Source organism: Bos javanicus, chromosome 29 (assembly GCF_032452875.1).
Source record: "Bos javanicus breed banteng chromosome 29, ARS-OSU_banteng_1.0, whole genome shotgun sequence".
Taxonomy (NCBI): domain Eukaryota; kingdom Metazoa; phylum Chordata; class Mammalia; order Artiodactyla; family Bovidae; genus Bos; species Bos javanicus.
The window spans coordinates 274,750-346,838 of record NC_083896.1 but is presented as its reverse complement, the minus strand read 5'-3'; the positions used below and the strand labels follow the sequence as shown (position 1 = coordinate 346,838).

Here is a 72,089-nt window from a genome sequence, read left to right as displayed (position 1 = left end):
TCTATTTTATTCCATTGATCAATATTTCTGTCTTTGTGCCAGTACCATACTGTCTTGATAACTGTGGCTTTGTAGTAGAGCCTGAAGTCAGGTAAGTTGATTCCTCCAGTTCCATTCTTCTTTCTCAAGATCGCTTTGGCTATTCGAGGTTTTTTGTATTTCCATACAAATTGTGAAATTATTTGTTCTAGCTCTGTGAAGAATACTGTTGGTAGCTTGATAGGGATTGCGTTGAATCTATAAATTGCTTTGGGTAGTATACTCATTTTCACTATATTGATTCTTCCAATCCATGAACATGGTATATTTCTCCATCTATTAGTGTCCTCTTTGATTTCTTTCACCAGTGTTTTATAGTTTTCTATATATAGGTCTTTAGTTTCTTTAGGTAGATATATTCCTAAGTATTTTATTCTTTCCGTTGCAATGGTGAATGGAATTGTTTCCTTAATTTCTCTTTCTGTTTTCTCATTATTAGTGTATAGGAATGCAAGGGATTTCTGTGTGTTGATTTTATATCCTGCAACTTTACTGTAGTCATTGATTATTTCTAGTAATTTTCTGGTGGACTCTTTAGGGTTTTCTATGTAGAGGATCATGTCATCTGCAAATAGTGAGAGTTTTACTTCTTTTTTTCCAATTTGGATTCCTTTTATTTCTTTTTCTGCTCTGATTGCTGTGGCCAAAACTTCCAAAACTATGTTGAATAGTAATGGTGAAAGTGGGCACCCTTGTCTTGTTCCTGACTTTAGAGGAAATGCTTTCAATTTTTCACCATTGAGGATAATGTTTGCAGTGGGTTTGTCATATATAGCTTTTATTATGTTGAGGTATGTTCCTTCTATTCCTGCTTTCTGGAGAGTTTTTATCATAAATGGATGTTGAATTTTGTCAAAGGCTTTCTCTGCATCTATTGAGATAATCATATGGTTTTTATTTTTCAATTTGTTAATGTGGTGTATTACATTGATTGATTTGCGGATATTGAAGAATCCTTGCATCCCTGGGATAAAGCCCACTTGATCATGGTGTATGATCTTTTTAATGTGTTGTTGGATTCTGATTGCTAGAATTTTGTTAAGGATTTTTGCATCTATGTTCATCAGTGATATTGGCCTGTAGTTTTCTTTTTTTGTGGGATCTTTGTCAGGTTTTGGTATTAGGGTGATGGTGGCCTCATAGAATGAGTTTGGAAGTTTACCTTCCTCTGCAATTTTCTGGAAGAGTTTGAGCAGGATAGGTGTTAGCTCTTCTCTAAATTTTTGGTAGAATTCAGCTGTGAAGCCGTCTGGACCTGGGCTTTTGTTTGCTGGAAGATTTTTGATTACAGTTTCAATTTCCATGCTTGTGATGGGTCTGTTAAGATTTTCTATTTCTTCCTGATCCAGTTTTGGAAAGTTGTACTTTTCTAAGAATTTGTCCATTTCTTCCACGTTGTCCATTTTATTGGCATATAATTGTTGATAGTAGTCTCTTATGATCCTTTGTATTTCTATGTTGTCTGTTGTGATCTCTCCATTTTTGTTTCTAATTTTGTTGATTTGATTTTTCTCCTTTTGTTTCTTGATGAGTCTGGCTAATGGTTTGTCAATTTTATTTATCCTTTCAAAGAACCAGCTTTTGGTTTTGTTGATTTTTGCTATGGTCTCTTTTGTTTCTTTTGCATTTATTTCTGCTCTAATTTTTAAGATTTCTTTCCTTCTACTAACCCTGGGGTTCTTCATTTCTTCCTTTTCTAGTTGCTTTAGGTGTAGAGTTAGGTTATTTATTTGACTTTTTTCTTGTTTCTTGAGGTGTGCCTGTATTGCTATGAACTTTCTCCTTAGGACTGCTTTTACCGTGTCCCACAGGTTTTGGGCTGTTGTGTTTTCATTTTCATTCGTTTCTATGCAAATTTTGATTTCTTTTTTGATTTCTTCTGTGATTTGTTGGTTATTCAGCAGCGTGTTGTTCAGCCTCCATATGTTGGAATTTTTAATAGTTTTTCTCCTGTAATTGAGATCTAATCTTACTGCATTGTGGTCAGAAAAAATGCTTGGAATGATTTCTATTTTTTGAATTTACCAAGGCTAGCTTTATGGCCCAGGATGTGATCTATCCTGGAGAAGGTTCCATGTGCGCTTGAGAAAAAGGTGAAATTCATTGTTTTGGGATGAAATGACCTATAGATATCAATTAGGTCTAACTGGTCTATTGTATCGTTTAAAGTTTGTGTTTCCTTGTTAATTTTCTGTTTAGTTGATCTATCCATAGGTGTAAGTGGGGTATTAAAGTCTCCCACTATTATTGTGTTATTGTTAATTTCTCCTTTCATACTTGTTAGCATTTGTCTTACGTACTGTGGTGCTCCCGTGTTGGGTGCATATATGTTTATAATTGTTATATCTTCTTCTTGGATTGATCCTTTGATCATTATGTAGTGACCTTCTTTGTCTCTTTTCACCGCCTTTGTTTTAAAGTCTATTTTATCTGATATGAGTATTGCTACTCCTGCTTTCTTTTGGTCCCTATTTGCATGGAAAATCTTTTTCCAGCCCTTCACTTTCAGTCTGTATGTGTCCCCTGTTTTGAGGTGGGTCTCTTGTAGACAACATATGTAGGGGTCTTGTTTTTGTATCCATTCAGCCAGTCTTTGTCTTTTGGTTGGGGCATTCAACCCATTCACATTTAAGGTAATTACTGATAAGTATGTTCCCGTTGCCATTTACTTTATTGTTTTGGGTTCGAGTTTATACACCGTTTTTGTGTTTCCTGTCTAGAGAATATCCTTTAGTATTTGTTGGAGAGCTGGTTTGGTGGTGCAGAATTCTCTCAGCTTTTGCTTTTCGGAAAACTTTTGATTTCTCCTTCATACTTGAATGAGATCCTTGCTGGGTACAATAATCTGGGCTGTAGGTTATTTTCTTTCATCATTTTAAGTATGTCTTGCCATTCCCTCCTGGCTTGAAGAGTTTCTATTGAAAGATCAGCTGTTATCCTTATGGGGATTCCCTTGTGTGTTATTTGTTGTTTTTCCCTTGCTGCTTTTAATATTTGTTCTTTGTGTTTGATCTTTGTTAATTTGATTAATATGTGTCTTGGGGTGTTTCTCCTTGGGTTTATCCTGTTTGGGACTCTCTGGGTTTCTTGGACTTGGGTGATTATTTCCTTCCCCATTTTAGGGAAGTTTTCCACTATTATCTCCTCAAGTATTTTCTCATGGTCTTTCTTTTTGTCTTCTTCTTCTGGAACCCCTATGATTCGAATGTTGTAGCGTTTAATATTGTCCTGGAGGTCTCTGAGATTGTCCTCATTTCTTTTAATTCGTTTTTCTTTTATCCTCTCTGATTCATTTATTTCTACCATTCTATCTTCTAATTCACTAATCCTGTCTTCTGCCTCTGTTATTCTACTATTTGTTGCCTCTAGAGTGTTTTTAATTTCACTTATTGCATTATTCATTATATATTGACCCTTTTTTATTTCTTCTAGGTCCTTGTTAAACCTTTCTTGCATCTTCTCAATCCTTGTCTCCAGGCTATTTATCTGTGATTCCATTTTAGTTTCAAGATTTTGGATCAATTTCACTATCATTATTCGGAATTCTTTATCAGGTAGATTCCCTATCTCTTCCTCTTTTGTTTGGTTTGGTGGGCATTTATCCTGTTCCTTTATCTGCTGGGTATTCCTCTGTCTCTTCATCTTGTTTAAATTGCTGAGTTTGGGGTGTCCTTTCTGTATTCTGGCAGTTTGTGGAGTTCTCTTTATTATGGCGTTTCCTCACTGTGTGTGGGTTTGTACAGGTGGCTTGTCAAGGTTTCCTCGTTAGGGAAGCTTGTGTCGGTGTTCTGGTGGGTGGAGCTGTATTTCTTCTCTCTGGAGTGCAATGAAATGTCCAGTAATGAGTTATGAGATGTCTATAGTTTTGGGGTGACTTTGGGCAGCCTGTATCTTGAAGCTCAGGACTGTGTTCCTTTGTTGCTGGAGAATTTGCTTGGTATGTCTTGCCCTGGAACTTATTGGCCCTTGTGTGGTGCTTGGTTTCAGTGTCGGTATGGAGGCATTTGATGAGCTCCTGTCAATGAATGTTCCTTGGAGTCAGGAGTTCCCTGGAGTCAGGGTTTGGACTTAAGTCTCCTGCTTCCGATTATCGGTCTTATTTTTACAGTAGTTTCAAAACTTCTCCTTCTATACAGCACCATTGATAAAACATCTACATTAAAAATGATAAGTTTCTCTACAGTGAGGGTCACTCAGAGAGGTTCACAGGGTTACATGGAGAAGAGAAGAGGGAGGAGGGAGTTAGAGGTGACCCAAATGAGATGAGGTGAATCAATAGTGGAGAGAGTGGGCTAGCCAGTAGTCACTTCCTTATGTGCACTCCACAACTGGACCACTCAGAGATGTTCACGGGGTTATACAGAGAAGAGAAGAAGGAGGAAGGTAACAGAGGTGGCCAGAAGGATAAAAGGGGGAATGAAAAGGAGGGAGACAGATCCAGCCAGTAATCAGTTCCCTAAGTGTTCTCCACCGTCTGGAACACACAGAAATTCACAGAGTTGGGTAGAGTAGAGAGGGGTTAGGGAGGAGACACAGGCGACCTGGTGGAGAAAAAGGAGGGTCCAAAGGGAGAGAGAGCAGTCAAGCCAGTAATCTCACTCCCTAGTGAAAAATGGGTCCTGAAGATTGGGTCCTTAAAGGTACAAAATTGGTAACAAATACATAAAAGCAAAAATTAAAAATCTAGAGTAGAGTTTGGAATTTCAAAAATACGATGTTAAAGAAAAGAAGAAGGAAAAGAAAGAGAGAAAGAACGAACAAACAAAAACAAACAAGGTCGCGAAAATTATAAAGAAAGTACAGGTACAAAATTGATAACTAATACCAGAAAGCGAAAATTAAAAATCTAGAGTAGAGTTTGGAATTTCAAAAATACGATGTTAAAGAAAAGAAGAAGGAAAAGAGAGAGAAAGAACGAACAAACAAAAACAAACAAGGTCGCGAAAATTATAAAGAAAGTACAGGTACAAAATTGATAACTAATACCAGAGAGCGAAAATTAAAAATCTAGAGTAGAGTTTGGAATTTCAAAAATACGATGTTAAAGAAAAGAAGAAGGAAAAGAAAGAGAGAAAAAATGAACAAACAAAAACAAACAAGGTCACGAAAATTATAAAGAAAGTACAGGTACAAAATTGATAACTAATACCAGAAAGCAAAAATTAAAAATCTAGATTAGAGTTTGGAATTTCAAAAATACAATGTTAAAAAAAAAAAAAAAAAAGAAGAAGAAGAAAAATAAAGAGAGAAAACAAACAAACAAATACGAACAATGTCACAAAAATTATAAAGAAAATACAGGTACAAAATTGATATCAAATACCAAAAAGCATAAATTGAAAATCTAGAGTAAAGTTTGGAATTTCAGATATACAATGTTATATAAAAGAAGAAGAGAAAGAAACAGAGAAGAAGAAGAAAAAAAAAATCACAGAAATTATATAAAAAAAAACTATAGGTACAAAATTGATAACATATACCAAAAAGCGAAAATTAAAAATCTAGAGTAGAGTTTGGAATTTCAAAAATACAATGTTAAAGAAAAGAAGAAAAAAACAAAAACCAACAACAACAAAAAAAAACAACAAGGTCAAAAAATTATAGAATATATATATATGAAGTTTGCTGAATAAGAAAAAAATAGGGTCTTTTTTTTTTTTTTTTTGCAGAGTAATAGGTTATAAAAGTGAAAATTAAAGGAACAATAGGGGACTTAAAATTTTTTTTTTAATTAAAAAAAAAAAAGAAAGAATGATCGTAAAAATAATAAAAATATATCTAGGACTTTTTTGTTTCTTTTTTTGTGGGTGTTGTGGGTTCAGTTCATTTTTGGCTAGTTCCTTGGTCAGATTTATATTTCTCAAGATCTATAGGCCCCTTCCTATGTAGTCCGTAGTAACCACAGGGTTTTGATCTATTGCCTGTAGCTTCCAAGGCGTTTCCCTCTGTTATATCTTCTTCTGTTTGCTAGTCTCTTCAGTATCTGGTTTCCGCCCTGACTCAAAGGGCACGGTGGAGGACACTTTTTTTTTTTTTTTTTTTAGGCTTACTTGTTCAGTCGCGCTGTGGGGAGGGAGGGAGGGAGGGTGCAAACAAATAACACTGGCGTGGGCTCGCAGTGCCTCAGCCACCCTGGGTCTGCCCCCGCTCACGGCGCGTGTAGCCTCCCTGTCCACACTGCTCGGACTCTAGGTTGTTCCGCCGGGAACAATCCGAGGCTGGCCCTGGGCTGCATGCACCTCCCAGGTCCAAGCCGCTCAGGTTCAGGCACTCGGGTAGTCCTCAGAGGCGCAGACTCAGTTGGGCCTGCGTTTTGTACTCTTCCCAGGTCCGAGCGCCAATTTGCTCTTCCCAGGCGAGCGCCAATGCTGCGACTTATCGCCTCCCCGCCACTCGGTTATCTGGATGTAAAACCGGCGCACCTTCTCAGGCAGATGTTGACCGTCCAGACCCCCAAGAAGTTTTAGTTAGCAAAGAAGCCTGCTTACAATTTTATAGATAATGTCTCTCTGGGGCTGCGATTGCCCCCTTCCGGCTCTGGCTGCCTGTCACCGGAGGGGAAGATCTGCAGCCGGCTATCTCTGTTCAGTCCTTTGTTCCGTGCACGGGCCTGGCGGTCTTAGGTTAGGGCTGGCTTTTCACGTGGTAGGTATCCCACAGTCTGGTTTGCTAGCCCAAATTATTTCGCTCAGATAGCGCTCAGGGTATTCAGGCCAGATTCTTACTCTCAGCGATGCAGCCCACGCCGCGCCTCCCTGCTCAGCCCCGATTCGCTAATGGCGGATGCAGGCGTCTGCGCTGCTTCTCTGCTGGGGGAGTTACCGTAGGGCTCGCAATCTGCGAGTTTTAAATTGTTTATCTATTTTTTCTCCCTGTTATGTTGCCCTCTGTGCTTCCAAAGCTCGGCACAGATTCGGCAGTGAGAAGGTTTCCTGATGTTTGGAAACTTCTCTCTTTTTAAGATTCCCTTCCCGGGACGGAACTCCGTCCCTCCCTCTTTTGTCTCTTTTTTTTTGTTTTTAATATTTTTTCCTACCTCCTTTCGAAGAGTTGGGTTGCTTTTCTGGGTGCCTGATGTCCTCTGCCGGCATTCAGAAGTTGTTTTGTGGAATTTACTCGACGTTTAAATGCTCTTTTGATGAATTTGTGGGGGAGAAAGTGTTCTCCCCGTCCTACTCCTCCGCCATCTTGGCTCCTCCCTGGGATTTCTTTGGAAGGAATGTTGCTAAAGCTGAAACTCCAGTACTTTGGCCACCTCATGCAAAGAGTTGACTCATTTGAAAAGACTCTGATGCTGGGAGGGATTGGGGTCAGAAGGAGAAGGGGACGACGGAGGATGAGATGGCTGGATGGTATCACTGACTCGATGGACGTGAGTCTCAGTGAACTCCAGGAGTTGGTGATGAACAGGAAGGCCTGGCGTGCTGCGATTCATGGGGTTGCAAAGAGTCAGACATGACTGAGCGACTGATCTGATCTGATCTGATCCGTGGTCTATGTGATCATTTTGGTTAGTTTTCTGTGATTGAAGTTTTCAATCTGCTTGTCCTCTGATGGATAAGGATAAGAGGCTTATGGAAACTTCCTCATCTGAAAGACTGACTGAGAGGGGAACTGGATCCTGTTCTGATGGGTGGGGCCATGCTCAGTAAATCTTTAATCCAGTTTTCTGTTAATGGGTGTAACTTTGTTCCCTCCCTGTTGTTTGACCTGAGGCCAAACTATGATGGAGGTAATGAAGATAATGGCACCTCCTTCAACAGGTCCCATGCATGCACTGCTGCACTCAGTGACCCTGATAGTGCAGCAGGCCACCTCCAACTATCATGTTAGCCAGAGACTCCTGTAAAATAAAACTAAGAAAGGTAAAAATATAGGCACACGCAATCATAATGGCTCATTCCATTAGTCATTAGAGTTCTGATATCACATATCGTGTCTCTGGAGAACTCGTGTGTGCACTCAGAACATAATTGAGCATGGAAGTAACGTTTAGAGTTATTGTGAAAAGAGTTTTGACCTCTTGGATCCCCTGGTACAGTGGGTCTCTGGACTTCAGGGATTCTCAAGGCACACTACCGAACCACCATTTTAAACCGTTGGCATGGTTGGATGTGAAATGATAAAGGGACCTTTGTGTTGACATGGGGTTTAAAGTTTCAATTTTACATTTCTTTCTTATTTCTTTATCTTAAGAAATTTAGACCTGAGAGTTCCTTTTTTTCTTTTTTTTTTTTTAAAGCAAATATTTCTGTGTTGTATTCATTCTTCCCCATGGTGCTCTGCGCTCTTTGGATCCGGTGTGGTCCTAGACTTATCCTATTTTCACATGGAAACAATTAGTCACTCACAAGACTATCATGTCTCATATAAGTTTATGATGTCTATCCAGGGCTTAAAAAATCAGTTATGAAGATATTGATAATCTGAGGAAAGACCATCTCATTGTAATGAAAGAAGTTGTCATTGGTGGTGGTGTTCAGTCACTAAGTCGGGTCCAACTCTTTGTGAGCCCATGGGCTGCAGCACACTAGGCCTCCCTGTGCCTCACCATCTCCCAGAGTTTGCCTGAGTTCATATCCATTGCATCAGCGATGCCATCCCACCATCTCATCCTCTGCCGTATCCTTCTCCTCCTGCCCTCAATCTTTCCCAGCATCAGGGTCTTTTCCAGTGATTCAGGTCTTCACATCAGGTGCCCAAAGTATTGGAGCTTTAGTTTCAGCATCAGTCCTTCCAGTGAATATTCAGCATTGATTTCCCTTAGGATTGACTGGTTTGATCTCTTTGCTGTCCAAGGGACTCTCAGATGTCTTCTCTAGACCACTCTTTGAAAGCATCAATTATTTGGCACTCAGCCTTCTTTATGGTCCAACTCTCACATCTGTACATGACTACTGAAGAAACCATGGCCTTGGCTGTACAGACCTTTGTCAGCAAAGTGATGTCTTTGCTTTTTAATGTTGTCTAGGTTTGTAACATTAATTAAAGTAGTAGCATTCATTAAAAGTGTTTGTAAAACCATGGTCTCTAGAGCACACAGTATTATAAGGCATAATTAAGTGTAAAATAAGGTAGATATATATTTCCTTAATAATATATTTGTATGTTGAAAAATAGCCATGTATGGATGTGAGAGTTGGACTATAAAGAAAGCTGAACACAGAAGAATTGATGCTTTTGAACTGTAGTGTTGGAGAAGACTCTTGAGAGTCCCTTGGACTGCAAAGATATCCAACCACTTCATCTGAAGGGAATTCAGTCCTGAATATTCATTGAAAGGACTGATGCTGAAACCGAAACTCCAATTCTTTGAGCACCTGATGTGAAGAACTGACTCACTGTAAAAGACCCTGATGCTGGCAAAGACTGAAGGCGGGAGGAGAAGGGGAAGACAGAGGATGAGATGGTTGGATGGCATCACCAACTCGATGGACTTGAGTCTGAGTAAACTCCAGGAGTTCTGATGGACAGTGAAGCCTGGCGTGCTGCAGTCCATGGGGTTGCAAAGATTTGGACACGACTGAGTGACTGAACTTAACTGAACTGATGTTGAAAAAACAATTATTTGTAAAGTTCTTATGGAATACAGAATATGTAATAGAAGTTGAGTGAATCAAAATCAGTAATACAAGGCAATTAAAAAGTAGAAGAAATGAGACACACTAGTTTACATCTCTTCATGAATGACAGTGACGTGTGAGATACTGTAAGCTGTGAAGGACTAGTAAGTTTCAGGGGAGAGGAGGTCATGGAACTGATTCTCTGAAGAAAGACTTTGTACAAGTTAATCAGAGTTGTATTCTCACATTCTAATAAATGGAGACTTTGTTTTCACATTTTTCAAATTGGGCTTCTGCTGCCTTGAGCCTCAATAATGAGACTTGTCAAAGACCCAGGCATTTGAAAGTTGATGGTCAGTGTGTGTTGGTGTCCCATTCAATGACCAAAAATCAGCCAGCATCCACAGAATTTGGACAGAAAAACGTAATAGATAAAATGAAGATGAAGACTGTAGTGGTGTTCCCAGTAGGGAATTACTCGTTCTGTCAACTATGCAAGCCCAAGCTGCCAGGAAACAGAGGAAGCAAAGAAGGTAATGCAGGAGCCCAGAGCGCTCAGCTGTGGGCCATCTGGGCACGGCCTTACCATCCTTCTGATGGTTCCAAATTAGATTTTGTGGCAAAGTCTACCTTGTGCGGACTCCTTTTATGCAACCTACAGCCAATCAATACCTCTTAGCAAGGTGTTTGCATTCTCCCTCTGACCATAGTAATACAATAAATAACAAAGAGAGTTAGGAAAACGTAAGTTCGTTCAGGCTGGTGTTTAGCATACACCTGAGAGTGGGTAGCAGGATTATGTTAAAACTCTGGGACTAGTTGGGAGACTATGTAGCCATCTAGAGACTGCCTTCTCAAAACGGGACTTCATAGCAATATTTTTATATGGCTGTCAATTCATAAGTATGAGTCATGATTATATGCAGTATAATTGTAAAAGCAACTCTGATACCAAATACTAAAATATATCTTGTGTTTTCTGTGACTTCATATGTTTTAGAATTGGCTTTTCCAGTGGGAATGGGAGTCATGGGAAATTTGCTACATAGTACATCCTTCTCAGCTGTGTTCACATAGTATATCAATTTGTGTTAGTATTTGTAATGAATTAAGAGTTCACAAGGGAGGTTGGTAAAGGAGTGGTGTATCACTTAAAAGCAGTATATAGAAACCCAATTCTGATTCTACTAGGATGCCCAGTCTATTGAGTAAACACGTATAAGAATGTGTTGTCCATAAATACTAATTAATTTAGCACCCTTAATCAGTCATACAGTCAAGACTATGGTGCTGGGAGCCAGTGTGAGGAGCTCTGTCCGTGGCAAAGGTCATGAGGAAGGAGGCTCGACATATGCAAAGGTGGGATCCAGCCTCAGGAGTCCCCCTGGAAATTCTCGAGCATCTACCCCCAAAACCAGAGTCTGCCTAGTTTACTGCTTTGTGCTCTCACCTATACCTCTGACTTTAACGGGGGCTGTCCCCCACCACCTCTCTCTAAAAAAGAGTTAACTTAGAGCTCCAGTTAATAATAACTCCTGGGCATGACAGGAGTGTTTCAATCTACAAACTCCCCTGAAGGTTCTCTAGCCTGCCTGACAGGCTTGTCCAGCCACATGTGATTGTTCACAGCCTCCCAACCGTGAGAGGCAAGAGATGCTTTAAACCTTCTAAAAACAGGTTCTTTAGAGAAGTTAGAAAACTATTAGTATAGTATAGTAGGCTGATTAGAAATTGTATTGGTGAAGGGTTTTTCATTTGTTGAGCCAATGTTTGCTTCTAAGTCTCCACATCCCCTGCCCTTATACACATTAATGAATATATAGAAGAAATAAGTATTAATCTTTGATATTAATCACATTAGAACTTAGGCTAAACAAATTATTTCCTTAATTAAAACCCACTACACCCTAACCCTATAGGAATGTAACTTTATCTGGTACCTTCAGAAGATGGCATCTGTTTTAAGAATAATCACCCCTGGAGAAATAAGTGTTCCGGTTGACTGACCGCTGTCACAAGGAGAGGGTCATAAATTGTCAGCAGACCCCCTGGCCAGAAGATGATGTAACACCCCTAAGACCTCTGTATACATTTGTATGAAGCACCTGACTTTAATAAAAATCAGGACTCCTGACCCCGTGTGACTTTTGTATAACATCTCAGTGTATAAAAACAGACCCTGGAAAAATAAAAAATGGGATCAGTTCCTCGAAAGACTGGTCTCCCCATGTTGTTCTCTTACCTTCTGGCTGAATTATCTGGAACGTGGAGGCTCGTCAAGCCTACTAATTATACCTGGGCTTCTAAGATCTGACCGGGGAGGCCTTAGTGTCTCCTCTCCTTCAGGAGAACGGGAGGACGCCTGCGGCCTATGTAGGTGATGTAAATTCCTTGCCCTGGAATTTTACTAGCTTTCCATGTAAACCAAGTTTTTTTTTTTTTTTGAACCATGTAAACCAAGATATTCAGCCTCTTTTCTCCACTGAATTTTCCTACTGAGCTATCCTCATTCTATTACTCTTTATATCTGTAATTAATATTTAATTAAAGCTATTGGATCCTGATCACCGAAGCCATCTCTCCTTCGGATTTCCCTGGATCCACCGGGGCTGGACCCCGGCACTATGGTAAGAAATCATCCACTTTTTCTTTTTTCACTCCTGTACTTTTTTCTTTTGTATCCTCACTTTGCATTTACAGAATATTCTCAGTTATCTCCTAGAATAGTGACTATAGGCTCTAAACTCAACATGTTTGTCTGTTTTTCTTTTAATCTATACAACTGAGTCGTTTGCTCTTGTTTCTCCATGAGCTTGGTAGGTCCAAGAAATACAAATTCAAAAAAGTGCCTACACGAGTCCCTTCAACACTGGACGATGTGAGATAGGAAAACTACAAAATAGATAGAAGCCACTTCAGTCAGTTCATGTTGATCATTTTCCTCTCAGTCAATACATTTTATAAAATAACGAGCAGTCATTTTATCCTTCAGGGTCCCTGGATGTGTACATTTATTTTTTTCTTAAAGATTTATTCTATACTGTACCCTGAAAGTTTTATAACCTAAATATTTCTGTAAACACTCCCTCAGTTCAGGCCTGCATCACCTTGTTATTCCCAGTATTAATGCCTTCAGATTTGCCTTCCTCTGGTTATTTGCATGCCCTTCAGATTCCTCCCTCCCGTGGTGTTTAGAGTCACCAATCTCAAAAGCACACGTGACCATGAGGCACTCTGAGTCACATTAATGTCTAGACCTCTTAAATCTCTGATAATCGGACTTCTGCCTGACTCTCTATCTCTAGCCCTTTCAGTCCTTTGCTCTAGAATTCTGAACTGCTGCTGGTGCCCTCATCACTTGTCCCTGTTGTTGTTGTTCAGTTGCTCAGTCGTGTCTAATTCTACATGGCCCCATGGACCACAGCACACCAGGCTTCCCTGTCCTTCACCATCTCCCGGTGTTTGCTCAACTCACGTTCATGGAGTCGGTGATGCCATCCAACCATCTCATCCTCTGTCATTCCCTTCTCCCACCGACTTCAACCTTTCCCAGCATCAGGGTCTTTTCTAATGAGTCAGCTCTTCGAATCCGGTGGCCAAAGTACTGGAGCTTCAGCGCCAGTGTCAGTCTTTCCAGTGAATGTTCAGAATTGATTTTTTTTAGGATTGACTGGTTGGGTCTCCTTGCAGTCCAAGGGGCTGTAATGAGTCTTTCTGAACACCACAGTTGAAAAGCATCAGTTCTTCGGTGCTCAATCTTTTTTTTTTTGGTCAAACTCTCATATCCATACATGCATGACTACTGGAAAAGCCTTTGCTTTGACTAGGCAGGCCTTTGTCGGCAAAGTAACGTCTCTGCTTTTTAATACGCTAAGTTTGTCATATCTTTTCTTTCAAGGGGCAGGTGTCCTTTAATTTCATGACTGCAGTAACCATCTGCATTGATTTTGGAGCCCAATAAAATAAAGTGTGTTTCTGTTCTCATTGTTTCCCCATCTCTTTGCCACGAAGTGATAGGACTGGATGCCATGACCTTCGTCAGTCCCATCCCTTCACTTTGGACAAATATCTACCCTGTGTGTGTGTGCTTCTCTCCCCATCTTACTACAGCCTGAAATGCTCTCCCTTTCTGCCCTCTGTTCCCTTGAACTGTGTAAGTCTACACTCAGGCATTATCTCTAGAAAAGCCATCCCTGACACCTTTTTCTGCATTTTTTGTGAAACTTCAGTGTCTAGTACTGAGTGGAAATCTGAGAAATAATTATTGAATAAGAGACACTGGGGCTCTATATCAACCTAGAGGGGTGGGATGGGGAGGTAGATGAGAAGGAGTTTCAGAAGGGATGATATATGTGTACCTATGGCTGATTCATGTTGAGGTTTGACAGAAAACAACAAAATTCTGTAAAGCAGTTATCCCTCAATAAAAAAATAAATAATAATAAAAATTGCTATATATACCGAGGTGACTTTTAAGAGCTTGTCCTCTGCAGTTTAGGAGCCAAGAGGATAGACATGTAAAGAAATAATTTACAGTTCAGATCTATATCTATCACTGGGAAAATCTAGACAGATACACTAGAAAAATCTTTAAAGTACTAAGGGAGCTGCAAGGAAAGGCATACCTCTTTATCAGTGGAAAGATGGCAGTAATCAAAGACAACTTCACAAAGCAGGTTGAACCTTAAAAGATGAAAAGTAATTTGTCGGAAGACTAGAGGGAAGCATTTCAGATGAAGGAACTGATAAAAGCTAAAAAGTAAGAGGAATTTTGTAAACCATGAATAATGTTGCAGTTAATGCTTGGCATGTTGTTAAAAAGGTCCTGTTATGAAGTAGAGAAGAGAATGTATGGTGACTTTATATGCCTGTCCTGTATTTTGTTTGGTTTCTGATTGATTTGTTCACTGATGTTTGGATCAATCTGTGACTGAATCTTTGAGCCGTTTGTATGCCTGTAACCTGGTGACATCTGGTATTTCCCAAATGGTTTGTTGAAGTTTTCAGGTCATTGGAAGTAGTTCTTAAAGAAGTAAATACTCAGCTGAAGATTAAGATTGATTTAATCTTTCATCTCATACAATGTTTTAGATCTCTGTTTTAAATGAGGATTATGTCTTTTATCTAAATATTCTAAGTAATTTTAACTAAACATGCAGATCTGTCAAGAGAACTAGACTTGGAAATAATAACAGAGGAAGAACAAGAAAAACTTGATGAAGATGAGAATAACCATGCACAGGTATGTAAAACTGTAAATTTCAATATCTGGTATAGTAATGTATGAGAAAATGTATATCAAACAAGGCAAATTAGAATAGAAAGATAAGTCAACACCCATCACAAATGAGTTAAAGCGGAAGTTCAGTGAAATTTTGTGAGGAATACCAAACTACCATTTCTCCTGAGGAAGATCCACTACATGATAACCCTAAAGAAGGAGCAAACCAAAAGGAAATATCTCCTGATCTCACAAATTATATACCTGATTGTGAGGAAAAAGTTGCATTTGGAGTATCTGTCTCTCTAGTATTCCAAGCATTTCCTGAACAAAAAGAACCCATTTTCAAAAATGCTTTTCCGTGGTCTGTAAACTCTGGGTCCCTTGGATAGACTTTTGGGTCATCTTCAAAGCTTTGTTTCCCTGCAAATAAAGTACACTTTGAAAATCATCAACTAGAAATGGAACATGTGTTTATGAAAATTGAGGAAAGTTTTTATAATGATACAGTAAATAAAAAATGTAGGGGAGCCGGTAGTTATATTTGAAGTGAAAGACCAAGAGATTGATATGCAAATATCACAAAATATGAGGTAAGAGCTAACTAATCAGAAATTGGACACGGTACAGGCATGTCATTATAGTCTGTGGCTTGTCTACTCTGGTAAGATGAAACATAGAATTCAAATAAAAATTCACGTTTCCCTTGCTGTTGTTAAAATACTGATCTGAAAAATAAAGCAATACAGGACTGGTTCCAGAAGCCACTGCATGCAGATAATTACAGCACTAGTGACAATAAAAGCATGGAACCCGAATTAGAAAATGGGAATTCTTCTCCACCTAATAGTCATAGCACATCTGAAGTGTATGTAAATGAAGAATTAGACAAGAATATGCAGAGGTTTAAGAATGAAATAGACATGTTTCAAGTAGAGTTGCTGGCTCTGGAAAAAGATAAAATTTAACTTACAAAAGAGTTTCTCATTTTCTCTTGCTTTGGTTTTTCTCTTTCTTGATGATGTCGTCCATTTTGATTTTCCATTTATGAATAAAATGGGGTTATCCAAAGAGGTAATTGTGTAGAAATCAATTATTATCTCAATAACAGGAATTCAGGAAACTATTTCCATGGCTTTTGTCCTTCAATCAATTCTCATACCTAATTCTTCTCCGTCAGTCTTCGTATGGACTTGGAAACTCTTTTAGCTATGTATCATGTGGGCTTCTGAGCCAGAATAAGCACCAAGGAAATTGCTTAAGAAGAATTATCAGCTAAGGATTTGCATCTTTTTTTCCCCCCTTTAAATCTGTTGGGTTAAATATGTTATATTTCCATAGAATGGGAAGAAATCAGTGACTGAGAGATGGGATTTGAACATGTGTTCTCTCTAATCTCTTCATTGTGGTTGAATATGTGTGGTATTTTCTGCTTTCCGCAATCGCTGGGCACTTAGATTTCCAATATGGCCGCTTCAGGATCTTTTTAATAACAAATACATGTACTCCCACATATGCTTTAATCAGCACTCTCAGATGTTTCTTTTGAGACAGAACTTTCCATTATGCTGTTTACTAAAATGTAGAGTTTTGACATGTGTGATTTTGTTGCATAGATACTGTGTGTGTGTGTCTGTGTGTGTGAAAGCTGCTCAGTCATGTCCAACTCTTAGTGAACCCTTGGACTGTAGCCTGCTAGGTTCCTCTGCTCATGGAATTCCCCAGGCCAGAAAGAATACCAGAGTGGCTAGCTCTTCCCTTCTCCAGAGGATCTTCGTAACCAAGGGATCGAACCCAGGTCTCCCACACTGAAGGGGGATTCTTTAATATTTGAGCCAACAGGAAGCCCATAGATAGTATAAACCCTGAGCAAAAAAGAAAAAAAAATTTTAAGTATTTATCTACAAAGGAGAAGACTGAGTTCTGAGATGCTATGAGATTTTTCTTTCTTCAGTAATAGGTTTTTAAAATTGTTTGTTTGCTCTTTTGTGTAAGAGGTGCTTTGACTGAGTTTGAACAACAGACCAAAAGACAAAAAAAAAAAAAAGAAAGAAAGAAAGAAAGAAACAAAAAACTCTATGTATTCACTTGTAAAAAAAAAAAAAAAAAAAAGGAGATGAGCCCTACCCCCTACTAAGGCATTGAGTTACTGTGCCAAAGTCACACTTTTAACTTATCTGATTAATCTAATGAATTCATTTGGTTATACATAACAATCAACGTTCCAGAATTGTATCATCTCTTTTGGTCCCATAAAATGCTAGGGAGTGCCAGTTTAGGGGCCTTAAACAAAACCTTGAACATTTTTTTAAATTTTTATTGCTTTTTTTGGTAAATAGTGGGGCAATACTAGATAATTATTTCTATACCCTCTAGCTGTAAGGTTTGATGGTTATTGAATGAGGTATTGGGAAGCATTTCTTATATTCCAGAATTCCACACTAACTAACAACTCCTCAATTTCATTCTGCTCCTTGTGTTTTGGTAAACTCTGGTTCATTTAATTTAGTGAACACTGTCACTTTTTTGCTATCTCCTGGATCCAAGTGAAAAAAGAATTGTAAAAGGCAGAGGGGAAAGAATAGCTTTAGTGCAGAGAGAAGAATGTAGACAAGCCACAGACTATAATGACATGCCTGTCCCATGTCCAATTTCCAATTAGTTAGCTCTTACCTCATATTTTGTGATATTTGCATATCAATCTCTTGGTCTTTCACTTCAAATATGACTGTGGGGATGAAAATGCCTTTAGAACATGTCAGGTGTTTCTAATAATGCATAGCCGATGCATAGGACGTCCTCAAAAAGCTAATATCTTGGTTATTCAAATGGATTTCTTTGTGCCTCAGAAAGGAAACATTCTTTTCAAAGTCTACTTTATTAATATTACTGATATATTTTCTGTGTCCTTTAATGCTGCTCTTATTTATTTCTGCATCCTTATAGACAATTACTTGCCAAAGCAAAGAGTTTATATACAAAAGTTAAGGTATTGTTTGTATTTTTGAATATTTAATATTAGCCTGAAAAGAATCATTTGTTCTTTTAGGCCTGCAAGGAAAACGCCGTATGAAAAGAAGAAGGTATAGTAAAAAAAAAAAAAAAAAAAAGAAGAACTTTCAAAAATAGTATCCTTGTCGAAAATACTTTGTCAAAGGAATAATGGTAAAATAGAAAATCTTCCTTTGTTGTAGAGAAGTTTACTTTGAACACATCATTTAGAAACACTGTTGATAAAGTTATCCTTTTGATAAAAATCTCTTTTTTTTAAGAAATGTCAGTTTTTGTTTTGCTACAGAGATTTATCACCTCTGTACACTAGGTGTATTTATACATATTTTAAGGACATTGTGAAACAGTATTGTTTATGTGTAGGTCAAAGAACTAATTAATTACGTGAACGAACTGGATGACTTAACTCAGTCGTCCAAGACTGTTTCTGAGGATGGTGACGTGCTTTACGAATTCTATGTTGTAAGTAGAACCTCTCAAAGTGGGGTGTAAAGGTAGGACCGCAGTGTAAATGTTAACGGAAAGCCTGTCTGTGTATACGAACACCTTGTCAGTACAGCTCTAGAGCCAGGGATATGCCACAGTGCTGTGCATCTCAGGAGTTTGTTTTGCATTAAAAGGACATGAAAGTGAGTGTATACTCTGAGCCACAGGCCTATGAACTCTCACTCACTGTACCTTCTGTTGACTCTTCTTCTTTCCTGTGCCTTCACCCACGGTCAGGTCAGCATCATTTTCTTCCTAGAGTAACTGAAATAATCCCAGGACTTCTTTCCCTGCCACTCCACCTGGCAGAACCTTGGTCTGCACAGCAACTGTAATTATTGCCTGTTTTTAAACATTCAGGTCTCATCATTCTACCCCCTTGCTTCAAGCCCAACTGTTGCCTCTCTTTGCTGTGTGGTTAAAGGTCACAATTGTGTGGTTCCATCTGGTTTTAGTTGTCACCCTTCTTCCTACATGAATTCTAGAATCAGCTTGTCAGTTCCCTAAAATGTCTGCTGGTCTTAACGTTTTCATTTTCCTTCAGTTCAAAATACTTTGTACTTTCTCTTTTCATTACCTCTTTGATCCAAGGGTTATTTAGACCCATGTGATTTAGTGTCCAAATATTGAGAATTTTCCAGAGATCCTTCTGTGCTCTTGTTTCTCATGATTTGTTAGGTGCATCCAGAGGGGCTCTGGGGCTAGGGCTGATTATTTCCTGCCTTGGAGGCAAGACCTTGTTGACTACCCTGTTCATCCTGCTGGTACCTAGAAATTTTCCAGCCTCGCTCATGAGAATAGGTAGAATTCCTGGGACTGAGTGAGCACCAGTCACAGGTTCCTATAGTCTTTTCAGATGGTTTCTTCCTGGTCTCAGGTGGTTTCTCCCAGATGAGCTCTGTTCCTTCCTCTTCTGAATACCCAAGGGGCTCCTCCTCAGATCTCCAGGGTCCTTTTTCTCTCTGTTCCACTCTCGCCTCTCCACGGTTCTGATCTGTGATATCTGCCCACTTTGGTTCACCAGACTTTCAGCTTCATCACCTACTATCAGGGAGTCTGGCTAACTCAGCTTCCATTCCTTCTCCCTGTGTTGGAGCCTGGAAATTCTCTCAAGGCAGTGAGCTCAGGCATTCCTTAGGCTAACCTCATGTGTTTCCAGGATCATTGTCTTTCATTCCCTGAAGTCCTTTGTCATGAAAATCATTGTTTAATGTATTTTGTCGGCACTGTTTTTGCTCGCTCCACTCAGGAAGGTAAATCAGTAGCTGTTCACTCTGTCTTGGTTAAAAACATAATGGCAGCTGGAGACTGTCCACAGGGTTGTTCTCCCTACTCTACTTACTACTTCCTGCTCATCCTTCATTTCTCAGTGTGACATCTCTTCCCCAGGGAAATCTTTCCTGGACCCAGTCTATGTCAAGTTCTGTTATGTGATCATAGAACTCTCTTTTCTTAGAGTATCTATATGAGTTCATAATTATTTTATTTGTCCTTGTCTCCTACTAGACTTCAAGCTAAACAAGACCCAAGGGCATCTGTTTTATTTGCAGAGCTTAGAATAATATCTTCCACATTATAGACCTTTAATACTTGTTCAGTGCATGGATGAGTGAACATGAAAGGCACAGTCCTTTATACTCAAAAATTCCTCACATAATTTTTTGTTTGTTTGTTTCTATCTTTGTTTTCTTCATCATGCAGATTCTGTTAGCTTGTTGAAAGTTCAGGATACAATTCTTTTGCATGAAATATTAGTAGATTTTCAAAGAAGCCAAAGAAGCCACTGTGAACTACTTAGAGGAGAATTTTACAGAATGAAAAGTAAGGTTTGTGGGCTACAAAAAGAGCTGTCAGAAACCAAAGAAGTGAAATCACAGTTAGAGCATCAGAAAGTGGAGTGGGAACGAGAGCTCGGCAGCTTGAGGTACTGTACACCTCGCTTTTAAAGAAATATTTGAACTATTGTTTACTTTAATACTGCAGAGACATAGATGTGTTGTAAGGACTAACTTATCCTCTAGGATTTTACAGAGGAGAAAGTGTTATTAGTATTGTGAAGTGTGAAATTCTTGGAAATAATATAGCAGGTTCTTAACAGTGAAAGCTTCTAATAACTTAATGTATATTTTTCCAAATCATCATTTTCATGAGTATACAGAAGCCCACCATAATGGAAACCTTATTACATATTTATTAAAGCAACAGTTAGAACTGGACATGGAACAACAGACTGGTTCCAAATTGGAAAAGGAGTATGTCAAGGTTGTATATTGTCACGTTGTCTTATTTAACTTATATGCAGAGTACATCATGAGAAATGCTGGGCTTGAAGAAGCACAAGCTGGAATCAAGATTGCTGGGAGAAATATCAATAACCTCAGATATGCAGATGACACCACCCTTATGGCAGGAAGTGAAGAGGAACTAAAAAGCCTCTTGATGAAGGTGAAAGTGGAGAGTGAAAAAGTTGGCTTAAAGCTCAACATTCAGAAAATGAAGATCATGGCATCTGGACCCATCACTTCATGGGAAATAGATGGGGAAACAGTGGAAACAGTGTCAGACTTTATTTTTCTGGGCTCCAAAATCTCTACAGATGGTGACTGCAGCCATGAAATTAAAAGACGCTTACTCCTTGGAAGAAAAGTTTTGACCAACCTAGATAGCATATTGAAAAGCAGAGACATTATTTTGCCAACAAAGATCTGTCTAGTCAAGGCGATGGTTTTTCCTGTGGTCATGTATGGATGTGAGAGTTGGACTGTGAAGAAAGCTGAGTGCTGAAGAATTGATGCTTTTGAACTGTGGTGTTGGAGAAGACTCTCGAGAGTTCCTTGGATTGCAAGGAGATGCAACCAGTCCATTCTGAAGGAGATCAGCTCTGGGATTTCCTTGGAAGGAATGATGCTAAAGCTGAAACTCCAGTACTTGGGCCACCTCATGTGAAGAGTTCACTCATTTGAAAAGACTCTGATGCTGGGAGGGGGCATATTAGGAGGAGAAGGGATGACAGAGGATGAGATGGCTGGATGGCATCACTTCCTTGATGGACGTGAGTCTGGGTGAACTCCAGGAGTTGGTGATGGACAGGGAGGCCTGGCAGGCTGTGATTCATGGGGTTGCAAAGAGTCGGACACAACTGAGCAACTCATCTGAACTGAACTGCAACTGACTTTCAGTTGTTTTTCACTTCTTTGTATTCTATTTAATACTGCAAGGAACACCTTTTCTATAAATTCATTTCTACCTTTCTAATTATTTTAAATGCATTTTCTTAATAATATCTTATAATTTGGTCAATGTATGAGAACTTAAAAATGGTCTGTAATCTATATTTATAAACTGTTCTTAGGAAAGTTTATATACTTTACATTCCCACCTGCAGATTCATGAAGTAGCCATTTTTCTCAAGAGAAAATGAAAACAAAATTTATACAGTTTTTTTCTTAACCCTTTGTCTGAAAACAGTGACCATTCTTAAGTGTTTTTCATTGTATTCCCCCCACATTTACTACTTTAAACGTTGTGAAGACGGAATGAAAGTTATTGCAGCAGTGAATAATCTCATGATTTTCTAAGAAGAGTTTTAAATTTTGCAGATTCACTTTAAAGCAAGAAGAGAATAGAAGAAATGCCGAGATGTTATATGAAAAAATGAGGGAGCATTTAAGAAGAAAAGAAGACCAATATAGTAAAGAAGTTAAAGTGAAACAGCACCTAGAACTCACTTTCCAAGCAGTAGAAGTGATAGTGAAGACTGAGAGAAATAATCTGAATAAGGTAGAGTAATCTTTGGTAAAAATTTCAAATTTCTAACATGATTTTATCAATATTATTTATAATATCCCTTTTTAAAAAATACCATTTATTTAGTGTCATTTTGTTTAGTGTTATAGGAAATTTTAGGTTAATTGTTAAAAACAAAAGAAAAGAAATTCAAAGTTCCCAAAGTAACAAGGCCAGAAATAAGAATTGTATGATCCTGACATGCTGGGTGCACTTTTTCGAGCAGAGGGAGGAAGAGGTCACATCAGTAGCTCACACAATAGATCCTGAGAAACCACAGGGTTGAGAATGGTGTATGTAGAAACTGGAGGTTGAGCTCTCAGCCCACCTCAGGCAACCAATCCTTTAGCCTTGACAGACCATTCATGAGTGAATAGGTCTAGAAGAGAAGGGGCGCTGAGAGGGACCATCGTGCCTAATTTTACACCAAATTGCCTCTGGCCTTCAATCTGGTAGGTGGCTGAGGGTCGTGGACCCCCTTCCCTCTGTGCCCGTCAGCCCTCCAGTCCACCTGGCCCATGAACAGCTCAGAGCTGGCTCCAGCTTTCCCAGCTGCATTCTCCCTCACAGCAGAGTCCTCAAGGACAGGTGTTAACTGGCATCCTTGAGAGGTGCAGGAATTTTTTTCCCAGCAGTTGGTAGAAACCAGACACTCTTGAAGTTGGTTGTCCTTCCTTCTGCAGAGTTCTCGAGTGGCATTTCACAGCAGAGGAATTTGCTCGCACACCCGATGTCCCTCTCAAATATGGACTGGGTCCCATCCCCGAGGTCCTAGCAGCAGATCTGCCACAACAAAAAGCTCTTGGGAAGAGCTCGGGAAAGTAGTATTTGTAATTCAAATCCATTTGTCTAGAGCAGTCAGGTTGTGACATACAATGGCATCCAAGGAGAGGCCTTTAATATTTTCCATAGGAATTGATCTCAAATCTTTTGTGACTATCTCAGAGGAGCCGGCACCCTGATTGTGGTTTAGGCAAGGAAGACCATGTGTGGTCCACCATCGACTGTGCTACCCGACCAAGTCCCTCTGCTTTGGAGTGAATGTGTCAGTCACTCCATGCACCTCATCAGCTTCAGTGTCTGAATCAGAGTCCATTCTTGGCTCCACTGTCATTTCTTTAACTAATACCCTGTCAACGACCTTTTCACATCATTTACTGGTTTTCATTTTGTAAAAACTGCGACATTAGTTGTAAAAACACTTTTGAACACTTTAAAAAGTTGTTTATTTAGAATAAAGTTATAAAAGTGCCTCCCCCACACCAAGGGAAAAAAACAAAACAAAACAAAAAAAAACTCTTGCTACCAATTAAAGATATTCTGGGTTTTGGTAATAATTTCACTTCCTCGATTGATCATTAGGTTAGTTTATCACTTCCCCTAATGGTAAGGAGGAAACTATAGGCAGTTCAGAGACCACATTTTGGATGTGATTCTTCTACTTGTGAGAAAATGAGCACTCTGCTCTGTGAATGTTCTATTTCAGTACAATGAACTTTTAAAAACAGTGATAGATATGGCATAATATATATTTAGTGATAGTTATTAAGTGTTTTTCATTGTGTTTTCCCCATCTTACTATTTTAAACATTATGGAGAGATAATGAAAGTTATTGCAGCAGCAAATAATCTCATAGTTTTCTAAGAGCTTTCTAAATTTTAGCTTATTTACCATTAGTGTATGTACCATGAGTGAAATAGGAAGCTTATTTTGTATTGATATGTTTGTACTAGAGACATGTGGTTTGATGTAAGAAGACTAGTAGAGTCCAAAGACCTGGAGAAAAGGCTGCAGCTTACTCATATTTTTAACTTTTTCCTTTCTAGAATCATTATAGCTAATGAGTTAATTAGTGTTTGTAGAAGTGCCTAGTACAGTTTTCAATAGGTGTAACTCTTGTAATTGCCTATTAAAATGTTAGAAGGCAGCATATTCTCAAGGAAAAACTTTTTGTACAAAATTTAGTCTATTTATACAGAGTTAACACTCTTACTGTGAAGTAGATGTATAGGAGGTATCAAATGCAGTGTTTATAAACCTAGCAAGTGGTGTTGTTTATTGAATTATAGTTAATTAACAATATTCTGTTAGTTTCAGGTATACAGCACTGTGATTCAGATATATATGTATATGTGTGTGTATATTATATAAATGGGGCTTCCCTGCTGTCTCAGACTGTAAAGAATCTGCCTGCAATGCAGGAGACCTGGGTTCAGTCCTTGCGTTGGGAAGATCCCCTGGAGAAGGTGGAGAAGACAATGGCACTCCACTCCAGTACTCTTGCTTGGAAAATCCCATGGGCAGAGGAGCCTGGTAGGCTGCAGTCCATGGGGTCACTAAGAGTCAGACACGACCGAGTGACTTCACTTTCACTTTTCACTTTCATGCATTGGAGAAGGAAATGGCAACCCATTCCAGTGTTCTTGCTTGGAGAATCCCAGGGACGGGGAGCCTGGTGGGCTTCTGTCTATGGGGTCGCACAGAGTCGGGCACCACTGAAGTGACTTAGCAGCAGTAGCAGCAGCAGCATGGAGAAGGAAATGGCTGCCCATTCCAGTAGTCTTGCCTGGGAAATTCCATGGACAGAGGAGCCTGGCAGGCTATAGTCTATGGGGCCCCAAAGAGTTAGACATGACTGAGTGACTAATTCACATACACACTCACACACACACATGCTCACATGTACACACATATTCTGTTTCAGATTCTTCTTGCAGAATATTAAGTGTAGTTCCTTATGTTGTACAGTAGATCTCTGTTGGTTATTTTATATCTACTAGTGTGTATATGTTAATCCCAACATCCTAATTTATCCCTTCCCTACTCTTCTTTCCCCTGTGGTCACCATAAGTTTGTTTTCTGTGTCTATGAGTCCCTTTCTGTTTTGTGAATAAGTTCATTTTAGATTCTACATAAAAGTATTATGATATACTTGTCTTTGTCTGACATCACTTAGGGTGATAATGTCTAGGTCCATCCCTGTTGCTGTAAATAGCATTATTTCATTCTTTTTTATGGCTTACTAGTTTTCCATTATATAAATATTCCACATCAGATGCAATTTTTAAGTGTAGTCAGATCTATGAATCTTTTATTTTAAGACTTCTGGGTTTGTTTTAGTTCACAGAGAAGCATTTCCAGTTCTGAGCTTCTTGAAAAGACTCTTGGAATTTATTTTTTACTTTCATGGATTCATTATCTTCCATTAAATTTTTGAACCTTTGGGAATTTCTGCTTGTATAAAGTCTGAGGATTGTATTGAACCTTATTTTTTCCTGTTGGAGACACACTTGGGGCAGTCTTTTCATTGTATAAACATACAAGTTAGTCTTTCATTTCAGAAGAAATCATGGAATGTCACTTTACTGTACTAGCTAAACATCTCCTTTGTTTCACTTAGGTTTATGATACTTGTGAAGAAACAAAAGACCTGTTGCACAAAAAAGCACATGCTGCAGGAGGAAAGTGCCATGCTAAGACTGGAGATAGATGCACTGAAAAATCAGCACCGGGAAAAGGAAGAAAACTATTTTAAGGTCATTGAAATTCTCAAAGTAAAGAATGATTATCTTCAAAAGGCAATAAAACTGAATGAGGAAATGTTAACAAAGACTATATCCCACTATACAGGCCAGCTTAATGCTCTGAGAGCTGAGAATACAATCTAAAATCTAAGCTGGAGAACGAAAAAGAAAGTAAACAAAGACTGGAAACAGAAGTCTACCATTCTAGACTGGCTGCTGCCTTACATGATCATGATCAAAGTCAGACATCAAAAAGAGATCTGGAACTTGTCTTCCAGAGAGCAAGAGATGAGTGGTTATGCTTGCGGGACAAAATGAAGTACGATGTGGCTAATCTAAAAGATAACAACGAGATGCTTTCCCAGCAACTATCTTCAGTGGAAAGTATCTTCAATAAGCTGAAAATCAAGCTGTATCACATGAGAGATCATCTTAGAGAAAAGACTTTGATGTTAGAACATGTCCAGGGAGATCTAAGCCAATCAGTCTCAAAAGCAGGAAATTGAACACATGTATCAGAATGAACAAGGCAAAGTGAATACATACCTTGGAAAGCAGGAATCCTTAGAGGAGATATTATCTCAACTCCAGAGCGAAAACATGTTGCTCTGGCAGCAACTGGGTAATGCACAAAACAGAGCCGACAGTAAAGAGAAGACGGTCTTTAGCATCCAAGACCAGTTTCAGCAGATCGTGAGAAAACTTCAGGCCGAATATGAGAAACAATGTCTTATGCTGGAGAAAAGAAACAAGGAGTTAATCAAGGAATGGAATCATTTAAAAGAGAGAATGTATTGGTACAAAAATGAGAAAGCAGAAGGAGAAGTGAGCATCCAGAAGGAGAAATAATTCTCAGACTTCCTGAAAGAAAGTCCAAAGTGATTCTTGATTTTGGCTAAATGTTGAATCTAGTTGAATAGAAAAAAATACACAGGCTGTGAAACTATGGTCTCTATCTAAACCAGCCTAAAAGCATGCCTTGTATCCAGCAAATAAAAATTAGACCAAAGAAATCCTTTACTTTGAGTAGGGACATCATGTCGTTTATGAAATGTTAAGAGATTTAGTTCTAAATTGTTAACCTAGACAGGTACTAGTAATTTACTCTTTATTAAGGTAATAATTTTAATGTTTATGTTACCACATTTCAGTATCATGACAAAGCAGATAAATGAAATGCTCAAACCGGAAATGAATATTTCAAAATGAAGCTTCAGTTACCTGGATTATCTTAATAGTCAATTCCAGGTTTCCCAGAGGCTGTATTTTATATATCGTACTTTGACTTCAGTAGCTTGTCATAGCTTTTTGTTATATTTGTTTGTACAATTTTATTTTTATTCATGTCAATTTGAGTTAATATGGGAAACATTTTAGCCTTGAATCATTTATTCTTAAAGCCTCTCAACTCTTCAAATGCATCTACTTATCATTAAATCATAATTTGTGACTCACGTGGTGAGCTTTAGCAAAACTATTCTTGATTTAATCTTCCCACTTCTATTTATGATTTACTTAACATTTTTACAAACAATTTGCTCATAATTCCCATTTTAAGTATCAATTACTATGATTTGAATACAAGCTTGTCCTCTAAAAATGAAGGATGGCAGGATTCGTGAGCAGCAGGAATGGAGTGAGTCAGGGAGAGGGTTGTAGGAGCTGCGGTCTGGAGGCAGATAGAGGCCAGGTTATCGAGGCTCCATGAAGGCCATGGGAGCAACCTCATTTTTTAAATTGCAATTTTCTTTTATATTGGAATATGGTTGATTTACAATTTTGTGTTAGTTTCAGGTGTACATCAAGTTGATCCAGTTATTCGTACACTATATCCATTATTTTTCAGTTCCTTTTCCCAGGTAGGTGACTACAGAATATTGAGGAAAGCGGTTAACCAAAGGCAAAGGTGGGGAGGAGGGATAAATTAGGAGTTAGGGATTAACATAGACAAGCTGCTGCTGCTGCTGCTGCTAAGTCACTTCAGTCGTGTCCAACTCTGTGAGACCCCATAGACGGCAGCTCACCAGGCTCCCCAGTCCCTGGCATTCTCAAGGCAAGAACACTGGAGTGGGTTGCCATTTCCTTCTCCAACGCATGAAATTGAAAAGTGAAAGTGAAGTCGCTCAGTCATATCCGACTCTTTGCGACCTCTTGGACTGCAGCCTACCAGGCTCCTCCGTCTAGGCAAGGGATTTTCCAGGCAAGAGTACTGGAGTGGGGTGCCATTGCCTTCTCTGATAGACACACTACTAGATATAAAATAGATAAGCCACAAGGGAATGGCCTCATTTTTCTGCTGAGGTAAGAATCTATTGGAAAGATCTGAGCACTGGTTGGAATATGTGAAAATCTCTGAGTTAATCAAAGCTTCTAATAAAAAAGGAAAGGAAAATGTTTCCACACTGTTTCCACAGTGTGGAATTTTCCATCACTTTTCCCACCTACACACTCATTTCTTTCTGGATGTGAGGTAGTGAAGCTCTGCAGATTTATTGGGAGGGGCAGGGCATGGACAGTGGGGCCGCATGCTTTGTCTGAGTAACTTAATATCAGGAAGGCTGGAGGGTGGCCCCTTCTGTGTCTATAACCAAAGTCAGTGAGGAGGAAAAATAAGGTGAGCTGCTGTCTGCGGTGATATTTTTCAAAGTCCATATGTTGGAGTTACCTATTATTAACATAACATAATAGTAAAGTGATTTGATAAACTCAGTGACAGAGCATCTTATGGGGCAGTTGTGAGACAACTTCAACAAGAACTGGATGATGGTGTAAAAAAGCAGTCTATGTCAGAGGCTTCACTGAAAGTCATGTCATGTTATGGTGCTAAGTTAGAAGCTGAGGCACAGGATTTGAAGAACAATTGTGAACTACTACAACTACGTCTACTCACAAGTCAGGTATGTATGAAATTGAACTTGTTAACAGTTAATATGTAGGATAAAGTGTTTTAGAACACTCATTTTCATGGTCAGCTTTCTTCTGTATTTTTGTTACAAGTAACTTACTACAATTTTCTTATCTTTATAATGCACTCGTTCCTTAAACTCTGACTTTCATCCTACCATTTGCATTATAATACATTTTTCTTATATTATTTACTCTTAGGAAAGTCGAGAATTGTGCCTCATTATTCACATAAGTTGAGAGCCTTTTTTTTTTCCTTTGAAACAATATTTCATAAGTGATAGCTGTATTACCATGATGAGCCTAGCAAGAGTAAAATCAGAGAATAATATTAGTTTAATGGAATGTTCAGAAAATTATCATTTCTCATCTTTCCTTTTATGAATGGCTGTAGATTTCTGTATATATTTATTTCATGGATTTCAGAATAATTTGTGAAGAAAGGGTGTTATACAAACCAGTTGAAGTTTAGGCATTGCCCTCTTTCCTTTTCATTTTAAGGATATTGTAAAAGCATTGAGGTACTCAGATGGTGTAGAATACATACATCCAAACTAGAGAATTAAGAAGATTATCTGGATCCTGCCATTGGATTTTTTTTTAAAAGCTATTGAGATATAATTGACATATCATAGAATTCACCCACTCAGCATGTGTAGTTCAGTATCTCTTAGTCTAGAGAGGTGTAACCGGTGACTACAGTCAATTTTAGAGCATTTGCATCACCCCCTAAAAGAAACCCTGCATCCCTTAGCCACCACCCATGGCCTCCCATCTCCCTCAGACCCAGGCAACCCCCAGTCTAATATCAGTCTCTGTATACATGCCTGTCCTCGGTATTTTATATAAATGGAATCATGCTCCTTTGGGATTAGCTTATTTGATGTCATGTTTTCACAGTTCATCCATGTGATAACAAGTGTCAGTTTTTCCATTTCTGTTGGTTGTCAACAATAAGCTAAGCCATGTATCCATCATCACTTGATGGAGCTTTGGGTTGTTTCCGCTTTGGGACTATTAATAATGCTGTTGTGAACATTGATTTCCATGATTCTGTGTGCACATGTTTTTATTTCCCTGTGGTTGGATCTTACCTCAAAGTTAGCTGGCTTTTTCACCTTTTCTTGGCCCTTGCTCAGACTGTCCTTTCTGTCTTTACAGTTTCTTTTCCTCTTGGGTAGTCCTTCATTATTTCAGACCTGGCACCCAGTCTCTCCTTCATGGAGCTTTCGTGACTGTCCAGCTCTTTGAGCCTTTTCACATCAGCACTTGTTACATAGTCTCTGAGGAAGAGTTTAGCCCCTAGTTTTACACTGTTGACATTTCTTCCATGAGGGGGAATCTTGGCTAAGTATACACTGGTGTAACAGGGAATATTTACTGATATGCACAGCACTTGTCTTGCATAAATGGACAGTAACAAAGGATTACAAGAATGAGGCATTTTTTGTTGTTGCTGTTCAGAAAAAAATGTGTGGATCATCTCTGTAAACTGTTAGGAAATGGGATTTCTTTAACTTTGCAAATAATTCTCTTTGGAATGCAATTCAAATTAGCAAAAAGTCTTTGTACTTCTGAAAAAGGCTTATGGGATTAGAATCCATATTTACAAGATTTATTAATTAGAGTCTTATTCTCACAGTCTTCTTTTGGGAGGGACTTATTAACTTAGCCCTAGATAACTCAATACAGTATCTCTCAAACTTCTTTAAAATCCTGGGTAATTAAGATGGGGGGAGGAGTAAGAGACATTCTACTAAGAGGTGACTTTTGGTCATTTTATGAAGAAAGATAGAAAAACATTTCTGTAGAGCAATAAAAGAGTGTAAAATCAAGTGCAATTTTTGTGTGACAAAGATGGCAGTGAAGAATATATTTTGTGACTCTTGATGGTTTGAACTTCTTTCTTGATTCTCTGAGTAATCTCTGCTCCTACATTATACAATACAGATACCATTGTATTTATTTGATCCTGGGTTTGAGTTAGGCTGTGCTTAGTCCACTTTCTTCACTAGCAAACAGTATCTTTTTATTCTTGAAGACTGATGATTTTCCAGCAGAGCTGGAAACTGCATCTCCAAAATGTCTGCACCTGGATGCAAAAAATCAAGTTTTTCAACAGGAGTTATTATCTATGAAACTAATGCAAAAGAAATGTAAAAAACTAGAGAAGAAGAAAAAGAAGTTGGAGCAAGAAGTAGTGAACCTCAGAAGTCATATAGAAATGAATATGATAGAACATAGTCAAGTAGAACAATATCAAGAGGAGATTGAAGAAAGAGTGAGACAGAATCTCATAGAGAAATGAAAAGAAGTCAACCTATTTTTGCAGGTTAATTTGTTGATCTGTCATATGCTTGAATTCACTTTCACTGAACATTATATTTTGGATCTATACAGCTTATGTGTTTCATCTACCTCCCTAAGAGCAGTTAGTTTTGTAGATTTCTGGAAGGAAGGGAGGCACTTGTTTTCTCTTTAAATATTTCAGTTTCCATCACAGTTATCACTAAATTGATCTTTCAGAATGATTCTCACTCAGATCAGATCAGATCAGTTGCTCAGTCATTTCCGACTCTTTGCGACCCCATGAATCACAGCACGCCAGGCCTCCCTGTCTACCACCAACTCCCGGAGTTCACTGAGACTCACGTCCATCGAGTCAGTGATGCCATCCAGCCATCTCATCCTCTGTCATCCCCTTCTCCTCTTGCCCCCAATCCCTCCCAACATCAAAGTCTTTTCCAATGAGTCAACTCTTCGCATGAGGTGGCCAAAGTACTGGAGTTTCAGCTTTAGCATCATTCCTTCCAAAGAAATCCCAGGGCTGATCTCCTTCAGAATGGACTGGTTGGATCTCCTTGCAGTCCAAGGGACTCTCAAGAGTCTTCTCCAACACCACAGTTCAAAAGCATCAATTCTTTGGCGCTCAGCCTTCTTCACAGTCCAACTCTCACATCCATACATGACCACAGGAAAAACCATAGCCTTGACTAGATGAACCTTTGTTGGTAAAGTAATGTCTCTGCTTTTGAATATGCTATCTAGGTTGGTCACAACTTTCCTTCCAAGGAGTAAGCATCTTTTAATTTCATGGCTGCAGTCACCATCTGTAGTGATTTTGGACCCCAGAAAAATAAAGTCTGACACTGTTTCCACTGTTTCCCCATCTATTTCCCATGAATTGATGGGACCGAATGCCATGACCTTCGTTTTCTGAATGTTGAGCTTTAAGCCAACTTTTCACTCTCCACTTTCACTTTCATCAAGAGGCTTTTTAGTTCCTCTTCACTTTCGGCCATAAGAGTGGTGTCATCTGCATATCTGAGGTTATTGATATTTCTTTCAGCAATCTTGATTCCAGCTTGTGTTTCTTCCAGCCCAGTGTTTCTCATGATGTACTCTGCATATAAGTTAAATAAACAGGGTGACAATATACAGCCTTGATGAACTCCTTTTCCTATTTGGAACCAGTCTGTTGGTCCATGTCCAGTTCTAACTGTTTCTTCCTGACCTGCATACAAATTTCTCAAGAGGCAGATCAGAATCCTTTTACTTATAAGACCAATTGGTAAAAAACAAGATCATTAGGAAGAAAAGAAAATATTGTGGTTTAAAACTGGTACCATCCTCTTGAATTATTCTTAAGTCATCTTGTTCAATTTTTGAAATTTTAAGTTGATCCTCTTATTCTTTGAATTATCAGATTATATAATTACTACTATATCAGTGATGCCACTTTAATTTTATAATTCAGATTTAATTCACTTCACATTAATGATAATTCTTTTAAACTTCTGCTCTTTTTTTTTTTTTTACCTTTGAAATCACTCTCTGAATCACTGTCTCAAAACTAAAGGGAACAAGTATAATTTTCCAGGTTAATGATTATTTTTAAAATGTTATCTTTTTCAATTTGCCTTAGACACAAGCTGAATTTCAACAGATGAAACTCAGAATTAAAGACTTGGAATCTGAACTCTCCAAAATGAAAAGTTTGCAAGAAGATTCTAATCAAGCAGAGTTGGAAAAATATAAGCAACTCAACCTAGTAGAATGTGAAGTTAGAAAGTCATTGGAAGATAAACTAGACAAGTAAGTCAAAACAAAGAATCAGAAAAACTAAATTTAGTTGATTAATTTGTCTCTAAAGCCTAATTTTTATAGAGTGGGGTACATGAGATTAGTAGGAAGTGAAAGCTAACTAGATGGTCATGGCTAAGGGGGTGCCTTAAGACAAACTAGTAGTCCTGTATCAAGTTTTTCCACACTATGTAAAGGCATACTTATGAAATAGGGGGAAATTAACACATGGGTTAAAGGTAGGATAAATCACAAAGTGGCTAAAAGTAATATAGAGACCTGACTGAGAGGTCTGGAGAATGGAAAGGGCAGATCCCACCTGCAGTGCCTAGTACAGATTTCCCCACTATCTGAAAGCAGAGCACTCCTAGGCAGCCTTTCAAAAGCCAAAGCAGCATAAAGCAAAGGAGCAGGTACCCGAGGACACATTCTGCTAGTCGATACATAAAGTGAATATGCACAAGTGAAGCACAGGTCCTCCCAGACAAGGTTTTGGGCTGTGGGGACTTGATGCTGAGATGTGGGGAGTGGCTTCCGGGGAAGGAGCTCAGTGGGGCCAGTCTCCCTGCTTGGGGAGTGCGATGCCTCTTGCTGTAAAACCATACACTGATCACTGTTTAGAGTTTTGGCTTTTTAAATGAGACCAGAAATTGTCTTCAGATTTTTTTTCTCTATCATCAAAAACAGGTACTGACATAGGCCCTTCGTAGAAGTGAAGTAACATAAAGTGAACTTTGGAAAAGCAGAGGATACTTGTAATTGATCCTGGGGCCGTTTTAGCTCTTTTCAGTCTCACCCTTTGACTTTCTCATCCTCCCTTGATATTGTGGCTCTAAGTGATACCTCAGAGCCAAAAGCTTAATTTCTCCGAGGTCGTGAGTGAAACTTGTGTACAATGGTGGTGAAAGAAAATGCTTGAAAGTGGCTTTGTGGGATGGGGTGTTTCTTCATCCCTGAACTGTTTCCTGGAGTCAGGTGTATCCCAGAAAGCAGCAGGTGTCACTGTGAGGCCACCTCCCTTTCTCTCTGATGCCCTTTCTCTCCTCTCCCAACTGTTACTTGTTACTTGAGGAGCCCTAGACACATGTGTACTTCTTTAGAATAAGGTTACAACTATCATTGTTTACAGGAGGCCTGCTCTGTGTTTTCAGTGCTCAAACAGTTTATTGAGAATTCCATTTACTATATGGCAACTTTAAAAATGCAGATAATTTAGGGAAACATGAGTAAAGTTGGTGTTTTCCATCTTCCCCAGGACTCATGAGAGGCTGGCAGTGATCAGCACCAAACTTGAGGTGAAGACGGAGCAGAACACATCTTTACTCAGATCTCTTAGCACGAGGCCAGTCCTGGAACCCCCTTGTGTTGGAAATTTCAATAATCCTTTAGTGCTCAACGGAAATCTTACTCCAAGTGCAAACGTAGGGTTTTCTACCTCAATTCCATGCCCTTCAAATAACAGCATGGAGATTTTCTTGACTGAGGTTAGTTTTATTATCTTTTGTTCATTGGGTTTCAGATTCCTGATATGAATGATCCTTGTTTTTAATTTGGTGAACTTCTGAGTTGTTTATTTGACTCATGCACACTAAGTAAAAGCTGTCATTAACTGTGCTAATCAAGGAGACATTTAATGATATTTTTTTTTGTCCTAGATCTCTTGTTTTGAAGAGATACTTTTTAAATTTCTTGAAAAGCTGCATTGAAATTCTACTTTAGAAATGAAATCTTATTGCCTAGTAACTGAAAGTATACTTTAAGATGTTTGACTTACTTTCTAATTGATTTCACTTTAGCAGTGGTTCATAATCATTTCCAAGCTTTACTGTACCCACCACAGTTTATCTACCCCTAAGCATAAGTGACAATGGCAACCCACTCGAATACTCTTACCAGGAAAATCCCATGGGCAGATGAGCCTGGTAGGTTGCAATCCATGGGGTCGCGAAGAGTTGGACATGACTGAGTGACTTCACTTTCACTTTTCACTTTCATGCATTGGAGAAGGAAATGGCAACCCACTCTAGTGTTTGTGCCTGGAGAATCCCAGGGATGGGGGACCCTGGTGGGCTGCTGTCTATGGGGTTGCACAGAGTCGGATACGACTGAAGTGACTTAACAGCAGCAAGCATAAGTGAATCACTGGCATCTAAACAGTAACCATATATAGATGTGTTTTTATTTGAAAGAATCCTAGATAAATCCTTTTTATGAATTAAACAAACTTGTGATCCTAAATCAGAAGATTAATTTCTGGTTTTAGATTAACATTTTTTGTTATTTTTTTTTGTACAAGAGTATGTCTTTAATTGCTATTTTACTTATAGAATTTTGATTTAAATTTCTAAAAACTGTCTTGCTGAGCAGTTGTAGAATGTTTCTAAATTTGTAGTTAATGCAAACATTTAAAAATTATAAATGAAGCTCGCTTTATCTCTATCTTGACATCATCTGGATGAATGGTATCTAAGATAGTAATGATGCAGAGTCTTGAAATTGTAACGAGTTTTTATTGTGTAATCATTGTGGTTAAAATATCCATTTCAGTCTGTGCACATGGGCTTATCATTTTGATAGTGTTTCTGTGATGTTGGTGATGCAAAGACAAGTAGCCCTTGTTAAATGCAGTCTCAACCTGTTTTCTCATTTGACATCTTGCCATCATAGAAGAGCAACCTAAAGTTTCTTCGACAGCACTGCGGCTATGTTGGGTCTTAGTACTTGAGAGCCGTGAAACTGGAGGACGTGCTTTAGCTGTGCAGTCACAGCAGGCCTCTGAAAACTTCTTCCCAACTCAGATACTTCCCCATGCAGGCCTAAGGGGAGGAAGCAAATGCTTGACCCCCATCCTAGACACAGGCTGCTTACTGCAGACCAGAGTTCATGGTGCTGTGGGCACATAACATCTTTTCAAAGAAGAGATTTGGAACCAAGCAAGCACTTCTTAGTTCCTTGTCCCAAACTCATCTGTTAGATAAATCTCCTCTCTTCTCAAATGGAGGGTAGGAATATAAGTCCTCGCCTTGAAACTTCAGGCTGAGGAAATGAAGTTCAACTATAATTTCTGACCAGACTCAGATTATAATTGAGATTACACTCATACTTTTTGTATAAACTAACTAATGATGAGTGCTTGGATAGATGTATGCTAGACAGTAAAGAGATATCTGTTGCATGTTTTAAATTTTGCTCTAAATAACCCCAAATGTGGATAGTTCAATGCTGACTGATTTTAGTTAATCAGGTTTTATCTGGAGGAAATGAACATCCTTTTAAGGACGAATCTCTTCAGTTTAGGCCTGCTTGATTCAAATAAAGATTTTCTCCTTCAAGTTCCCTGTTTAGTTTTTAAAAATATATTTATCATTTCTAAATTAACTATATCAACTGCTACAAATAGGTGTTTGCTATTGGTTTATTCTTATTTATGCATTTAAAGCACATAATTTAGTTAGAAAGTCATGTAATGCCACAAGCATTTTTTAATTATATAAGAAGGATTTATATATTCATTTTGTCCATGTTATAATTAAAAATCTGTTTTTTCTTAACCTGCAGAAGTAGCTGGCACAGGACTCAATAAGAATGGCATTGGCTTTGTTACTTCTTTTGTAGAATTTGGAACTTTGAGTAAATCAATGAGTCTCATACCTTACAAAAGTTTTTTTCTTCAAATAAAACAACCTTTCTTCTAAAAAAAAAATCTTATGCGTGGAACCATGTTATATAAAATGGAGACAACTATAGAACCATTTAGCTAAAGAGTGGCCAGAGCTCCTGCAGCTGTGACTTCTCTGTTCCTCAACCGTGCAGTGAGCCCTGTGGGACCTTCCCCTTCTATGGGATGTGGTTCGGAAACTAACACTTATGAGAGAATCCTTCTCGCTAAACATCTTCAGAATTAAGTCCTGCTGGCACATTGTTTTCTTGTATATAATTTTCTCACCTTTCTGTGTTTTTGTTAAATGGAAAAGTTTAAAGAAAATCACAGATGTGTTCTCCTTATTAACATTCAACTCAAACTACTTCCTCCATTTGAACAGGATCCTCACCTAGAAATCAAAATAAAGTCTCAGAAGTACATATATAGGCCAGGAGCTTTTAGGGGAGAAGATAGTCATCTTGTGGGTCATTCTGAGGATTATGGGTCATTCCCTAATTCTCTGAAATTGTGTGTACTTGATAGACGTATTTTATTGTACTTTTTATCGAATTAATGTAAATAGCATTCCATAGGTACATTCTCTGTTATCTATAAGCAGAATAAGTAGGAATTCATTTTCTTTTTTTATATGATTATTTTTTTCTACTGAAGTAATCTTCAGGTTAAGTCTAGTCTCTAAAAGTATTATTTAAAAGTCACATTTCATAAGTTATAAACATATAGCTTGTTTATCTTAAAGATAAATATTTGACTTATTTCAGATGCAGCGGGAGTTGGACAGGAGTATAGCTAGAGAACTAAGAGAAGGTATGTTGCCAAAATGTATGAATTAAATTTAGACATTGATTTCTGAAATACACTGTAAACAATAAATGGTGTCTATTTCCATTGTTTGGATAACACATGCTATGTTAAATATTTTTTATACATAGCTAATGAAAAATGTGAAAACATGAGCAGTCATAGTGAAAAATATCCTTCTTCATTTATTCATCATGTACCATAGCTTGAAAACAGTCTCTGAAGGTCTGTGTATTTCTGTTTATTTCTAGTTGTATCCTTCTTCTACTTGCTCTATCCTTGTGGAGCTATCTTCCTACACCCTGACACTATTCTCAGAAAACGTGGCTTTCATCAACTTCTCAAGTGTCTGGTAGTGGTTAAGGCTAGGAAACTCAGACTCAAGCAGTCACATTTGTGTAGCTGTCACTTGGTGGGTGACTTTAAAATTTCTCTGTCACTAGATACATCACAAGTTTATCTTTTATCCTCATGCTCCAAACACCCACATCAATTTGGGTCCTGCCAAAGTAGTTGGCCTTATCTCATTACCTTACTCTGCCGCTTAGCTCTGCATCTAACCAGCCAGACTGTGTAGGATCCCACAGATTTGCTTGCTCACCTCTGGTCTTTGTACATGTTTCTCCCCTCCATCTCTTGTACTTTTTCCTGTCCTTCAGGCAGCTACATACATATCACCTCCACCAAAAAACTGGCAGTATTGACACAAAGCTGGCTTCCCCTCCTGAGTGTTCCTTGTGCCGTCTTTTAAATCTTAGTATTTGTAACTCTGTATGGAAATTGCCTGTTTGTTTGTTTTTCTAGCATAGGGATATCGTTTTTCAGGATGGACTGGGTCATCTTCATCTTGTAATTCCAGCGCTTGTCACAGAACCTTTGCATGAATACATGAGTATTCATCAATTCACTCAATTGCGTGAGTACATGAATGAAGAATGAGAAAACCAGGAGCTCTGATACTCAGCCCCACATGCGACCATAAGCAGATTATAAAGTTGTAATCTTGATTAGTATTTTATGTTGTGTCTTCTATAGATGTATTTCATTTTTCAGAACACTAGGAAAGGTCTCAGGTTTTGTTTGTTTGTTTGTTTGTTTTACTAATCTTAGTTAACCCAAGTATTTTAGGTAAAAAATATAATTCTTTCCTTTTCTTTCAGTTGATGCTCAGTTTGCATCTGATGCCTTTAGAGTGTCTTCTTGAGGATCTACAGATGGGTCAAATGTGTGTGATGACCTACTTTTGTAAACAGAAGAACAAGATATACAGATTTGGAAGGAAAAATACATGATTTAGAAAGATAAATAGGCAAAGTTTCTCTACTGGACCGTTTCCATGATATTTCATTCTTTCCCATTAAACATGATGAGAAAATCTTTATTAAAGGAAAATATTTTTGTATTATGTGTGTATGATGAAAATTTATATAGCATTTTAAGTGATGTTTCTCTGCATCTAAGTTACTTTTTAGTAGATTTAAACATCAGCGCTGTTGAATTTTCCATATTCTAAGTGATAGTGTTAGTCAATTGATTCTGACTCTGTGTGACCCCATGGACTGTAGCCCACCAGGTTCCTCTGTCCATGGAATTCTCCAGGCAAGAATACTGGAATGTGGAGCCATTCCCTTCTCCAAGGGATATTCCAGATCTTGGGATCAAACTGAGGTCACCTGCATGGCAGGTGGATTCTTTACCATTTTAGCCACGCCCTTTACAAACTCAGACTGAGCTCTAATACCAGCTATTTAAACAGCACCCAAACAAGCAGAATTGCCATTAATATTTAGTGGTGTTGATTGATAGCATTTTTGTATTTTCCAGTTTTTATCACTACCTAAAGATTTAGATACTGCTGTTATGGCTTCTGTCAATGTTTTGATGTGTTACAATTGGTAATATTGGCATAAAACTTACTATGTGTAACTTTAATCACAGATTCATAGGCCTTTCCTCATGGAGAGACAAGATTTGCCTGAGCTTTTGCCTTTTAAATGAATTAACTTTTTATAATTTTTATTCTTATTAGAGGATAATTACTTTACCATATTGTGATGGTTTCTGCCAAACATTGACTTGAATTGGCCATAGGTATGTGTATGGCCCCTCCCTCTTGAAGCTCCCTCCCCATTCCACCCCTTTAGGTTGTCACAAAGCACCAACTTTGGGTTCTCTGCATCATACAGCAAATTCCAAAAAGACACATGTACCCCAGTGTTGATTGCAGCACTACTTACAGTAGCTAGGACATGGAAGTAACCTAGATGTCCGTCAATAGATGAATGGATAAAGAAGCTGTGCATCATTCAACTATAGAAAGGAATGTATTTGAGTCCCTTTTAATTGACTTTTGATTTACTTTTCGAGGCAGTGTTAAAATTAGAGAAAGTTCCTCTGGATAAATAAGATTTGCCTAAGACTTTTCACCTTATTTTTACCCATCTACCAATCTATCTATTTTTGCTTTGCTTTTTGGGAAAAGTATTGGAAGACTTTTTTTTTTTTGAGAAAGCACCGGACGAACAGACATTATCACAAAACTCCCCTAACTCCCATATATCCTCCTAAGGTACCATTTATCCTTCCTAAATGTTATTTGTTCTCCCATAAGTACCTCGCCCAAGTCACCTATTATTCAGAAGATGCCTTTTTCTCTTACTCCCTATCATTTATTAAGTAGTATATCAACACCCAGTAATTCCATTAATGCTGAAGAAGCTGATGTTGAACGTTCTATGAAGACACAAGACCTTCTGGAACTAACACCAAAAAAAGATGTCCTTTTCATTGTAGGGGACTGGAATGAAAAAGTGGGAAGCCACGAGATACCTAGAGTAACAGGAACATTTGGCCTTGGAGTCCAAAATGAAGCAAGCAAAGGCTAACAGAGTTTTACCAAGGGAATGCACTGGTCATAGCAAACACCCTCTTCCACCTACACAAAACAAGACTCTATACATGGACATCACCAGATGGTCAATACTGAAATCAGATTGATTACATTCTTTGCACCCATTCAGGTATGACCTAAATCAAATCCCTTATGATTATACAGTAGAAGTGGCAAATACATTTAAGTGATTAGATCCAATAGAGTGCCTGAAGAACTATGGATGGAGGTTCATGATATTGTACAGGAGGCAGTGATCAAGACCATCCCCAAGAAAAAGAAATGCAAAAAGGCACAATGGTTGTCTGAGGAGGGCTTACAAATAGCTGAGAAAAGAAGAGAAGCTAAAGGCAAAGGAAAAAAGGAAAGATATACCCTCCTCAATATCGAGGTCCAGAGAATAGCAAGGAGAGATAAGAAAGTCTTCCTCAGTGATCAATACAAAGAAATAGAGGAAAACAAAAGAATAGGAAATACTAGAGATCTCTTCACAAAAATTAGAGATACCAAGGGAACATTTCATGCAAAGATGGGCACAATAAAGGACAGAAAATGGTATGGACCTAACAGAAGCAGAAGATATTAAGAAGAGGTGGCAAGAATACACAGAAGAACTGTACAAAAAAGATCTTCATGACCCAGATAACTACAAAGGTTTGACCACTCCTCTAGAGCCAGACATCCTGGAATGTGAAGTCATGGCCTTAGGAAGCATCACTATGAACAAAGCTAGTGGAGGTGATGAAATTCCGGTTGAGCTATTTCGAATCCTAAAAGATGATGCTATTACAATGCTGCCTCAACATGTCAGCAAATTTGGAAAACTCAGCAGTGGCCACAGGACTGGAAAAGTTCCGTTTTCATTCCAATCCCAAAGAAAGGCAATGCCAAAACATGTTTGAATTACCGAACAATTGAACTCATCTCACACGCTAGCAAAGTAATGCTCAAAATTCTCTAAGCCAGGTTTCAATAGTATGTGAACCTTGAACTTCCAAATGTTCAAGCTGGATTTAGAAAAAGCATAGGACCTAGAGATCAAATTGCCAACATTCAGTAGATCATTGAAAAAGCAAGAGAGTTCCAGAAAAACATCTACTTCTGCTTTATTGACTACACCAAAGCATTTGACTGTGTGGATCACAAAAAAACTCTGGCAAATCCTTAAAGAGATCACCTGACCTGCCTCTAAGAAATCTGTATGCAGGTCAAGAAGCAATAACTGGACATGGAACAACAGACTGGTTCCAAATCAGGAAAGTGGTATGTCAAGGCTTTATATTGTCACCCTGCTTATTTAACTTATATGCAGAGCACGTCATGCAAAATGCTGGGCTGTTCAAGAAGCAATAACTGGACATGGAACAACAGACTGGTTCCAAATCGGGAAAGGAGTACATCCAGGCTGTATATTGTCACCCTGCTTATTTAACTTATATGCAGAATACATCATGCAAAATGCTGAGCTGGATGAAGCACAAATTGGAATCAAGATTGCTGAGAAAATATCAATAATCTCAGATATGCATATGACACTGCCCTTATGGCAGAAAGTGAAGAAAAACTAAAGAGCCTCTTAATGAAAGTGAAAGAGGAGAGTGAAAAAGTTGGCTTAAAACTCAACATTCAGAAACCTAAGATCATGGCATCTGGTCCATGCAAATGGCATGGACCTAAGATCATGGCATCTTCATTGCAAATAGATGGAGAAACGATGGAAAAAGTAAGAGACTTTATTTTTCTGGGCTCCAAAATCCCTGCAGATGGTGACTGCAGCCTTGAAATTAACAGATGCTTCCTCCTTGGAAGAAAAATATATGACCAACCTCGACAGCATGTTAGAAAGCAGAGGCATTACTTAGCCGACAAAAGTCTGTCTGGTCAAAGCTATGGTCTTTCCAGTGGTCATGTATGAATGTGAGAGTTGGACTAAAAAGAAAGCTGACTTTAGAGGAAATGCTTTCAATTTTTCACCATTGAGGATAATGTTTGCAGTGGGTTTGTCATATATAGCTTTTATTATGTTGAGGTATGTTCCTTCTATTCCTGCTTTCTGGAGAGTTTTTATCATAAATGGATGTTGAATTTTGTCAAAGGCTTTCTCTGCATCTATTGAGATAATCATATGGTTTTTATTTTTCAATTTGTTAATGTGGTGTATTACATTGATTGATTTGCGGATATTGAAGAATCCTTGCATCCCTGGGATAAAGCCCACTTGATCATGGTGTATGATCTTTTTAATGTGTTGTTGGATTCTGATTGCTAGAATTTTGTTAAGGATTTTTGCATCTATGTTCATCAGTGATATTGGCCTGTAGTTTTCTTTTTTTGTGGGATCTTTGTCAGGTTTTGGTATTAGGGTGATGGTGGCCTCATAGAATGAGTTTGGAAGTTTACCTTCCTCTGCAATTTTCTGGAAGAGTTTGAGCAGGATAGGTGTTAGCTCTTCTCTAAATTTTTGGTAGAATTCAGCTGTGAAGCCGTCTGGACCGGGGCTTTTGTTTGCTGGAAGATTTTTGATTACAGTTTCAATTTCCATGCTTGTGATGGGTCTGTTAAGATTTTCTATTTCTTCCTGGTCGAGTTTTGGAAAGTTGTACTTTTCTAAGAATTTGTCCATTTCTTCCACGTTGTCCATTTTATTGGCATATAATTGTTGATAGTAGTCTCTTATGATCCTTTGTATTTCTGTGTTGTCTGTTGTGATCTCTCCATTTTCGTTTCTAATTTTGTTGATTTGATTTTTCTCCCTTTGTTTCTTGATGAGTCTGGCTAATGGTTTGTCAATTTTATTTATCCTTTCAAAGAACCAGCTTTTGGTTTTGTTGATTTTTGCTATGGTCTCTTTTGTTTCTTTTGCATTTATTTCTGCTCTAATTTTTAAGATTTCTTTCCTTCTACTAACCCTGGGGTTCTTCATTTCTTCCTTTTCTAGTTGCTTTAGGTGTAGAGTTAGGTTATTTATTTGACTTTTTTCTTGTTTCTTGAGGTGTGCCTGTATTGCTATGAACTTTCCCCTTAGGACTGCTTTTACCGTGTCCCACAGGTTTTGGGTTGTTGTGTTTTCATTTTCATTCGTTTCTATGCAAATTTTGATTTCTTTTTTGATTTCTTCTGTGATTTGTTGGTTATTCAGCAGCGTGTTGTTCAGCCTCCATTGTTGGAATTTTTAATAGTTTTTCTCCTGTAATTGAGATCTAATCTTACTGCATTGTGGTCAGAAAAAATGCTTGGAATGATTTCTATTTTTTTGAATTTACCAAGGCTAGCTTTATGGCCCAGGATGTGATCTATCCTGGAGAAGGTTCCATGTGCGCTTGAGAAAAAGGTGAAATTCATTGTTTTGGGATGAAATTAAACTTAAAAGCTTCTGCACATCAAAGGAAACTATTAGCAAGGTGAAAAGACAGCCTTCAGAATGGGAGAAAATAATAGCAAATGAAGCAACCGACAAACAACTAATCTCAAAAATATACAAGCAACTCCTACAGCTCAACTCCAGAAAAATAAACGACCCAATCAAAAAATGGGCCAAAGAACTAAATAGACATTTCTCCAAAAAAGACATACAGATGGCTAACAAACACATGAAAAGATGCTCAACATCACTCATTATCAGAGAAATGCAAATCAAAACCACTATGAGGTACCATTTCACACCAGTCAGAATGGCTGCGATCCAAAAGTCTACAAATAATAAATGCTGGAGAGGGTGTGGAGAAAAGGGAACCCTCTTACACTGTTGGTGGGAATGCAAACTAGTACAGCCACTATGGAGAACAGTGTGGAGATTCCTTAAAAAACTGGAAATAGAACTGCCTTATGACCCAGCAATCCCACTGCTGGGCATACACACTGAGGAAACCAGAAGGAAAGAGACACGTGTACTCCAATGTTCATCGCAGCACTGTTTATAATAGCCAAGACGTGGAAGCAACCTAGATGTCCATCAGCAGATGAATGGATAAGAAAGCTGTGGTACATATACACAATGGAGTATTACTCAGCCATTAAAAAGAATACATTTGAATCAGTTCTAATGAGGTGGATGAAACTGGAGCCTATTATACAGAGTGAAGTAAGCCAGAAGGAAAAACATAAATACAGTATACTAACGCATATATATGGAATTTAGAAAGATGGTAACAATAACCCGGTGTACGAGACAGCAAAAGAGACACTGATGTATAGAACAGTCTTATGGACTCTGTGGGAGAGGGAGAGGGTGGGAAGATGTGGGAGAATGGCAATGAAACATGTAAAATATCATGTAGGAAACGAGTTGCCAGTCCAGGTTCGATGCATGATGCTGGATGCTTGGGGCTGGTGCACTGGGACGGCCCAGAGGGATGGTATGGGGAGGGAGGAGGGAGGAGGGTTCGGGATGGGGAACACATGTATACCTGTGGCGGATTCATTTTGATATTTGGCAAAACTAATACAATTATGTAAATTTTAAAAATAAAATAAAATTGGAAGAATAAAAAAAAAAAAAAAAAAAAAAAAGAAAGCTGAGCACCGAAGTAGTGATGCTTTTGAACTGTTGTGTTGGAGAGGACTCTTGAGAGTTCCTTGGACTGCAAAGAGATCCAACAAATCAATCCTAAAGGAAATCAGTCCTGAATATTCATTGGAAGGACTGATGCTGAAGTTGAAACTCCAGTACTTTGGCCATCTGATTTGAAGAACTGACTAACTGGAAAAGACCCTGATGCTGGGAAAGATTAAAGGCTGGAGAAAAAGGGGATTACAGAGATGAGATGGTTAGATGGCATCACTGACTTGATGGACATGAGTTTGAAAAAGTTCCGGGAGTTGGTGATGGACAGGGAAGCCTGGTGTGCCACAGTCCATATTGTCACAAAGAGTCGGACACTACTGAGCTACTTAACTGAACTGACTGATATCAACCCCCGGTTGTAGTCACCCCTTACAGTCACATTTCTTTGTGAATCTCTGAGTGTCATTGTTTCATTGCTCAGTCGTGTCCAACTCTTTGTGACCCCATCGACTGCAACATGACTTGCTTCCCTGTCCTTCACCATCTCCCGGAGTCTGCTTAAACTCACGTCCATTGAATAGAACATGCCATCTAATCATCTCATCCTCTGTCACCCCCTTCATTCCGGTCCTCAGTCTTTCACAGCATCAGGGTCTTTTACAATCAGTTGATTCTTTGCATCAGATGGCTGAGGTATTGGAGCTTCAGCATCAGTTTTTCTAACAAATATTCAGGGTTGATTTCTTTTAAGATTGACAGGTTTGTTCTCCTTGCTGTCCAAGGGACTCTCAAGAGTCTTCTCCAGCACCACAGTTTGAAAGCATCAGTTCTTCAGTGCTCAGCCTTCTTTATGGTCCAACTCGCACATGTGTACATGACTCCTGGAAAGCTTGAATATTTTGGAGATTAATCTCCTGTCGTTGCATCATTTGCAAATATTGTTCCCCAATCTTTGGGTTGTTTTCTGTCTTGTTTATGGTATCCAATGCTGTACAAAAGCTTGTAAGTTTAATTAGGTCCCATGTGCTTATTTTTGTTTTTATTTTCGTTACTCTTAAGAGGTGGGTCAAAAAAGATATTGCTATAATTTGTGGCAGAGAGTGTTCTGCCTATATTCTCATTTAAGAGTTTTATAATGTCTATCTTTATATTTTGGTCTTTAATCCATTTTGAGTTTATTTTTGTGGATGGTGTTAGGGAGTGTTCTGATTTCATTCTTATACATGTATCTGTCCAGTTTTCTCAGCACTGCTTATTGAGGAGGCTGTCTTTTCTCCATTGTATAGTCCTGCTTCCTTTGTCCTAGATTAATTGACCACAGGTGTGTGGGTTTCTCTCTGGACTTCCTATCCTATCCCATTGATCTATGCAATATATTTTGATTTTTGTGGCAGTACCAGTGTTTTGATTACTATAGCTTGTGGTATAATCTGAAGTCCGGGAACCTGATCCTATCAGCTCCTGCTCTTCTTTCTCAAGATTGTTTTGGCTCTTCAGGGTGTTTTGTATTTCCATACAGACTGTAAAATGTTTTGTTCTAGTTCTATGAGAAACACCATTTGTAATTTGATACAAATTGCATCGCATCTGTAGATTGCTTTCGTTAGTACAGTTATTTTGACAGCAGGAAACGGTCTATTCAGAGTGGTTCTAGGGATGTGGTGGCCACCTTGAATTAAATCAGATTCATTAAATCAGATCTGATTTTCCCAGCCTGTGGCTCTTTGTGTCCTGCAGAAGGTGCCAAATGACTGGCCAGGGCTCTGATGCTTTGGAAAACATGAGATGTAATTCTAAAAGGCCAGCATCTTAAGGCATTCAGTGGTCTGTCTGCTACCCTTCCTTTTGCTTCATTTTAGTAATGTGGGTCAAAAGGAGAAGCAGACAGGAAAATGGTTGCCTCTCCTGACATGTGGTAATATTGTGGAATATGAAAATGTGAGTCAAACAAAGAGACAGCCCAGTCAAGCAGCACATAAACACACAGGATATGAGTGTGTACTTGGTCTTCTGAAAAAGATTATACAGAAAAGAATGGAAGTTATGAAACATACTTCAGAAAAAAAGGTAAAGAGAAAATATTTTAGAAAAAAAAATGAATGAAAAGAATAAAGAGTTGGAGATGAAAGAGAGAGGAGAGCTCAAGGGAGCAAGAGACCAGGCAAGGTGGATAAAAGTACTGACATGCGAACTCCAGGAGGTAAGATCCTATTCCTCTATTTCTTGCAGTTATAATAATAATAATTGAATTTCAGATGAATATCACATAAGTAGAGGGCAAGGAAAAATACACAAGGTCATCTGAAACCAATGGAATTCTTTATTTCAAGGGACTCTATATAATTTTTATATATTATATTTTACATATATCTTACAGACTGCATTGTAGATAGATAGATAGATAGATAGATAGATAGATATCTGCTCCTGCAGCTGCTAAGTCGCTTCAGTCGCGTCCGACTCTGTGCAACCCCATAGACGGAAGCCCACCAGGTTCCCCCATCCCTGGGATTCTCCAGGCAAGAACACTGGAGTGGGTTGCCATTTCCTTCTCCAATGCATGAAAGTGAAAAGTGAAAGGGAAGTCGCTTAGTCGTGTCCAACTCTTTGTGACCCCATGGACCATAGCCTACCAGGCTCCTCCGTCCATGGGATTTCCCAGGCAAGAGTACTGGAGTGGGGTGCCATTGCCTTCTCCAAGGACATTATGAACATCCATAAATCTACACTAAAGTTAGAGTGGCAAAACATGGCCAGAGATTAAAAGAATAATCTTGCTAACTACCCTCAGAGGAGTTATAATGGATGAAAAGCCAGAAGTTCCTGATTCAGCAACATCATCTCAGTGTTTTTTCAGTGTTCTGGTGCCAATAGTACCATTTTTTTTTTTTAAGTTTAGTAAGTTGATAAATGATAGGAAAGCTTAACATGACATTTATTTTATATATATATATATATATATAGTATTGTATATATATATCCTGCTTGATGCTTTAGAAAGTTAAAATTATGATCATAAGATACATGAAGGGTATAGACAATTAGCATCTTAAGACCAGCTTCAAGACTATTTGAAGCCAAAGGAGGAAGATTAGTCTAATTAAAAGTTACTTCTTGTTTAATAAAGAGAACTATATTCCTCAAGACTTATGCTTAGACATATTATTTTTAGCTATATTTTGCCTATTTTGTTACATGAAAGACATTTTAATCTAGTTACTTTGTTTTCTTTACCCAGATCTTCTTGCCCAGCCCTCTTTCAAAGCATTGAAAACAAAATATTTGAGCTGATTTTGTCCAGGAATTTTCACCATTCATGTAGAGTATCCTGCTTGTGGCCTCCATGTGTGGTGTTTATTCCCTGGTACTTTACTGTCAGGTTTCTCTGAACCTTAATGTCTCGAACACATGACATGAAGTGCTGAGAGATCTCCCCCTTCAGTTCAGTTGTTCAGTTGTGTCCAGCTCTTTGCGACCCCATGGATTGCAGCACACCAGGCCTACTGTCCATCAGCAACTCCCGGAGTTTACTCAAATTCATGTCCATTGAGTCGTGCCATCCAACCACTTCATCCTCTATTGTCCCCTTCTCCACCCGCCTTCAATCTTTATCAGCATCAGGGTCTTTTCCAATGAGTCACTTCTTCACATCAGGTGGCCAAAGTATTGGAGTTTCAGCTTCAGTATCAGTACTTCCAATGAATATTCAGGACTGATTTCCTTTAGGATGGACTGGTTTGATCTCCATGCAGTCCAAGGGACTTTCAAGAGTCTTCTCCAATACTACAGTTCAAAAGCATCAATTCTTTGGCACTCAGCTTTCTTTATAGTTCAACTCTCACATCCATACATGACTACTGGAAATACCATAGCTTTGACTAGACAGACCTTTGTTGGCAAAGTAATGTCTCTGCTTTTTAATAGGCTCTCTAGGTTGATCATAACTTTTCTTTCAAAGAGAAAGCATCTTTTGATTTCATGGCTGCAATCACCATCTGCAGTGATTTTGGAGCTCCAAAAAATAAAGTCAGCCACTGTTTCCACTGTCTCCCCACCTATTTGACATGAAGGGATGGGACCAGATGCCATGATTTTAGTTTTCTGAACGTTGTGTTTAAGCCAACTTTTTCACTCTCCTCTTTTCAGTTTCCTCAAGAGGCTCTTTACTTCTTCGCTTTCTGCCATAAGTGTGGTGTCATCTGCATAAATGAGGTTATTGATATTTCTCCCAGCAATGTTTATTCCAACTTGTGCTTCATCCAACCCAGCATTTCTCATGATGTACTCTGCATATAAGTTAAATAAGCAGGGTGACAATATACAGCCTTGACGTACTCCTTTCCCTGTAGGCAAACAGTTTGATTTCTCCTCCCCTTGTCTTTCCATAAAAGGGAGTTTCGGAGGATAATTTCCCAGGAAATCTCCAGTGGTTTTAAGATGAAAGACTGGTTTCGATGCCTTAACTCATTCCTTACAGCTGTTTTGAGTTCTGTTCTCCTCGGTTAGCAGAAGCTTTTTAAAAAATCATTGGTTATTTTGCAGCCCCACAGTTGAGAGCAGAGGCTTCCCAAGGGCCAATCCAGTTCTATTTGAGGCTAGACCAGTCATCCATGTGGTTGGCCTCTGGTTCTCATCAGCTGTCTTGTTCTGTGTAGAGTGAAGACTGTGTGCAGAACGAAGGTACAGGCAGAAACGCTTCACAGTTCCTGTGTTCCAAGAAAAGAGATGCTCCACTAGCTCACTCTTCAACCTTGTTCCCAGCAGGTATGACGGGTTTGTCTGAGTTCTGAGCTGCTGTCAGAGTGGAGAGTCTGATTATATCTCCATACTAACCAAAATGTTCAGCACTGGTGCATCGCATATTGACTGATTTCTAACTTGAAGTCCTGGGGTCTTCCAGGAGGAAAGGATAGCAGGGACTTGCTCTTGTGTATTGTCAGTGGTGGTGTCTTAGATCAAATGCCTGCGAAGTTCCAAAATGTGACTGAAGTCAGGTGACCCAGCCCTCTTTCCCATGTAGTGAACAGCGTCAGGGACGTCTCTCCCCAGCGGGTACTTGAACTGTATATTCTTATCTTCATCATGGTAATGCAGCGAACTCTTCATGCTTGGCAATGAAAAGATGGACAATTCAAACCAGATGATTACAATCCACGTGGCTCCGGATGTAATAAAGACAGTCATATGATGAGACACAGTCTCTTTCTCACACACACATTCCACTCATATATGTTTGAGTTTAATCGTACTCTGCATCTGATTATACTCGTCTCTTGACTTGGCCCACACCATCATGGACCATGGGGCACAGAAAGACAGCTGGGGAGGCCCCAAACTGACCCTCCACGGGTGGTTATTTGAGAGCTGATCATAAGGCTTCAAGTTCATGGCTGCAGTGGGTGCTGCCCCTATATCAGTAGCTCAGAAACCTTCCTGTTGTACCAGAACATCCATCTAAAAATGGGTAACATCAGTAGGAAGACTGGGGCAGAGGGTAACACTGCCCCAGCAGGTTAAAAGCCCTTGAAAACCAACCAATCTCAGGTCCCCTGGAAACTAGAGAGGCCTGTAGCTGTCACAAACAGGTCAGACTACATAGATCTCATAGGAGACTCAGTCTGGTGCTCTGGGGATCAGAACAGATGATTTAAAGTCTCTTTCTGTATAACTGTGTGTTCTTTGGGAGAAAAGATTGGGGTGGGGGAGAAAACTGATTTTAAAAAATCTACACTAAAGAAAGTTAAACAGCTTTTTTAGCCTTTAATATTCTGGTTTGATTTCAAATCTCTAAGAGGGGGAAAAAAAGGGAGCTTTTCCCAAATATTTTTCAACTGGGATTCTGTCTTCACTGGGAATCACTCACATTTCAACGTGCACTAATGCCCCCCTGTACCCCCATCCCAACCCAGTTTGGAGAATGCCAGCTGGAGAAGTCAAGGAATCTCCCACTGTCCAGGGTTGCCAGCTCTGCTGAGACTCAGCTCCCAGGTCAGTGGGAGTCAGCTCCCAGACAGTCCAAAGGGGTAGCCTTCACAACTGGACCCCCACATGCTTGGTGGTATGTGAATGCTGGCTAAGGTTACATCAACACGTGGATTAAAAAAAAAAATGAAGATCCACAGCCTGCCTGTGCACCCTTTCCAAAGGTTGCTCTGCTGAGAGCTGAGCAGCAGTGAGTGGTCCCATGTGAGCAGAGGGTCTTGCTTTCTACAAAGACCTCTCTATAAAGGTGAGACCTGCCTCTCTCCCTCTGCTTACTATGATGAGTTTCTCCAGGACCCACAAATCATTTAGGTGCCAGACAAAATAGTGTTTTTTGAGAAAGGAAAGTCTGTTGATTTAGTATTGAATCATTTTCCATCTCAGATGATTTCTAATACTTTGCTTTCATGAAATTTGAGGGAAGACCGAGTTGAGCTCTGTCAAAAGTTAGATCATTAAAAATCATTTTCATGATAGATCACCCTATCAGAGGGAGATCAGTAACAGACATTACTATGATAAAGTTCCTTTTGTTTTCAAGAAAAATGTTTCATAGAGTGTACAATAACTGTGACAACAATAATTGTAAAATGTTGGTGAGGATTGCCATCTATTTTAGGAAATAGATGCATCTTAATTTAGCAAGTCTGATGAAAACTGTTTTTTTCCAATAATATTGTACTTTTTATATATAATAATTATTTATGAAATCCTGTTGTGATAAATCACATATTAATTGTTCTTATAATGATAGTTCTGTCTAGAATTATTTCTTTAATATCTATAGCTACTTGGCTACAGGATTTAAACATTACCTTCAAATTAAAATGTACAAAATTAAGTTCAAGTTATATATATACTTTTGCTGCAGATAAATATGAGTGATCAATGAAAGGATTTTAGGTATAAAATGTATCACATTAATATAAAATTATGTGAAAAAAGTATAGTGGAAATACAACTTTAAGGAGTAAATGAAATAACTTTTGCCTACTAAAGAAAAGCTTGTAGGTGTATACTAAAACAAATTAAGGTGGATCTCAAATTGCTGTGGCATTAGATTGTCCTGGAAACAGTGAAGAAATCATATTAGGATTTTACTTTTAAACGTTTCCTACTTCTGTTTCAGCAGAGATTATATCCTTTGCAACTATTTAGATTGATGAAGAAATGTTTTAGATGTTAACTTAAACAGGTGTGAAATGTCATATAGGGTTTTTTTTGTTGTTGTTAAGATAGTATTAATATGCATTTTGAAATATGCACAAATGAATAATTTGAAAAGACATATAGTTTAAAGAATTATTTTAAGGGGTAACTAAGCAGGAAATTGAAGGTCTCTATATCCAACAGCACATAAGGAGAATGAAAAGGCAGGGGTCCAGAAATGGCTCCATTTGGTCTGGTTTAGGCTCTTTCCACACTTCCTCCCACTGCCCTCCTTCTAGTGCAGGATCCAGGTCTAACAGGTTCTCAGCTCCAACTTAATGTCCCACGTTACCACTACACTCCTCCTCCCACGCGTGGCACTTATTTCTTTCACACTGAATGACAATCATGTTCATGTGGCCCTGGGACCACCTCATGGAACTATCCGAGGAGTCATCATCCCCTGGCTCACACTCCATGCCTCACTCTTGCCTCAAATCCCAGAAACCCTCAGACAATAGAAAGCCCAGGTTTAGGCCTAGGCTCTAAGCCCTTGTTCATCTATCATCATCTGAATGATTGCTATTAATTTGTGCATTTGCAGTTTTCAAAGTGACTCCCTCTTTATACTTCCTCTTTTCCTCTTTACCACAACCTGCTGTGATAGATGAACTTAGAAGATGGATGGATGGATGAATGGATAGGTAGGTAGGTAGAAGGAAGAAATTGGAGCTCAGAGGATTTAAATGGTTTACCTGGGATAACACAGCAAGAAATGATGGAGTTAGTATTTGGAATCAGGTTACCTGTTTTCAGTCTCTTTGCCTTATGCACGACATCACTGAACCCAAGTCCAAGGTCAAAGAAAACCAATTGGAATCTTTCGAGCCTGGGGTGGCCCACTCAAACCTTGCTGATTATGTAACCCTGGAGATAGTGGTGGGTGTTAGCATGTGGTCCTTGTCCAATGGCCACTGTCTGGGGCATTCACACTTCATCCAGGTTCTCTGCCAGACATTTTGAAAGGACTTACAGCCAGGGAAATGAATACATATGTGTACTTCCATGTACCATGGGACAAGGTTATTATTATTATTTTTTGGGGGAGACAAGATTATTTAGAACAGGACATGATGGTGTGGCGCTAAGACAGCTGAGTATAAACAAACATTTACATAAAAATGGGCAAGTTTTGCCACAAGTGGTGTTTTAGTCTGGATAGCTGTACCGGAAATAAAACTTGGGTAGATGTCAAAATACCAGTCATCTAACTTTACCTTTATTTTTAATCAAAGACACTGACTTTTAGAAACCAAGAGAATACTAAACCTGTTTCAACTTACCTCAAAGTGCCCAAATTAATAGTTATTTCTGGCTAAGTTGACTTCACCTATGCTTTTTGTGTCATTTTTTGGAAAACTTTTGAGGATACTTTTTTTTTTAAGTGCATTCAGACATACAGTTTAAAAAATAATTACTCCTATTATGGAGCTAATTATTTTTTAGCTAATTATTTTATATGAAGAAGAATATTTTTATTCTTCATTGTGAGGCATTTCATTTGAGGCTGAGCCCTTAAAACGTTTTAAAGTTAGTTGGGATTCAGGGTCACAAAAAATTCAGACACAACTTTAGCAACTAAACAACAACTGAACGACAGAGTAATTGATTCCCTAGAAGTTAAAGGAGTCGATTTGTAAGTCAGATATACAGTGAATAATTTTAGTTCACTTAGCACACACAGGGCATAATTTACTAAAGAAAGGACTATGGCTTTATAAACAGCCGAAGGTTACTCTCCAAGACCACCTGGAAGTTCAAGTGTGCAGATGGCCAGGAGTTCAGCAACCTGGACTTATTCTACCTGTCCTTGTGGATTGGCTCCAGCTGTTTCCTTCTGAGCACAACTCAACTTGCTGAGTACTCAGGCTCACTGTCAGTGACCAACGTGTGTAGATTGTACAACAGGGAAGGGTGAAAGAGACCAGTGTAAATGACATCCCCTTGCATGGGCAGGAAAATCTATTTCTGTGAAACTTTGCTGTACAGGAGAAACAGCATCCAGACCCTTGGTGTCTACATATAAATAATGCTTCTGCTTCTATTAGGATGAATAAAAGTCACATTTCCCAGAGTTTCAAATACTGAGGATCATTTTATTTTTAGCTGCCAGTGCTGCATACAGAGAGGACACAGGGCTCCAGGGAGGTGGAGGGGCTTGCCTGAGATTATAATGCAAATTATTAATGCTAAGTCAGAATTTTTTCTGATATCTCTTGACTCTAAACACCCACCTACTACTATCCACCTGTGAATTTGGAATCAATTCACAGACTAATTTACTATTCGTGGCCAGTGTTTGTGAAGTGTTGTAATGTCCTATGCCAAAGATACTTGTGTGCATGCTCATTTGCTAAGTTTTCTCCAACTCTCTGTGATCCCATGGACTGGCCTGCCAGGTTCCTCTGTCCATGGGCTTTACCAGGCAAAAATACTGGACTCAGTGCCCATTCCCTCCTCCAGGGCATCTTCCTGAGCTCTCCTACATCTCCTGCATTGGCAGGCAGATTGTTTACCATTCTGCCACCTGGAAAGCCTTCAAAGATGCTAATGGTATTTTATTAGTATGATTTGATATCTATTTATAGTATAAGACAGTAGCAACATAATATAAACTATAGAAGAAAAATTTAAGTTGGAATCCATTGTGAAAATACTTGAAAAAAAAAAAAAAAGATCAGGGATGGATAGAACACAACTGTGCCCAGACTGACAGCTTTGGAAAGAGTGGGATATTCCAGTCTGCAGTATTCTGGAAGATTCTCCATGTGCCCCAGTGCCGAGCACCAAGCCTGGCTCAAAGCTGACAGCCAGCCAGCGTGTGTTCATCCAGACTGAAGCACGTGCATGTTTGCATTTGAGCTGCTCTCTTAGTTCATCGAAAGGAGTATCTTAGAGTTTTTCATTTCTGATTCCTCCAGGGGATCCTATCAGGCTCCCCTGGATTATTGGGAGGAAACTGGACCCTGAAAGTAGCCCAGGTGAGTGGGAACTCAGAAGGCATGAGTTCTTGCCTTGAAGTTCAGAACCTTGAAGCAGCCATGCAAGATGTAGCCAGGACGAGCTGCCAGTGCTGCTGGGCTGCTGTGTAGAAGAGGCCCCTGTCCAGCTCATCAATCCTCATGTCCAGGAGCTCTAGCATCCAGAGCAAGGTGCTGGCTCCCAGGTGCTCCGACCTGTGGGAGCTTCATCCATATTATTGTTTCTAACCTGCTGGTGCAGGCTGCATGTACATACAAAGAAAGGAGCGACTTAGGTTCACATACAAATCCACCTAAGCCCCCTAGCCTGATGCGGCAGCTCTGCTGCTGAGCCTCAACAAGTCCTCTACATGTGTTTGTGATAGGATCTTCCTCTTCCAGAACACAGATACTGTTGGCTGCTTATTTTCCTGAGACAATCAACTTGTGTTCTTTCCCAGCAGAGTGCCTACACAGCCCCAGGGTTCTGTTTCTCTGGATTGTGGAAACACTACTCTCCTTTTCAGCTCTCCTTGGAAATCCATTAGGGACCTCCTAGAGAAGAAAGCTATTGCTTGGAGTTCTAAGCGGATTCAGGGGAGGAGTAGGGTGATGTGGGCACAGATGATACACACACCAGTTTCATTAAGTGAGACAATGCAGATTGTCCACAATATCAAATGATACACCTCTGGAAATCCTAGCTGGCCAGGGGTGGTTCACAGCTTAAGACATGGCTTCGTAACTTATTCAGAGTGTGGCAAGTCCTTCAGGATTCTGAGCCCAGTTTTTTCAAGCTACTCAATGACATGGGAAAAGAAGGGGAATGTTCTAATGTGAAAGAAATGTAAAAGAGACCTAAGTCACATAATAATCACCTTATATAGTGTCTCCAGGAAGCCTACAGTAAGAAAGAGTGTTTTAGGTATTTGAGGAACTTTTGGATATATGACAACAAAGTGGAATTTGTCTGTATCTGCTAGGTTATCTGATTTTTTGGTATATAATTGTTCATCGAAGTCTCTAACAATCCTTTGTTATTGTATCCTATCATTTCTAATGTCTTCTCCTTCATTTAGAATTTTATTTCAGTCCTTTCTTTTTATTGATGAGTCTAGCTAAAGATTTGTTTATATTTTTAAAAAACAGAGCTTATTAGTTTCATTGATTTTATCTTATTTTTTTCAGTTTCTATTTCATTTATTTCCATTCTGTTCTTTTCCTTATATTAATTTTAGGCTTGGTGTGTTCTTCTTTTTCTGGTTCCTTATTAAGTTGCTTATCTGAGAGCTTTCTTTTTTCTTAATGTACACATTTATTGTTATAAACTTTCCTCTGAGAACTTCTTTTGCTCCATCTGTTAAGTTTTGGTGATATTCGTTTTCTTTCTTTCTCTCTCTGTCTCTCTCTCTTTTTTTTTAGGGGGGGTGCCTAATATCTATTGTTTAGCTGCTGTGATATAAAACCCATCATAGTGTCATGGCAAAAGGTGCAAGTTTCTTTATCTGACTTTCAGGAAGCTAGTAGAAAATTAATGTAAGACATGCTGGAGCAAAACAGGAGCAAAAAGCACTGAAGCTTGCGGAGGCCACTTCCACCTAGTAAACTCCCCACATGTAAGATTGCCACCCCAGAAATAGAGAGAGCCATGGTGCACTCTACTTGGGCATCCTGAAATAATCCCAGAGCTGCATGTTACAGAGATTTCCTTCAGTCTCTTCTGTTTGTAACTCAAATGTACAGAATGAAACTATTTCCTCAGGCAGTATCAAAGCAACTTTCCTCATGTCACAAAAATTTCCAGAAGTTTGAGACTTAAAAGTGAATCCCCAGTGGGGGCAGTGGTGTCAGAGCCCACAGCAGGAGCCTGGGGGAGAGGCTTATAAGCCTCCACTCTCATCCTTGCTCACACACCACACACCTTGTTTAGAACAGGTTACTCTAAATCAGCAGGAAATTCCAGGCATGGTTAGATCGCACAATGACCCATTCACTGTGTTGAGCGCTGACAGTGTGGCCACCACTTTTCAGTATGTAGCAATGTAGCAGGGACTGAGACACCATGCTTCCTGTCATTGTGGCATTTATAGTCGAGCAATGTCTGAAGTAACCTCATTTATAAAGAGGCAGAAACCTGGTTTTGGTAAATTTGATTGTCAGAAAAAGAGATAGTACCCTTTATACTTTACTGTCCTTGTATTTTCTGTACTTGTGTTTTTGCATCAATTTGACCTCCTAGGACTCCAACTCAGACCAGTTATGTAGTAGTCTAAGAAACCAGCAGAAGTCCACAAGTTGGCTCCAATATATATATATATATATATTTTTTGGTGGTTGAAGTAGCGTAATCCACTAAATCTCTCAAGTTTTGGTACTGCTCTGTCATCTGGGAGTGCTCTAGGAACTGTAAATTAGAAAAAAGTTGACAAATATATTAGAAATCCCAGTGAGGTTGTTCGGATGTCTGGGTCACATGTGTTCCTAATTCTGTTCTGAGATATTCCATTGACTATTGATGCTGAGACACCATGTCTTGTGTTGACCTGGCCTTTGTAAAGCAGGGGAAAGTGAAAGTGAAGTCGCTCAGTCGTGTCCGACTCTTTGTGACCCCATGGACTGTAGCCTTACCAGGCTCCTCTGTCCATGGGATTTTCCAGGCAATAGTACTGGAGTGCATTGCCATTTCCTTCTCCAGGGGTCTTCTCAATCCAGGGATTGAACCCGGGTCTCCTGCATTGTAGACAGACGCTTTAACGTCTGAGACACCAGAGAAGTCCTCTTGTAAAGCAGGGGGTGTCATGGTCAAAAATGTGGTCAGCATACCACTGCAGAATCATGGTATCTCCCTAAGAGGAATATTAACCTTGGTTTCCATCACTCATTGAGAAGATAGAATAGAAGGTTTAAACGCTGGCTCCAGCATTTACTAATAGTACAACCCTGAGAACTTAAGTAAGTTAATATAACTTCTCTAAACTATTGCTTTAGTTCATCATCAATAAATGAGGCTAATAATATTTACCTTGTAGTGCTGCAATGGTTAAATGATAAAGTCCGTGGTAGAGGGTTCATTTACACTGTGGGCTTCCCTTGTGGCTTAACTGGTAAATAATCGGCCTGCAATGTGGGAGACCTGGGTTCAATCCCTGAGTTGGGGAGATCCCCTGGAGAACGGAAAGACTACCCCCCTCAGTATTCTGGCTTGCTTTAAGCTTGCCTGGGCATCCCCTCACATGCTGATTCTGGACTTGGCCATGTGATGAGCCTTGACCAGTGGAGCATTAGGAAGAGTGATGCAAGTGAAAGCCTGGTAAATTCTATCACATTGGGCTCTGTTTTCTTGGAATCCATCTGCCATGCTGTGAAGGAACATAAGCAGCCATGTGGAGAAGCCCACTTGGAGGAGAATGGAGGCCTTAAGCCAACTCCCAACTGGGCTCCCAGCCTGCAGCCAGTACTGATTTCCATCCATCTGTATGAGTCCATTTTAGATCTTCTAGATATCCAACTCAAAGCCAGCAACATTCTTGAAGACTAGTAACCTTGAAGCCTAGTAACTTTGTGGTCAACCCCCAGAGCTGTAAAAATGAATAAGAAATTGTGAGAAGCTGTTAAATTTGGGGTGATGTGTTCTGCAGAAGTCTATAGCTAAAACAGAGCCATGTGGAGTCCTGCCACCACAGGTGGCATTGATTTTGTGTCTGGTGGAAGAGTGGAGAAGTTTGGAGGAATGATGAGGAGTCTGTTTGGTGCAGGCTGAAACGCAGTGGAGGCTATCCTACTGGAAGCTGCAGGAAAGAGAACTTGAGTTCTATAGCCACAGAACAGTTCCCAGAACTATGCTGGTGGAAATATGGGATCTAGAAGAGGCGCCTCATGAACGTGGGGTCTGGCTAAGGATTTTCATGGACAGGATGTTGAAAGTGTCATCTGCCTCCTTTTAGACACCTGTGGTAAAGTCCAGAAGGAGCTACTTGAGCTAAAGAAGGACATGTTTAGAATTCAAGCAAATTTAGGAGAACTGAAAAGGCACTAGACCTTGTGAGTTTGATAATAAAATTGCTTTCATCTCTCCAAGGAAAATCTCTCAAAGTGAAAAATGACCTTGATTTGAAGATGAAATCCAGAGTGCTGTTAGTAAAACATGACCTCAGGGTCAACGTCTCTGTTAAAACATGAGCAAGATTTAAAGAGTATCTCAGTGATCCTCTCAGCTAAACAAGAAAACTTCTAAGAATCTTAAAGGTACCATGTAAAGCAGAACTACCAGATCATCCAGGGGAATGGGGAGAAATGTTACATTGTTATTAAGTCTTTAAATATATGGGTGGTTTCTTATACAGCAATAGATCAGCCAAAGAGGTCACTAATGGTTTTTAGATGCACTTGTATAATGGTAGGATAAAATATTTTTGACTTCACGTTTGACTTTTGCCATATAGTCAGAAAAGGGCTACTTTTGCAAAAATATCCAAAATTTTAATTTTTACCCACGTGACTCTGTATTTTTGTCAACATCTTTATTTTCTCTTCTTAAATTGTTAACTGGTCAAGTTGTATATAAGGGCTTCCCTTGTAAGCTCAGTTGGTAAAGAATCTGCCTACAATGCAGGAGATCCAGGTTCGATCCCTGGGTCGGGAAGATATCCTGGAGAAGGAAATGGCAACCCACTCCAGTTTTCTTGCTTGAAGAATCTCATGCACAGAGGAGCCTGGCAAACAACAGTCCATGGGTTGCAAGAGTCGGACACGACTTAGTGATTAAACCACACCTTCACAAGCTGTGTATATTCTCATTTATTATTAGCTTGACATATTTCAAACAGTTCTATGACATTGCTTTCATCAACTTCATGAAATCCTGCACCTTTTGCAATATTTACAATTTCTTTTCACTTTTACTGTCCTTGAATGTATTATCGATAATGTTGGTAGGATGGATACTAATGTCTTGAAAGAATGGGTCTTCAGTTAGGCATTAATTTTATAAGTAGTCAGTTTATTAATGAATAATTTTTCTTTAAGAAGTTTTGCTTCTTTTAAACAACTCATACATTGGATTCTCATATAATGAGATGCACTCTGGTGCCACTCGATTTATAACTGAACAGGCCCTAGGACCAGATAGGCCTTAACGTTGTGGTCGAAGCTGAGTTGAAGTATGTGATTCAGGCTCACCATCTAAAAGGAGCTTATGTTTTTCACCCTGAATCTAAATATTGGTGTGACCCACTCAGATGTAATTTTGGGGTGTGAGAGAACTGGAGAGAAGTCTGGCCCACTTAGTGTGGAAGAGGTGGAGAAAAGAAATGAATGCTCTGGGAAGACAGCTGCTGCACAGTGTGCAGAAGGATGCTGACAAGAAAGCTCTCCCCATCCGTGGAATCCTCCAAGGCACCATGAGCCTGCTCCTGGCAAGTGTGACCTAGGCATGTCCTGGGTGCTGGGCAATAAAATCAGTACATCTTCATCTCTTGTGGGAAGATAGAGAGAAGACTGTGTAAAGAAGTAGTAAAGCAGGAAAAAAGGAGTAAAGAATGTCCTTTCTCTACAGTGTCCGTCGTATTGGAGAGAATCCATCCATTAGGTGATGGTAGGCTGGTTGGACAGAAAGTAGTGACAGGAGGTAGGTATTGTACTCAGAGGGCAGATCCCTCTATATTTCCCTCTCATGTTTCCCCTTTGGAGAGGAGATAAGAGAACTAAGCAAAGGAAGCCACACTTCTGGGCAGCATTGCTTTAACAACTGTGATAGAAGCTGGTTACAGGAATGAGCTCTCCTTCAAGTTGAAGTTCAGAAGTAATTGCTAAAAAAAGCTGCAAGAGTTTTTAAAAGCCCATTTACTCCAAGTCTGTTACTAAAAACAGGAGGGAATTGACTCCAGGAAAGGATTGAAGTGGAATGAGAAGCTCTGGAGTGAAGATCTAGAGATTCGTGTCAGATTAAGCTGAGATTGAGAAGAGGAGAGGGATCCAAAGGAACGTATTGTACGTCAAGTGGGTTTCTTTAAAAGAGTTAATCCAGAAGAGTTACCTGCTTCTATTGCTGAGTGTTAAGCTTAGGTATTTCCACAAAGCACTCCTTTTTGTAAATAAAGAGTAGAACATGTATAGCTATATTATATTACAGTTATAATCTACTCCCAAAGTGCACATCTTTTTTAGTTTGAACACACAAATTTTATACATGAAAAGATGACATTTAAACTGAATAAATTGTTTCAGTGTTGGATAAACTTTCAGCTGAGGTTGTACATTTATAGATACAGAACATACATATTTGTCCATTCATTTAACAATTATTCAGTGTCTGCCCACTGCTTGTCATTACATGTAGTGTTCATACTATTAATGCAAATTTAGAAAGCTTATTTTTAAAGGCTGTAATATGTAAAGAAGTGTCACTGGCAGTAAGTCATAGAATTTTTAAGTGGAAAAAAGTCAGTAATGGAAAATTTGGGGGAAAAAACAGATATTCCTCTGCAATGTACTTTATCTTAGAGGTAGAAGTTGCTGAAATACTGACCACATTATGCCTTTGCAATGAAAGCACAGATAGAAAGGTTAATACGTGCTGAAGGCAACTGAAAACAAAAAATCAGGGGAAAAAAAAAAACCAACATTCTAACGGTGATGCCTTGGGGGTTTTGCTATAAATGAACCTGTTGGACTTTTTCCTGATGCCAGAAAAGGGGCTTCAATCTAGTATTATTTATGTTTCAGTTATATTTGTTAACCCTGTTATTCCAATGCTTTCACAGTAAACATAAGAATCCCCAAACTGCTTCCAACTTTTCTATTCATTTCTCAACAGTCATCACAGTGTCCCATCAAGCCAAAAATCCTGTAAGATCCTTCCTCTGGAATAAAAGCCTGTTTCTCAGCAAGCTTTCCAACAGGATCTTAACTCTTCTATGCAGCTGGCCAAAACATCGAACCAGCACATTGAAAACACACAGTGGTCTGTATGCTTGGGTCTTAATGAAATTTCCCATATGTGCTATTCAGTCATATTCATAAATTCTCAGGACAGGTACTGAAGAGCTGAGGAATCAGGCAAGTGCCCAGAGGTGAGAACTGGTCCAGGATACACAGTGTGTGAATTCACAGTCCAGAGAGTGGACTGAGCTGTGGGTCTTCTCTTTAGCAGGAGGGCTCTCCCCATTTAAGAACTAACTGTGTCCCATTCAGCCTGCCATGGCTTCTACTACCTCCCTGGGAGACTTCACTTCATGGGGGAAAGAACCACTCATTGATAATATCTCAGGGAAAGTCAGAGCAGCATTAGAATAATCACACGGATGCCCTCTCTCCACTTCTCAACTGTGGCTTATTTCCATTTGCTTCCAAGGACACTGATGTGAAAGGGAACAGTGTGATATTGATGTCAATGAAACCCACCTTGCTCTCAGTCTGAGGGTTGGTTATGCTCTGAAATATAAAGGGGAACTTGGTTCCTTAGAGACTCATCTGAGCCCCACAATGCTAAATCTTAACCGTGGTCAGTTCCATGGACTTTATTCAAGTGAAGGTGTTTCAGAGGACATTGAACAAGATTCTCAAGCCATTCTTCCCCAGGTAAAGGCTGTGTCTTCCAAGGCAAGCCTTTCTCCCCCCAACCTGTTGATGGCACCAATTTGACTTTTGGTGGATATTCCCTCCAAAAGGATGGTGCTTTGTTTTATTCACTTCTGTATCCCCAGAGCCTAGAATGCCTGACACATGGCAGTTGAAAGGGAAATGTTGCAAGTTATTTGTTGAAACGTACATATGATTGACAACAGTGTCAAGATGCTCAATCTATGCCTAAACACTTCCATTTGACATCTAGAAACTTACACGAGAGGAAGGTGGGGATTTAGTTTGATAGCCTTAAAATTGCAACAGGAATTCTTAGACCAGCTTCTGGAAAAATCAACTAGTCCCCCTGTTTCTGTTTTGCCAACTGTGAAAAGGGGTCTGGCCAAGTCTTTACTGTGACGGAGTGAGGAAAAAATGTGAGTGCAGTGTTTAACACCTAACAGAGTGATGCATTCCTGTGAGGTGCTTGTCAACTCCACTCTTACCTCCTTCTTTTTCTGAAATGCAGACATGGAAAACTATAGAGTGAGATGTCTATCAAGAGTCCATCCCTCTTGTTTCTATCTTCTCCTGATAGAATTGTCATGGATTCAGCACCGGAATGGTTGTTTAGGCTAAATATTGGTCCCCAGATTGGATGGATTGAAGCTATTATAGACAATGCCTACATGTCCTAAACCTGCCTTCTGAAAATGTACTCTGTATGAACAGGCAAGGGAAGGACAATGTATGTGGCACGTCAGCAGTCCCATAACTTCCCTGTTATAGAACAAGATTCCCACAGAGTTTAAATACAGAATTATCTTTAAGGAAAGCGCTGTTTGGGAGCCCAGGGACCCCAGGCAGGGATTCCTAACCCCAAGCCCCTTTCCCAGCACACCTAACTGCCTGTAGTTATGTGACCAGGGCAAGGCATTTAACCCCTGGGACTCAGCTTCTTTGTCTGTGAAATAATACTGGCTTCCTGCCTCCCAAGGGGACAGAAGGAAGACGGATTTAATATTTACATAGCACATTCAGAACCTCCAAGAAAGGCACCATACAACTGGGAATTATGATATAATGAGAAGAATGTCTTTTAAGTTTTTGGTCTCTGCTCAGCCTTTCCACATGTCTCTGGTCAGCCCTGTTCCACACGTACAATATTAAAATGACAGGTGAAGGGGTTTGATTGGATAGTGTGCTAGTCAGGCATTGTCAGAAAAACATATATATATATATATATACATATATATATGTATATATATATATATATCACCAATATGATATGTATATATGTACATATAATATATATCAGGACATACCTATATTTATATATACTTAGGATATAGGCATATGTTTTTTCATTATGCTTCACTTTATTGCACATTACAGATATGTTATTTACAAACCAAAATTTTGTGGTTAAATTTGGTGTTTGCCTGGTGTTTGCCTGGTATTTAGCAAGTCAGTTGGTACCATTTTCTCACCAGTATTTGCTCACTTTGTGTTTCTGAACTTATCTTCCTAAGGTCAGCCTCACTAACCTCAAGGCTGAGGGCTTACTCTGTCCATAGTTGGGACCTATACCAATGCCTTATTATGGTCCAAGGAGCTGCCTGTAGCTCAGATCATGAACTCTTTATTGCAAACTTCAGACTTAAATTGAAGAAAGTAGGGAAACCACTAGACGATTCAAGTATGACCTAACTCAAATCCCTTATGATTATACAGTGGAAGTGACAAACAGATTCAAGGGATTAGATCTGATAGTGCTGAAGAACTACGGGTGGAGGTTCATAACACTGTACAGGAGGCAGCAATCAAAACCCTCCCCAACAAAAAGAAATGCAAAAAGGAAAAATGGTTGTCTGAGGAGGCCTTACAAATAGCCAAGAAAAGAAGAGAAGCAAAAGGAAAAAGAGAAAAGGAAAGATATATCCATCTGAATGCAGAATTCCAAAGACTAGCAAGTAGAAATAAGAAAGTCTTCCTAAGTGATCAATGCAAAGAAATAGAGGAAAGCAATAGAAAAGGAAAGCCTAGAGATCTCTTCAAGAAAACTAGAGATATCAAGAGAACACTTCATGCAAAGATGGGAATAACAAAGGGCAGAAACAGCATGAATCTAACAGAAGCAGAAGATATTAAGAAGAGGGGGCAAGACTACACAGAACAACTATACAAAAAAGATCTTCATGATCCAGACAACCATGATGGTGTAATCACTCAACTGGAGCCAGATATCCTGGAATGTGAAGTCAAATGGGCCTTAGGAAGCATCACTACGAACAATGGTAGTGGAGGTGATGGAATTCCTGTTGAGCTACTTCAAATCCTAAAAGATGATGCTATGAAAGTGCTGCACTCAATATGCCAGCAAATTTGGAAAAATCAGCAGTGGCCACAGGACTGGAAAAAGTCTGTTTTCATTCCAATCCCAAAGAAAGGCAATGCCAAAGAATGCTCAAACTACCACACAATTGCACTCATTTTACTTGTTAACAAAGTAATGCTCAAAATTCTCCAAGCCAGACTTCAACAGTCTGTGAACCATGAACTTCCAGATGTTCAAGCTGGATTTAGAAAAGTCAGAAGAACCAGAGATCAAATTGCCAACATCTGTTGGATCATAGAAAGAGCAAGAGAATTCCAGAAAAAATATCTACTTCTGCTTCACTGACTCCACTAAAGCCATTGACTTTGTGGATCACAACAAACTGTGGAAAATTCTTAAAGAGATGGGAATAGCAGACCATCTAACCTGTCTCCTGAGAAATCTGTATGTGGATAAGATGCAATAGCTGGAACACGACATGGAACAATGGACTGGTTCTCAATTGGGAAAGGAGTACGTCAAGGCTGTATACTGTCACCCTGCTTATTGAGCTTATATGCAGAGCACACCATGCAAAATGATGGGCTGGATGAAGCACAAGCTGGAATCAAGATTTCCAGGGGAAATATCAATAACTTCAGATATGCAGATGACACCATCCTTGTGGTAGAAGGTGAAGAGGAACTAAATAGCCTCTTGATGAAAGTGAAACAGGAGAGTGAAAAAAGCTGAAAAGGCTTAAAACTCAACATTCAAAAAATGAAGATCATGGCATCCAGTCCCATCACTTCATGGCAAATAGATGGGGAAACAATAGAAACAGTGAGAGACTTTATTTTTGGGGGCTCCAAAATCACTGCAGATGGTGATTGCAGCCATGAAATTAAAAGATGCTTGCTCCTTGGAGAAAAAGCTATGACCAACCTGACAGCATATTAAAAATCAGATACATTACTTGGCTGACAAAGGTCCGTCTAGTCAAAGCTTTGGTTTTTCCAGTAGTCATGTATGGATGTGAGAGTTGGACCACAAAGAAGGCTAAGAACCAAAGAATTGATGCTTTTGAACTGTGGTGTTGCAGAAGACCCTTGAGAGTCCCTTGGATTGCAAAGAAATCAAACCAGTCAATCCTAAAGGAAATCTGTCCTGAATATTCATTGGAAGAAATGATCCTAAAGATCCAATACTTTGGCCACTGATGTGAAGAACTGACTCATTTGAAAAGACCCTGATGCTCAGAAGGATTGAAGGCAGGAGGAAAGGGGATGACAGAGGATGAGATGTTTGGTTGGCATCACTGACTCAATGGACATGAGTTTGAGCAATCTCTGGGAGTTGGTGATGAACAGGGAAGCCTGGCGTGCTGCACTCCGTGAGGCTGCAGAGAGTCAGTCACAACTGAGTGACTGAAATGACTGAAGTGACTACACTGAACCTCTTCCATCTTGGAGGGAGCAGAGACTTGTCCTCACTGGAGTATATACACTCTAGGTGTAGATCTGCCTTTCCTGCCCCACAGTGCTTCATCCAGGAATTCTGTCCACAGAACCCATTTTCCAGCTTCGTGGTACTTCCTGTAGCATTGCTTCTGATCAGTGATTTTCATAGCATCTCTTTTTTGATCGCAAAGGGAATACAGCAATGTGCCCTTGGCCATGGAATTAACTGGTTTTACTGAGGACGCCATCACCTAGAAACAACAGGGCAAATTTTGAAAGCTTACTGAGACAGTGTGACAGCTAATGAAGACTCAAGTGTGTCAGATGGGAGTCAACATCCTGAAAGGGTGGGGTGCAGTCTTAAAGACTATTGTACATGCTGTGAAGGATATAGTGTATATTTTAAGCATAATGGTGCTATCTCCCCCTCACAGCCAGAACATATGGATCTTGTAATCAAGGGGTGGAAGTGGCTTGTTTCACTACTGAACCCACAACCCAGTTATAGAATTTTTGCTTCCCATCCTGGCTTCCTTGAGCTCTGCTTCCTTGGAGATCTTGGCCCCCAAATGGGAGCTGCTCACCAGGGGATGCTCACATATGTCCAGGGCTCCAGGTGAACAACCCCAATCAGGGAGGCACTTTGCCAGACCTTCTGCTGCTGCTAAGTCGCTTCAGTCGTGTCCAACTATATGCGACCCCATAGACGACAGCCCACCAGTTTCCCCTATCCCTGGGATTCTCCAGGCAAGAACACTGGAGTGGGTTGCCATTTCCTTCTCCAATGCATGAAAGTGAAAAGTGAAAGTGAAGTCGCTCAGCCATGTCCGACTCTAGCGACCTCATGGACTGCAGCCTACCAGGCTCCTCCTTCCATGGGATTTTCTAGACAAACGTCCTGGAGTGGGGTGCCATTGCCTTCTCTGGCCAGACCTTCTAGAGAAGCAAAAACATGACTGATGTGTCTGTGAAGAATCCAGGAGAAGGACAACCCTCACAGGCCCCTGCATCCAGAAAATGCATTCTGGGTAGTACTGGAAGAGTTTTGATTCTGTCCAGTTTATACAACAAGAGAGACATCAGCTGTGCATACTGATTTTTACTTATTTGTTCATTTAAATGGAAACAATAATCAGGGTCTTCAGGTCTGTGGAAATAGAAAAAATTTTTCCAGCCCTCTGAAGCACTAGATACAATTAAAAAAAAAAATCCTTATTCTCTTGTCTGCAAAAGTTACAGCACTGACTTAAAATAAACTTTACAACTTAAAATAGAGCAGGGCTACTGGTGAAAACAAAATTAATGTTAGTCCGGTTACTCCCTCATTTAGCCATCACTGGTGATTCTGCGAAGGTTATTACTATTTATAAACTCAGCTTCTTTTTAAATATTCATTTATTTATTTGGTTGACCCAGGTTTTAGTTGTAACATGTGGGATCTAGTTCCTGGATCAGGGATTGAACCTGGGTTCCCTGAATTTGGAGCATGGAGTCTTAGCCACAGACCACCAGGGAAGTCCCCTCTACCTGTTTCTTGATAAAGGGCCCACCTGTGCCTTTAAAACATTGCTTGTTTTGTCCATATTTTAATGCTGTAGTTAAGAACATGAACTCTGAAATCTGATGCTGGTGTTTGAATCCTGGCTCAGTTCCTTTCTGCCTATGTGATCCTGGGTAAGTCAATTAACCTCTCTGTACCTAAGTCCCCTGTCTCTAAACTGAGGATGATAGCAGTGCCCATTTTGAGTGTTTGGAGCATTCATTATGACAACATACAATAGTGCTTGGCACATAGTAAGTGGTGGATAAATGTTAGCAGTTGTTATTGTTAATATTGTAATTGGCAATGCTTGCTCTAAGTTAGCGTGCCAGAAATATAAACCATTTTATATACCCTCTTTCTTGACAAACCTGCAGAACACCTGCTAAATGACTGTTATGGATTGAATTCTGTCCCTTGTTCACATCCCCTCCTCTCTGCCCTGAATTCTGTTCAAGTTTTAACCCCCAATGAGACTGTATTTGGAGACAGCACCTTTATGGGAGTGATTAAGGTTAAATGAGGTCACAAGAGTGTGGTCTAATCTGATAGGCCTGGTGTCCTTAGAAGGGCCAGACATTTCTGTCTCTCTACATGTACAAGGAAGACAGGCCATGTGGGGACACAGAGGAAAGGTGGCCATTTACTAGCCTGGAACCAATCCCATTGACACCCTGATCTTCGACTTCAAGCCTCCAGCACTGTGGGAAATAAATGTCTGTTGTTTAAGCCCCTCAGGCTGTGGTATTTTGCCATGGCACCCTGAACAGACTAAGACATTATGAAACATTTTAACTCGTATATTGAAGGAGAAACAAATGGGCAGTCCTAACATAGGATGTCTGATGCCATCCTCAAATGCCATTTCTTCTTGTGGGAAAAGCTTAACTCTACCATGTCCCATGATGGTGGTGGGGTTGTCGGGAGGAGTCATATACCATCAGGACTACTGTCCACTTGCTTCCCTCAATATAACTGTTTTCTACAGAAATAATTGAGGCTCCAGGCTGACTTTCAGCTATGTAGAGGTTAGTTATTGTCCGTGAGGAGCTCTTACTCTTACTTCTTTCCTCTTCCAACACAGATGATCTTGTAGGAATAAAAATCTGGTCCATTGAGTCACGGCTTCCCTGGTGGCTCAGACGGTAAAGAATCTGCCTGCAATGTGGGAGATCTGGGTTCGATCTCTGGGTTGGGAAGATCCCCTGGAGGAGGGCATGGCGACCCACTCCAGTACTCTTGCCTGGAGAATCCCATGAACCGAGGTGCCTGGGATGCTACAGTCCTTGGGGTCACAGAGAGTAGGACATGACTGAGCGATTAAGCACACATCTGTCCATTGAGTCACCGGTTGGATTCTGGATTGGTGTGACCTTATGGATCTTTAGCCTTAATTCCCTCAGAAGCTGGGCCACACTGGCTGGTGTCCTGGCCATTTCACTTCAAGGCATGCCCAAAGCCTTCCCAGGGTCTTCTGGTTCCCTGAGACCATGCTGCTCATGGCCTCTTCCTCCTGAGTCCCTGACTCGAGCCAGCTGGATTTCTGCCCTGTCACAAGAAGCATGCATGAATTTAATTGTCCTAACTGAAGACTTGGGGATCACAGGAAGATTTGGTTGTCAGGGGATGTGAGGCCTTGGAATTTTCTCTCTTCCCCCCTCCCCACTTTCCTCCTTACCTTTCCTTTCCGAATTCCCTAATAACTCTTCCTTTCAGTCAGAGAAGACTTTGCTGAGTTCTAAGACTTAAACTTGCAGAAAGCCTGGTTAATAAGATGCTTGCAGAACAAAGAGCCTTCCATTTTACAGCAGTTTTGCTTATCAACTTATTGTAAATATAATATGTATGACATATGTATGATGATATGTATATTATATCCATGCTAATTCATATATATGATGTTTTGACTATACAAAATATTTATACTTATAATCTTTTTTTTTTTTTTTTACTACATGAAGAATAATTAAGGCAATTGGGAGATAAAAAGAACTGCCTAATTTAGAAATAAAGATTTAAGTGTGGAGTTTAGGTCTTTTCAGAGTCACTCATTGACTTGTGAAAAGCTCTTTGGAACTTCTGAATCTATTTCTCAGGTGTAGGGTGTTCAGAATCTGAACCTGGAATGAGGTTAATCATGGGACCATGTAGCTGTAGGAAAAACCAGGCAATGTGGCTTTGGCTTTTCAGATGTTGAAGGCTTTCCTAAGAGCATCTTTAAAACATAAGAGATGGAAAGGGAGAGATTCAGAAAAGTTTATTAGATCACACAGAATTTCCAAGGGAAACTCTGCGATGGTAAAGTTAGATTTCTGTGCCATTTGAGTGTAAATGAACTACTCAGAAAATGCAAAAACGTACCCTGAGTACTCATGGCAATTGAGGGCAATAATTCTAAGAAGGCCATGTCTGGAGCGCGCTTTGTGCCGGCAAAGCTTCAACCTGGTCGGTGCGCAGGGTGCCGGAAGAGGGCTGGGCCGCCTCTCCCCACACTGACTTTTCAGTCGAGAACCTCCGCGCTGGCGCAAACACCAAATTCGGCCAGGGGGCTCCCGGTCCAGCGCCGACTGCGCTGTCTCCCCTGCATCCCGCGCCCCTGGACGGCTTCCCGCCTCTGCCCCTCCCTATGCCGCCCACGCCCCAGCCAGGGGTGGGGGGCAGGAGGCGGCGGTGGCCGGCCTTCCCCGTGCCCTTTTACAAGTCTCACAAGCGAGGCCCCTCAGGGGGATCCCGGCGGAGGAGGGAGCAGCACGCTTAGCTGCCGCAGCGGTGCGCGGAGCCGAGCGCCGGGGGCTGCGCCTCCCGCTGGTGGGTCCCAGCTCTTTGGGTTCCCCGACGCTCTGGCTGCCGCCGCGGGGTTCCCCCCTCCCCCACCACGTCCCTGCGCCCCGGATAGCGCGCCTGGGGCGCGGCGGCCACCCGGCGGCTCCCGCCGCCCGCCCTAGCCGCCGGCATGCTGCGCCCGCTGCTGCTTGTCGCGCTCTGCCTGGCCGGCAGGCTGGAGGCCGCCGTGGCTGCCAGCTGCCCTCCGAGTGGAGACCCCTGAGCGAGGGCTGCCGAGTGGAGCTGGCCGAGATTATCATGTAGGCCAAGGTGCTGGCGCTGCATGAGGAGCTGCACGGACCTGACCTGGCAGTATGAAGCCAGCGACGCGGTGCTCTTCTACTCTGCTGAGATCGAGATGCTGTGCCACCAGGCTTGGGACAGCATGCTCGAAGTGCCCCGGGGCTCCAGGCTCAACCTCACCGGCCTGGGCTACTTCTCCTGTCACTCCCACACCGTGGTCCAGGATTACTCCTATTTCTTCTTCCTCAGGTGAGCCTGCCACCTCTCGCGCATACCATCCCTTCGGCCCCTTGGCTGGCCAGCAGAGGTACCTTTAACCCCAGCAGGCTCAGGAACTCCTCCAGAATCCTGTCTGGGCAATGTTAAGTGATGCCCTGGTCTCCCCTGGTCTCCTTCCCATTTTCTGCTCTTTGGTTCTCCTCATGTTGAGACTACAGAGATATTGGGTGCCTCTGGGTAACACTGTTGGAAAAAAAGGGATGGCTCCTTTGCTTGACCAGGGAAGATTGTTTCAGGCCAAAGCTCAAGGTAGTTTCCAGCCACAAACAGCCTATTCCCAATAGCAGAGGTATATGTGGGGAGGGTAATGGGGGAAGAAGGCCCTGGTCACAGCACTACAAGAAGTATGAAGGGCAATCGGACAGGAGCCCTCTCTGGTTGAGTTCCATGCAAGTTGGTCTGTGGTGCAGATGAGATGCCTGTGGATAAGAGTTCAGGCGATGGCATCTCCTGGAGTTTGAAATAAGAAAGTGGAACCCTAATTGAGGTGGAATCCTTATAGAGGAGGAAAGCTATATTTTAAAGTGGATGCCTTGGGAGTTGTTTGGGAGGGACAGTGGTCAAAACCAGTCCAAACACCTTTAGAATCAGATGGTTGTTGGAATGCTGGGTCCGTTCTTCCTAAGAACCTCAAGAGCCGCACCTTCATAATGTGCCAAACAAGGTTGGTTGAGATTAAATCCTAGTAACTGATGCAGAACACCTGGTGCAGGTTAGATGAGGAATGTGTAGTTACTCAATCCTGCACACCTGCTTAAATGCCAAGATGGACTGGTGTGGAATGCAGCCCAGTTGTCCTCTTGTTTCACTTGGATTCACTCATATCAGCTGCCAGCAGACCTCAATGCCAGGCTCTTCCAAATAGCAAAAGTTTAGAGAGGAAGGGCCTGGGGGCAGGGGCATTAAGGGATTGGGAAGGTGCTCACAGGGCTTTGAAGAACAGAGAGGTGAATTAGACCAGGCCTTGTCTGTTGGGAGACTCCTGGAATCTTGTGAAGTTCCATGAAAGTTTGTCACGTGGTCACGATGAAATGCATGTAGATAAGGGTTCAGGTTATGGGCTCAACTGAAGTTTGCAATACAAAACAGCAGGTGGAACCCTAATGCATTGGTTCTCTCCAGTTGGAGGAGGAGGGTGATACAGAGGAACTGGGAGGAACCTCAAAATGGAATCTAATGGATAGTGATCGGACAATAAGTCCTATCTTCCCAGTATGTGGCATAGCATTAAGGATATT

The 72,089-nt window shown here is 39.9% G+C and overlaps 2 pseudogenes; both read left to right on the top strand.

Moving 5' to 3' along the window:
• Positions 1–25,514: 25,514 nt before the first annotated feature.
• Positions 25,515–38,486, top strand: LOC133240901 (ankyrin repeat domain-containing protein 26-like; annotated as a pseudogene).
• Positions 38,487–70,459: 31,973 nt separating this feature from the next.
• LOC133240899 (coiled-coil domain-containing protein 3-like) overlaps positions 70,460–72,089 on the top strand; it is a 4,976-nt pseudogene continuing 3,346 nt past the window's right edge.